The following is a 72,089-nucleotide window of genomic DNA, read 5'->3' as shown; positions in this document are numbered from 1 at the left end:
AAGCACATATTCTCAACAACACAAGCGCATAACTTCAGTTGAACAACAACATCTAACAATTACAATAGCACTGTTAAAGAAGGTTTTGGCAAGGCACACAATACTACAGAAGTACTGAATATTACTCTCAGTAGGACCTCAGGGGTATGCCTACCATCTACCCTAATAATCAGTACATGACTAATGTAACCTTACACTTTTGGACAAAACATGCAAATACCAACAAGCTGGCATCCCGTATAGGCCTTTGAGTAAATACCAGAATAAAGCTACCATTGTGCAAGGGTGGATATGTAAAAACTAGCTCTTACATTATTTACAAAGTTATCTTCTTGAGAATAATATTTTTTGAAAAACATCCTAAGCAGGATTCAGACTTCAAACTCATTTTACCTGTTTTCTTTAGTAGCACGATAAGGCTCTGTGCTTCTTGTCATGTTTATATTGTGTAGATTCATGGATGTGGGCATGATAGTTATGTTAATTAGGGTTCTATGATGATGTGAGGTAGTGCCAGCTATGCCAGAGAGAGTAGGGCAGTGCATGTATAACATATGTCAGCATAGATAGCTAGAGTTTTGTAAAGAATTTTATGTCATTTGTTTATCAAACTGATTTGTACAGATGCTTGTGTTAAGAATGTATTTGTAAAGCTGCTTGTGTTAAAAATGTACCAACACTGGGTCCTGCTGGACATAAACTAAATACACCGGTATGTCAGACTTTATTATAACTGTTGAAATGAGTATATTGCAACAGGGATACTAAAAGAGAAGAGGTTAATCTTAGTCCATCTAACTTTGAAAAACAGTTTGAAATTAAATTACTTGGCATAAGCCATAAAGATTGTATCTCACAGGTCTGAACGCAACCAGAGATGGAATGTCTGTGAAAACAAAGACTAGGAATCCTGCTGTGTTGTCCTTAGTGGTGAACTAATTGCTACCCTGGAAGGGTGGAAGTGTTGTAATGGTTTTATAGCTTCCAGACACTGTAATACATCTTAGTAAAGCTCTAGGTGTGTATTGTGGCACATCTGTGCTAGATTCTGGTTCAGCTTCTAGTCGAGGGGGCAGTGTGGGAACCACAGAATCAGGTGACCAGATGTGATGTCATTTTATAGCCATCACTGAAATTATTTTAGATATTAGTGAGAGATGTGATAGTGACACTCTGTTTGAGAAACCTGACAAGAAAGACCACTCACCCACATTACCTTGCCTTGCTCTTTTAAGTAGAAAACAGTCATTATGTACATCAGTCAGGAAAATATAGTGAGATTAGTTAAGTATAGCTTTTTATCTGTGTGAATCTTTCCATCTGTGTTATTTTTGATATTCCCTGTGATTGAAACTCTGGTGTTTATTGTAAATAAATAAATATATATATATATATATATATATATATATATATATATATATATATATATATATATATATTCAGTATCTTCATGTTATTTTATTATTTATTATTAAATATATTTACATTTTTCATTGTGGCTAGTCTTTTTAGGAAATATTTAGCCTTTGAGAGTACTTATATTTATTTAGTGAAATTGTGGTATCATGCTCCTGAAAGTCTTGCTGTTCGGTCAACATTACCATTGGTATTAGTATTAATTTCACTCAGTATAGTTGGCTGGTGGTAGTGAAACTACCTTATAGCCTGGACAGAGGTGGTAGATTGGGTAATCTGTGCCAGCCTTTCCTAGGTGTGTGTGTGTGTGTGTGTGTGTGTGTGTGTGTGTGTGTGTGTGTGTGTGTGTGTGTGTGTTTGTATGTGTGAAAACTAGATCTCAGAGTATGTGTCAGCTACTTGGAACAGGGATACAGAGCTCCTTAGTGGTCAGTGTGGATTCTTATTTGGGGCCTGGAAACAGAGAGAGAGAATTCAGCCCCAGGACTGGAGTGTGTTCCCTGTGTGCTCTTAATGGAAATTGTGCTTGATGCAGACAGCTGCATCTGAAAATACTATGGCGAGGATGGAGGCTCCTTGATTACTGGCCCAGAGGAGGGACATCAAAGGCTCATCTCATTATTGTTTGTGAATCACTCAATTTGCACAAGAAGCAAACCTGACAAACATTGTGGAGATCTCTACACGTTGCTGTATGTACACCTGAGCACCTGCTGGCAGCTCTGTGCATGTGCTAGCAGCTAATTAATTTATGTATGAGAGAATTGTTACCCCATATTTAACCATCATCAGATGGATTTGCTATAGTGCATGCATTCTCAACCCAGGGATGAAGAGGTGCCACTGAAAACAATAGTACAGTATCTGTATTTTCTGTGTTTGTCATCCATTGCTCAAATTACTTGCCCCTTGATGCCCATTGTTGGTAGGAGGTTGGATCACATGAAAACTGTTCTAAGCACCAATCATCTATCGTTTTTCCCTAAGATTCTTCAAGGTTAGACATCATGGCTGGAGAAGGAGAGATTAGTGCTTCTTTTAGGGCAAAAAAACAGTGTAAGGAGGAGTCCCAGATTTGTCTCTATATTCTCCAAAAGGATTATAGGCGAAGGCTCCAGCACGAGAGCTATACTGGGTCATACTTTAAGGCTATTTTCTGCAATAGTTTGGGCAAGGTTGTCACCTGTGCTACTGGCATACCACACATGAGAGTACAGTGCTATAACAGTTACAGTGATGTGAGGCATCATAATCCTGAAATTTTTCACCAATAGGAGGAAGAAGTTAAGCTGCAGTCACTCCTCTCTACTATGACTTCTTTTAGCTACCTAAATAACCTTTCACTGTGTGCTACCATCCAATTTTCCATTATGCTCTTTCTATGTCCCTAGCTTTTGAAGAGTTCAAAAGGATTAGACACAGGAGCAAATTGGAGAGTCTAAGAGAGCACCATGGTGAATATAGATAATATCATAAAAATGTCTGGCTTTTAATAGCAACATTAATAGGCATTATAACTTTCATATATCAGTACCACATTTGTCAATAGTGACATAGATAAAAGGTGTTAGTATGACTAAACAATTTTAGAAGTGTTTCTTCATATCTCCTCTTCTAATTTCTCCATATCTTTTGGGTTTCTAATACCATGACAAGAATGGACCTCAACCCTAAGTCAAAGTATGATTAAAGTTCATGAAATTGTATTGCTTCAATCTTTGATGTCAGCCAAAAGTGTTCTTCGAAGCACCCGCAATGTGCCCAGTAGTGACTCCTTCTGCAATTCATACAGGGTTACATGGATTGGTAACATATCTAAATATGATTGTAGATCCTTTTTTATAAGATCCTTTACTCCTACTACTATTGGAACTGTTGGGTATCTTTCTTCCACATTGCTCTTGTTTCTGCCTGCAGATCCTGGTATTTTATGACTTTGTGACTCTCTGTATGCAAGACACTATAGTCACTGTGTGTGGTGATTTCAATGATCAATGCTGCTTTTGTCTTCTTTTTTTATAGGTTCATAGGTTCATAGGTTCATACTAGGCTATCTGCCCTAGGGCATTTATAAGCCTAGCCAGAATGTGTTTGGCTTTCGCCACCCATTTTAAATTTATTTTGCTATGCCCTTTTTCGAGGTTAGTATACTATGCCTCTATCTAACAGTGACACAGAAGTGATACCCGGGGTAAACCTACGATCTCCCATCCACTCATCAAGATTCCTCTTGAAGAGAGTCAATGAGGGACTCTGCCTAACCTGGACTGGGATTTTATTCCAGAGTGAAGGGAGCCTCTGGGTTATGAATCTGTCCCTCCAGCATGTCCTATTTATTTCAGTGCTGAGGTTCAAGTCTCGAGCGTAGCTCGATGGGATTTGGATTTTCTGAGGTGCAGCATGTCCATTAATTCCGGGTTGGACATGGCTTTATACGTCAGGCACAGATCTCCTCTGAACAGGCGGTATGCCACTGAGTAGAGCTGGAGTTTCTTTAACCGGGCAGCATATGGCATCTGTTTGAGCCCTTTGATCCTCTTGGTGAGGTACTTTTGGGGTCTTTCCAGTTGCTGCAGGTGTCTGGTAAAGTACATCCCAAAAGGGGCATTGTACTCAATTATGGGCCTGATGAGGGATGAGTAAAGAGGCACGATGACCTCCCCTGATCTAGATGTGAATCCCTTCATGATTAGGTGGGCTATATAAAATGTTTTTCTAACCACTTTGGCCACGTGGTTGTCAAATGAGAGATTGCTATCAACTTGGGTCCCCAGGTCCCTAATTACTTCTTCTGTACTTAATGGATTTCCACCTATGTGGTAATTTGTGGGCACTTTGTTTTTGCCAAAGGGGATGACTATACACTTTTTGGCATTTAGCTTGAGGCCATGGCTCTGGCACCAGTTGTCTGTTTCTATGAGGCCCTTTTGGAGGATGCTTGTGTCGGCTGGAGAGTCGATTATGGCACCCAGTTTGCAGTCATCTGCGAACTTGGTCAGCCAGAGTCCTTCCGTGTTGGCCTGTACCTCCGAGAAATATATACCAAACAAGAGAGGTCCCAGGACTGAGCCTTGTGGGACACCACTTGTAACTGGTTTGGAGTCTGACATGGCTCCAGCAATTCTAACCATGTGGGTTCTGTCCTTGAGCCAGTTTGCAATCCATCTAGTGACATAGGGGTTTATATTTAAGCTGGTGAGCTTATCTATAATGCCCGAGTGGGTCATTGTATCGAAGGCTTTTGCGAGGTCCAGGTAGGCTGTGTGGACCACCTTCCCCTCGTCAATGGCCTTGGTGACTGTTTCAAAGAAATCAACCAGGTTTAAGAGGCAGGATCTGCCCTTAACAAAGCCGAACTGGGTAGGATCCAGTGTTTGTAGGTCCCCAATATCTTTATTTATGAGGTCCATGATGATCCTTTCCATAGCTTTGCAGACCAAGCTAGTCAGGCTTATGGGGCTTATAGTTTCCAGGATCCGTTGAGGCACCACCTTTATGGAGAGGGACCACTGTTGCTGTACGCCACTCTTTGGGCACATATCCTGTAGTAAGGCTGAGATTGAACAGTAGTTTTATGTTTGGGTTTAGCTCTTCTTTGAGTTCATGTAGGACACAGCCCGGGACACCATCTGGTCCCATTGATGCTGTGCTTTTTGCTTTGGAGAGGGCGGCTTTTACCTGAGCATCTGAGATGTCAGGGGGGCAGCACTCTGCTGGGATAGATATTTGCCCTTTTGGGGGGGAGAAGTTTGCGCTGAACCTGTCAGCTAGGATGTTGGCAATGTCTGTGGGTTCGGTGTATTTTTTGTCATTTTGGACTAATTCTGAGCATATCTGGGAATTACCACCCAGGTTCCTAACATAACTAAAGAAAGCCTTGTGATTATCCTTAGTGTCCTGTGCAATTTTTCTCTCGAAGCTGGCCTTAGACAATTTTATGTGTGCCCGTAGTTTTGCTAATACTGATCAGTGATGCCTTCCCTTTTGGGATTTTGCTTTATCATTTAGTAGCTTCCTCCTTCTATTGTATAGTTTTTTATGGCTGGGGTCCACCAGACAGGACGCCTGCCTTTGGAGGATTGGGTCTTGGTTTTATTTGGGATCGATGATCCATGCATTCCTGAAGGTGTTCATAGAATGCTTATAAAGGATTCTGCGGTCTGGGCTGTATTTTCCACAGGCCCGGGGCTTTGAAGGATTCCACCTCAGTTTTGAGGAGTGTAAAATTTGCTTTAGAGAAGTTTTTCACTGTGGTTTTCTGGGCAGGGGTGGGGTCGGGATGTGAATATCCAGTGAGATTAGTTTATGGTCTGATCTTACCAGTGAGGGATACACTTCTGGTCTGGAGCATAGAGTCCCCATGTTGGTGATGATCAGGTCCAGTATGTTTTCCCTCTTGTGGGAGTGGTAACAAGTTGTTCCATAGCATTTGAGTTTATAAATTCTAGGAACCTTTGGGCTAGGGTGTTGGAGCTAGAGTAATGCTCCCAGTCTATGTTTGGGTAGTTGAAGTCGCCCAATATAATGGTGTTTGGAGAGACCTTCATATTTTCCAGTGTTCTCAGGAAGGCCGAGTGGGGTTCCTGGTTTTGGGAGGGTGGTCTGTAGCAGGCTATAAACTGGAAGGCAGTTTTACCCACAGTTAGTTGCACATGGATAGTCTCTGATGCTTCGTGCTTTGCCACCAACCTGGAGGTGTGGGTATCTTTGATGAATATCGATACTCCCTCCTTTTGTGGTTCGGTCCAAGTTTTGGGGCGAAAAGCATGGTATGAGGTATAACCTGGTAGTGCTGGGGTGCTCTCGAGCCCTGAACCAGGTTTCTGTTACTGCACAGATATCGATGTTCTCCATGCTAAGGAGAGTTTCGAAAAGTGCATCTTGAGGTTTAGACTTCTGGCGTTGAGTAGCATTACTCTTAGTTTCTTATCCCTTGTGATACCTATGGAGGTGGGTTTGTCTTTTGAGCCTTGCCTAAAAAGGCACTATGGGGTAGCAAGAGCCTTTGCCAATATCCAAAGCCCAGGGGTGACAGGTGCAAGCCGTCCCTAGCGAAGCATCGTGGCTTGTCGAGCATATCATCCCAAGCTGACAGGCATTGATCCCCTTTGAATGACACCAGTACTTAAGCCAATTGTTGAAATTGATCATCTTGTCTTCATATTGTGGCATCATTCTTGGTGAGGGTAAGATGCTACTCAAGGTCAGGGTCATACCGGCCTGGGCTACATGCTCAGAGAGCTCCTTTATGTCTCTTTTCATGTAGTCCAGGGAGGTACGCCTCAGGTCATTCACACCAGCATGGACAATGACTGAGTCATATTTGTACTTGCCTTGGAGTGACCTGAGTGCTTGTGTTATGTGGCGGATCCTAGCACCCGACAGGCTGCTCACCGTGACCCTCTCCTTGTTCAGCCTGGTGAGCGGGACGTCAGTGTGCCTGACGATAGAGTCACCTATTACAAGTGTATCAGGTGTGTTGTTTAGTCTTAAGGGCTGTGACTGTTTGGCACACTGGCTTTGTGAGATATGTGTTGCACGTGTTTTGTTTTGGGGTAGCGGCTGCTTGGGTGTCTGCTTTGGAGGTCTCTGCTGCTTCTGCAGATCTTTATTTAGAGCCTCCGAGTATGTTTTTGTGTGATTATGTGTTTGGTTTGCTGTCGTGGTAGGTCTATGTGAGACTGGAATTGTAGTGAGTATGGTTTCCTTCTCCTCCTGACTGGTTATGCCAGTACTGAGTTGAGAGAGCTTAGCCTCCAGTTTGGCTATATGGTTGCATCTCTCACATGTGTTGGAATTTGTTGGGAGGAGGAGAGGGTTGTCTGTGTACATGAGGCAGTTGTACACTATATCTGTTGGGCCACTATATCTGTTTTCTAGCATCTATCTTTTGAACTGTTGGTAATGGGTGATCCCATCTGATATAAACTTCGCCCGGGATTCATAAAGCTCGGCACAAGGCCGGCGTTAGGCTTGCACTGACCGTGCGGCGTGCAGATGGCACAGTAGCGCCAAATGCATATTAATGTAGGCGAGTTGCCGCCACAGCCACGTGCATAGGAAACGAGCGCGAGTGCATAGGGCGTGTCGAAGTGCCGCACGGAGACGTGGAAATATCGGCTGTCGACGTGCAACCTAAAATGCTTGAATATAACAATTTGCCTGCAATAGTAATCACACCTGTCAGTGTCCATGGATACTGAAACGTATGCAAAGTATGCAAGACAGTTCTTGCGAACACAAAATTAAGAAGCAAATACAAATGTACGGTAGGGAATATCGAGTCTCCATCCCTCGAACAAATGCCATTGAAAACCATGTGCTCGTATTCTAATGCAGTGTAGATAGTTATACCAAGTGGAAGTGAAACGCATCATGTTAGCACGCCACCAATAGCTACGTCTAGCCCAATGGTCAGGGTTACCAGCTGTACCACATTGTGAGGACAGCTGGGCAGTTGTGTCCATACCAAAATCATTATAAATGTAAATATCCAGTGACCATATGACAGAATTATATCCCACATTGCATGTAATAGTCACATACAATAGGCATGTCCGTATGTAACATACCACACGTGACAAGAAATAGAATAAGCAAGAAAACGAAACAGAAGGAGCATATAAACTGCTACAACAATAAGCTAACATGTAGGCAGAAAACAAAAGTATTATCCATAGTACTGACCGTGGGTATGTGTTGTCCTGTAAAATCTGATTTGTGTCTGGAATATATCCCATCCTGGACATATGAAAAGGTGGCAACCCTACCAATGGTCATAACAGTCGGCCAAAATCCGCCCATATGCGGTCCAAGCCGTTCTTGTCAGGATGTGTCACAGTTGAACGGGTATTACCCGGGTGTACCAACCATGTCATGAAAGTTAAGTATGGGTGTGTACCTATGTGTGTGATGTACAGCATGTGGAAGGTGAAACATGCCAGGGTAGTCCACACAACCATACAGGTACCTGACATATGTAGTGTATGCAATGTGTTCCCTTGACCGTGTCATGGGCCATCAACCAAAGAAGGGATGGATGGAGTGTCAGGAATATGTGTGTGGGGGGGATGGGTAATGGTATAATCCACAAAGGCAAGACTGTGTTGGATGCAGAATAGGTGAACTGGAGGTGTATGAGGGAGCAGCGGGTGAATCAGAAAAAAACACAAAGAACAAGTATACACATCTGCAATACAACCTGACAGGCCATACTGTAGAACACAATCACACAAACATATGAATATTAAAATGTGCGATACACATGTACAGAAACGTCACCGGCACATACCCACAGAATGGTCTGGATGGAACTGGTCCATCCAAATGCAACACACCTGGAGGCATAATTGAATACCCATCATCCCCTCTACAGTACACAACCCTCCCCCATACCTGAATGTCCACCAAATCCAGCCATACTCAGCCTACTAGCTTGGCACAGCCATATCTACACATAGTGACCACTACTCATATGTAGTAGGCAGTGTCACCCTAGGCAGTGTCAGGATTGCAAACTACGTATCCCTTGCATGTAAAACCCTAACACATTTTCATAAATCTAAAAGAATGGACGGTATTGGTCTTGTTCAATTTTTGAATATCCCTCATGGGATAAGTAACCTGTGTAAACATCAGACTTGGTATCACAACACGTTGTCCAGTCCTGTAGACATCTGGACACAAGTTGAATGTGCACTAGTGGTGCATGAGACTGTTCAGCCCTAGATGGTCATGCAGAACCTAGTACCTAGGATCAAACACCTGCCTGTGACGCACGTCTCCCCACATGAATAATTGAGAGAATATATTGTACACATTCGCATAGTGGCACTTAGAAATAGGGTGATTAATGCGCTGACGTAAACAGGGTACCTCCTGACCCACTGTATGAGGGACAGTCACTGTTTGGGTAGGTGTGTCCTGATCAAGAATGATACAATGGCAAATGTCCTGTGATTGTAGGAAATAACTATGTACCATACTTCATGTAACAGTTGCCTAAAGCAGTCATGTCTGGATATAAAATACGTAATTCATACAAGAAACAGAATAAGCAACTAAAGTGCTAAAGGAATAGGCTCTCAGCTAGGAAAATATTGAATGTTCTAAACCCTGCACTGACCGTGGGTATGTGTTGGCCTAAACAATCTGGTGTCTCCAGAATATATCCCATCCTGTACATATGAAAATGTGGCAACCCTACCAATGGTCAGAGCATTCACACAATAACTGGCCAGCCTCTTAATCGCTCACAAAGCCAGTGACCTTTGGAGGAAAGGTGTTGAATGAGAATGACTAATGACAAGAATTAAGAGTAATAGATGCATTTAACTGCAGAAAATAAGTAGTAATACATATGTCTCCGAATCTGTCAACACGTTCCAAGTTAATAGTACTAATATTGTAGAAGTGTCTGTGATTGTCCCTGATTTGTCATTGCCTTGTCCCTGTCACTGTTGAAATTAGTCCCCAAGTATCACAGAGGTCCGTACACATATGTACACCAACCAACTGTCACATTTGTTGACAGGACTATTGCATACCTGTAGTGAATTCATAAGTGATGTCTAGAATAATATTCATCGTATATATGAATGAATGAAATAGTCAAATGTGAAGGGAAACACCAGTGGAAACCCCCCCCCCGTATCATATAGTGGAACCACCCCCCACCCTATATTATGTAGTGCCGACCTAATAATGTGGTCAGAGGTGCCCAAACCCCTGCATCTGTAGACACAGGTAGAATGTTAAAATCGGGACCAACTCTGTCCATGTGCTACGTCTGACATTTGAACAGGTACAGGGCAGTTCCAGTCATATGTTAGGGGTATGTTAGGGGAGCTATGAACCATGGGTATACATATAAATGAGGCAGAACACCAATAGTGTAGTGGTTAGAGCATCCGCCTAATGTAAAGGCATTCCCGGTTCAAGTACGACTATAGCACATATCAATTTTTTGTGTAATGAATGCCTCTGTGCTGTAAAGACAACATTTAAACATGTAAAGGTGAACGCGTGTTTCGCATGGGGCCGTTAACCGGATTCCATCAATCAAAGTGGTACTGTCATAAGGAATAAGGCACATGTAAGCACAAAGAAGTGGCAGTAAACATATGTAACTTACAATAAGGAGATGCAAGTGCACCTGCGCGGGTGTAAGCAGCTTTCAGCATAGCAAATGTATGTTGTTTTGTACAGTATATATATATATATATATATATATATATATATATATATATATATATATATATCTAGATATAGATATATATATATAGATATAGATATATATATATATATATATATATTTATATATATAGATAGATAGATATGTGTGTATAGATAAATATCCACCGAAATAAAAGAAATATGCAATTATATATATATATATATATATATATATATATATATATATACATATACACACACACACACACATATATATATATATATATATATATATATATATATATATATATTTACACACACACACACACACACACACACACACACACACATATATATATATATATATATATATATATATATATATAGATATATATACACATACAACAGTTATTGATATATACACATATACAAAACAAATATATATGTCATTGTAGATATACACATGTACATAACTAGGTTACTTTACAGCAATTACGGGTAACATATGTTCAGACCCGGCATATGTTACTGGGAGGTCAAATAAACAAACGTTTACCTCCCACACTGCCCAGCTAGGCCGGTCAGATATACAGACAGGCAATAAAGATAAATACACTGCTGCTGTCCAAAACACTGGCAGGAAAGTACCAATAGGAGAGATCTGCAAGGTCTACACTTTAAACATGGATAACGGGGTCCCTTGCGGGACACCAAAAATTCACTCTACGCGTGAACCCCTGGTTATCAATGCGAGCAGGATGTAGGTGTACATGGAACAGTAGGTTGTGCAAATGTAATAACACATGGGTTGACAAAACGTACGACATGTGTCCTGAGACTTGGAGAGTGGGCAATGTGTAGGGGTGTGCTCATACCCCAGCTGCGATCACAGTAAGTATATGTCATGAGTGCTGTAGAGTGGTGCCAGGTAGGTGAATCATGGGTATGCAATAATGGGCTTAAGTGTGCAGGTGCTGGTTGGCAGAGATGTAGTAGGCCCGCCCAGTGGAAGTCATTAATATTCCTATGTGGGCATAGCAGACGCCTATACCTCCCAAACCTGAAGAGCACATCTACTGGATAGTCTGTAAACCATTGGGGGAACACATAGGGATTATATCAGTGCCGTGTACCCGATTACCATGGACGTCCATATTTATGAATCAGAATGTAACAAAGTCCAACTAAACACTTCCAGAACTAGTGATATTAGGTGGACAGGTGGCGGAATACAGGTAATGACTGATGACAACATGTATGAGTCAGAAACAGCATGTACCTCAACAAACGTGAATGGATACATATGCCCTGTGACTGTCAGTGTGTCTGGTTAATAGAACCAGTCATCTAAATGTGTCCCTCAGGGTGTTATGCAGTGTCCCTGATACAGTGTTCATTCTCCCCCATTGGTATGTGAGGTCTGCTAGTGACAGAAAGCACATATTTCGCTGACTACCTTAGGCAGATGATAGCATAATAGATTTGGATTACCACCTGTTCACCTTTGTGAGGGACACACCACTCTGGGCAGTTGTGTCCTGCAAAATTAATGTTGTGGCACATGGCCTGTAATTTCGGGAAAGGAGGTCATATATTGTGTGTAGTGGTGTCATAAAATGATTTAGTTGTATCAGAAACAGCTACATGTTATAGGAAACAGTATTAGCAACTATAATGCTACAAGAATAACCTTAACGTATGCAAACCGGTGAAGTAGTCAGTTTACTACTGGCTGTGGGTATGTGTTGCCTTGCCAGATGTGATAGCTCTACATATAGGTCCTATAGGGCTGCCACCATTCCGAATGGCCAAAGTGGGACCTGCTCTGTAGAAATGTCAGACGTACCAGGGCAGAACATACCTACAGCCATGCATAGTACAGAAATATACATATTAGCACAAATCAAAGCTTAGTCTAGCAGCAGTCAAGTTGCTTATGCTACTTCACATAACATATCGATGTGTCATGTATACAAGAACCATTACATGCAACTATTACAGACACGTAGAATATAAGAATGTCCTCTAATCAGGACAGCTGCAATGGCTAGAGTATTGTCACATGACACATATGCCTAATGAGGGACTATCCCATGCAAAGTGGGAAAGGTGTTACTCCTACAGTCTCCCATTGTCCAATCTAAAAGGTGAAAAACCTACATTAGGTATGCGGTAGCAGGACCCGGAAGAGAGCTGCGTTAACCAAATAACATTCACATGTCAGCATTGCAGAGTATCGGTTCCCATGTATCAGCCAGATGGGAGCAGATTGTATGAGGAACACGCATATAATATGATTATGTCACTGGACAGGCCGCCGAGTCCATACAGTCGAATGCCTGCCATCACCTAATGGTTAGACATACCCGATACTGTAATCATGTAGTCCGATGTAATATGCATCACAAGGGATCGCGCACACCCAGTGTGAGTGACAAATGTAAGCACAAATGTTGGTGAGCGAGTGTAAGCGTGTTTGTCTACCAGTATGCCAGTAGTGCACTGTTAAAGAAATGTGGAGTCTAAACGAGTATAAGGAGCTGTAACCAGAGGTCAGCAGTGCTTAACACCATGCAAACCCATGCACATCCACTCCCACCTGCTGGAATGTGCCTTACCCACTCCGTATCCAAAGGCGTCGTTCTGTCCACAAACAAAGAACCGTCCTTTGCACGTATTGGTAGCAATACCCTGCGCACACAGCTCATGTGAATTATCAATACACCATGGCATATGTACAGACAATAGACAGTACCACACACATACAATACAGCACAGTCATCCAACAGTATAGCAATGTACTGGCAGATATGTCCGGACCACTGGTGTTTGCAGACCTGGCCGTCCTGTATTTCAGTGTGTGAGCATGCCCAGTATGACTGTTACGCATGTTGTCGAATGACATTACCATCATACCTTCATGTGTTTGAGCATGCCAGGTATGGTCAACTGGATCGCATGTGTCACATGTCCAGATAGTTAGTACTGTGGTGCCAACCCCTGCGCTGTACACCGACAGGTGGCATGCTGTGTCTGCAGGTTAGCTAACGGTCATGTGGCATTGACAGTTGCTACATTTCTGCACAGCATGGGGGGACATCCAACTGCATCCACAGTCCTACACAGCACTGGGGGTGGCGCACATGACTCTCACATGTGTACGTTGGAAGAGGGGCACAGCTGACGGTTGGACACATTTGCCACTACTGTACTGGTATGCCAGGTACTCCATTTCAGTGTGTGGACTTACCTAAATTGCTGGTTGGAGGCATACCAGTGTACGTCAGATCCTAACTTTAATTACCAGCATAGTGGTGTCGGATGTCCTAGCCTTCACAACCTACATCCAACTGCCTGGCCTGCTGTAGTCTGTGTGTGTCTGTGGGGGTTGGGGTCATTCATTGGGCATATCCAGAGGCCATTGTATAGCATTTGTCTGTATTGGTCTACACCTGTCCAGCTGTATGAGACTTGTGTGGGCTGTATGGACACACATGATGTTCAGCCCATAACCTGTAGTGGGTTAGGACACCCTGTGTACTACTGGCTACTATTGTGACCCTGTTATGTGCTACAAATGTCATGGTGCCACTATGGACGTGTACTGTCTGCTGCCCTAACAGTCGGCCACCAAATTCCCTTGTATGCTCACATCCATACCATAGCAACAGGTAAATACACATTGTAATACAACTGCCAATTGTTAGGTCGATTGACTTACCTTGGGGGTGTTCCGGACCTGTGGACGGTGCTGGAGGGCTGCCTATGTCGGATGCACACAGTGCACTTCCTATACATGGCTGAGCACAGGTAGTGTCATGTTTGGCATTCATTGTACTGTCTGTGCGAGTCAGAGAGGGTGACATCCCTGGGTACCTCCTATGTCAGTGCATATGCCTTGTGTTGCCTCTTTGCCAAGGGCAGGTCATACTGTGCATGGCTCTTTCACCTACTGGGCCCAGCTCAGGTAGTTCCTCCTCCAAGTCACACTGTGCCTGTACAGTCCTTGGCATTGGTGGTGGGCCGTGTGGCCCTGCCCCATGCTGTTCCTGCTGCAACTGTTACTGCAGGATCAGATTGTGTAGCATAGCAAATACCATAACAATTTGTGTGCATGTAGCTAGTGAATACTGCAGGGCTCCACTGGATGTGTCCAGACACCAGAACCGTGATCTGAGCATCCCAAACACATGCTCAATTATATGTCTTGCCTGTGCATCTGCCTCATTATGATGTGATTATTCAGGTGTGTGTGCATTGCTGATGGGTGTCATCAGCCACGACACCAGTGGTTACCCAGCATCCCCCACTAGGAGACTGTAGGGGATGTCCATATTGGCAAAGGTGTGGTACAGCTGCGTCAGATGCCATATATCAGAATCTTCATAGCTTCCAGGGCAGACAGCACACACATTCAGTTAAATGCCCTGGCCATCGTAAATGGCCTAGCTGTTGGAGGGTATGCCCCTGTGGTTAATGTAGGCCCTACCCCGCTCACCGGGTGATGCTTTGATGCATACGTGCATGCAGGCTATAGCACCCAGTACCCCAGGGTAGTCAGCCATGTGGTGGAAGAGATGCATATTGCTGGTCTACAAATCACGTGTGTTGAGGACATGTACGTGCTCACTAGCATGTGTTGACATGGTGTCTCTGATCTGGTGCAATACTCTGGATGCAGATGCCTGTGAGATTCCAACGATATCCCCAGTTGTGCTTTGGGAGGTACCTGTGGCTAGTATACCTAGGCCAACACATACCGTGGTATCCACTGTGATGGGTTTACCTCGGCCTGTTCGATGTGTCAGGTGTGACTTGCACAGGTCAACAAGCCGCTGTAGGAGGTTTCATTTCATTGTGTCACACGGGTCAGACTGTATTAAGGGTAAGAGTAGGGCTGCTGACATTTACTCACCAGACCTATTGGCGAATGTATGTGTGGACAACCCAGTGTCTTGGCCGATTATGCGATCTGTGGACACTATATAGGAAAGCAACAAAACACACTCAACACATCCTGAAGCTAGCCACTCACAGATACCATCACATTGGGTATGACTGCCAAACACACACACCTGTCATGCCTTGGAATCGAGCACCTACCTGTCTATTCTATCACACTACAGCATTACGCAGTAACAGAACGCGCTACCGAGATTACTGGATCACAGCACTCCCAGAGGCATACTTCTAGGTGGGTGACATCATCAGCAAAGGCAAAGATGCCGATAGGGAGTGTACGGAGAGTGAGCTGTCTAAAAACATTACTCTGTCCCCAGGCAGCTGGAAACACACACACACATGGCAGGGCTGGGATTAGAACATAGACCTGACTACCTTATCACACTACAGCATTACGCAGTTACAGAACGCACTACCAAGATTACTGGATCACAGCACTCCCAGAGGCATACTTCTAGGTGGGTGACATCATCAGCAAATGCAAAGATGCCGATAGGGAGTGTATGGAGAGTGAGCTGTCTAAAAATATTACTCTGTCCCCAGGCAGCTGGAAACACACACACAGCAGGGCTGGGATTAGAACATAAACCTGATTACCTGACTACCTTATCACACTAAAGAATTATGTAGTTACAGAACGCGCTACCGAGATTACTGGATCACAGCACTCCCAGAGGCATACTTCTAGGTGGGTGACATCATCAGCAAAGGCAAAGATGCAGATAGGGAGTGTACGGAGAGTGAGCTATCTAAAAACATTACTCTGTCCCCAGGCAGCTGGATACACACACACACACACACACACACACACACACACACACACACACACGCACACACACACCAGGGCTGGGATTAGAACATAGACCTGACTACCTAACTACCTTATCACACTACAGCATTACGTAGTTACAGAACGCGCTACCAAGATTACTGGATCACAGCACTCCCAGAGGCATACTTCTAGGTGGGTGACATCATCAGCAAAGGCAAAGACGCCGATAGGGAGTGTACGGAGAGTGAGCTGTCTAAAAACATTACTCTGTCCCCAGGCAGCTGGAAACACACACACACATGGCAGGGCTGGGATTAGAACATAGACCTGACTACCTTATCACACTACAGCATTACGCAGTTACAGAACGCACTACCAAGATTACTGGATCACAGCACTCCCAGAGGCATACTTCTAGGTGGGTGACATCATCAGCAAATGCAAAGATGCCGATAGGGAGTGTATGGAGAGTGAGCTGTCTAAAAATATTACTCTGTCCCCAGGCAGCTGGAAACACACACACAGCAGGGCTGGGATTAGAACATAAACCTGATTACCTGACTACCTTATCACACTAAAGAATTATGTAGTTACAGAACGCGCTACCAAGATTACTGGATCACAGCACTCCCAGAGGCATACTTCTAGGTGGGTGACATCATCAGCAAAGGCAAAGATGCAGATAGGGAGTGTATGGAGAGTGAGCTATCTAAAAACATTACTCTGTCCCCAGGCAGCTGGATACACACACACACACACACACACACACACACACACACACACACACACACACACACACACACACACACGCACACACACACCAGGGCTGGGATTAGAACATAGACCTGACTACCTAACTACCTTATCACACTACAGCATTACGTAGTTACAGAACGCGCTACCAAGATTACTGGATCACAGCACTCCCAGAGGCATACTTCTAGGTGGGTGACATCATCAGCAAAGGCAAAGACGCCGATAGGGAGTTTACGGAGAGTGAGCTGTCTAAAAACATTACTCTGTCCCCAGGCAGCTGGATACAAACACACACACACACACACCAGAGCTGGGATTAGAACATAGACCTGACTACCTTATCACACTACAGCATTACACAGTTACAGAACACACTACTGAGTTTACTGGATCGCAGCACTCCCAGAGGCATTCTTCTAGGTGGGTGACATTATCAGCAAAGGCAAAGACGCCGATAGGGATTGTATGGAGTGTGATCAGTCTAAAAGCATATTAGTGTCCCAAGGCAGACAGAGACGAACACACGGCAGTGGTGTGAGCAGCACAACTGGCTATCTACGGAGCACTATTACAACACTACATAGATACGAGACGCGCCACAGACAGTACACTTTTCAAGACAGTCAATATGACCTTCTAGGAATGCAGACATCGACATGGATGCTGGCAGTTACGGTGTACATACCTGTGAACCATTGTGTTAAATGTAGGAATCCATCCTGAAGTGGGGTATGGCCATCTGATGCTTGGATGACCACTATCGCTATACAGGGTAACAATGGTCATGCCCATACACAGAGGCACACAACCGACACAAGGTGTCACTGGGCATGCTCACACACTTAATAGCACCCGTCAGTCTGAAATGCACTATGTGTCCATCTACACAACGGCGTACTGGGCATGCTCACACACTTAGTAGCAAAGGGCTGTCTTGTATGCACACAGATTCTAAACAGGGAAGGGCACAGTGTGTCGATAGTCATCATTGTTAGCATAAACGATGTACGACATATGTCTGACACCGGTCTTCTACACAACGTCTGCTGCTGTCCATCACCTTAGCTGTACCAATCACCTTAGCTGTACCAGTCTAAACCTGGCACACTAATACCACCCGTGGTGTTGTCCTGGCAGGAGTGGGTACTTCACACATGTAGTTCCATACATAGACGAAGAACCTGAGACCAGGTAAACACCCTGACACCTACAGGACAACTGCATTGTATGTGTATGCTAAATAACGCTAGATGTGTAGCGTTCGTAATCATAGCTGCCAATCTAGATCCAACAATGGGGAATACTGACATCTGTGCAGTGAGGAACACCTGGCATAAGGCTCAGTTGTGCACAATAGCACTACCACTATATACCTCAGATACAGGCATGTGGGCCATAAGACCATTACGGACCGCTCCAGGTGTTAGTGTCCCCACGTATATGAAGGCCACTCACATGTACTGACCAGTACACTCTCAAAAGCTATCACAGATGTGTCAGGTGCAGATCACAGTGGTAAATGCCGCACTGTAGTATGTAGCCCTCACATATCACCGTGTCCTTGGACCAGCAACACACATCAATACATTAATACAACACCATGTTACTTATGACCAGTGGACTGTACCTAGCTCTTCAGCAATTGTGCAGACTACCCATGTACTGACAGGGTTCCATCATGTGTTATGCAGTGCACTGATACCACTATTCATAACCAGGTCGGCTGTACACATAACGGGGCCTTGGGTCTTATACAGCTGTAACAGATAACTGTTGTTGTACACCAGGCAACACACTCATGTTTGGATGTGACATACATGTACCTGCCATGGATATGTACATGCCCCACACACACAACACATATGTACATATCATAGCTAATGCTGTCCTTCGTGATTACACGCATGCACATGGAAGGTAGGTCCATGGCTGTTGAATGCTAACAGTACATAAGGTAGCAGTGTTGACTTAGTTAACATTCCCTCTGTACTGGCTACCCATGACAACTATCATATCATACAACAGTCCATGTGTCATGTATGTCACACATGTTCACCAATTGCAATGCATGCAAACATGGTTACATTACAGGAATGTAGGAACTATACACATGTACATGTAGTGTTGTGCATTCAGCTACCATGCATGAGCAGTAGCTGATGTTTGCAGTTCATCTGTGTCATACTACAACGTGCAGTTGCAATGCAGTCCCATCATTGACACCTGTATATGGTGAAATACTGACAATACGGTAAGATGTACATCAGGTATGAATGGATGTGTGTGTACATAAAGTGGTGGGCCACCTTTGCAGATGGATGTTTGCTGAAGACAGCTCACAGGTGTGTCACAAGCCGTCTTACCATAACATGTGCAAACAGTAAGCTATATTTCCGGTAAATGAAGGTGAAGATATACAACCTACACAGCGGTCAGGGTGTCACTGACTGTAAAGCAGTTGACACCTGTAACACTTAAGTCCTCCCGTGTGCATATAGCAGCACACTTGCCGAAGGTAGTGTCGGTACACATTGTAATACGGGCAATACTGCTGCATGTCTGTCAGACGTATCAGAAGATAGCAGGTGTTTGATTCACAGTACTGCCATGTGTGTTTGCTTGTGTGACCATATATGCCACTTATGGTGGGGAATACATCCCAATTGTTACACATCCCTGTACACTGTTGTAGAGATCTGTACATACTGCAGTGTAGACAGCAAGACATAGGCAGGGGTGGTGTGTGTATCACACTCGTTAGCTATCTGTATGTGCATGACATGTGTGAACTGCAGTGTGTGTATGTATGTATGGCTGTCTGGTGCATGGAGTGAGGATGTATGCTACCATTGAGAACAGATAGGGCCCCTAACCCCTCAAGGTGATGCAATCTACTACCCTGTTGATGCCGTCAGTCTTACGCATTACTGACTACCTGTACATGTTCATTCTCTGTGTCGCATCATGTGGGTGCACAGTACTGTAATGGTGATTACCACATAGGCAGGGGTCCTCACCTCAACACTAACAAGTGTGTGTTACAGTGTCGTTGACCCCGTGAGTGTGGGCGTGTTACCGTGTGTGTCTGTGTATGTCTGTGTGTGTTCACATTCTGTAATGTGACAGTGTTTTACTGCTACACAGTGAGGCCTCATGCTATCAACTGGCCCCTACCCTTGACATCGGCTAGACCGCTGTGTAAACCCCCCGCACCATGTAGCTGTACCTGTGATGTCACCTGGTATGGATGTCATGTCTCTAGCCACTGTAGCCTAGTACACAGCTCACATGCCCATGGATCAGTAGGTGTGTAGAGATCTATGGAATGTCAGCCTTTCTAACAGTGAGGTTGAGGCTACATATAGCATGCTGGTATTGCCATCCATGCCTGTGAGTACTCCACATTTACACATGTGAAACTGCAAACACTGGTACTTAATGGCACATGAAATTAGACCTTAAGGAGGGAAGCAGGGCAGCATTACCAACATGCTGTTACTGTTGTTACCAAGACACATACTGTGAACATAAAACAATGCATTCTAACCGCAAACACTGTTACGTAATGGCACATGCAATTAGACCTTAAGGAGGGATGCAGGGCATCATTACCAACATGCTGTGACTGTTGTTACCAAAACACATACTGTGAACATAAAACAATGCAGTCTACTCCTGTACTACATGGTATGTCTGCTGTGTGCCAACAATACACAACAATTGTAATATACACCTATCTCACTATTCTGTTCACCCTGTGCATCAGACCATATGAGCATGTCCCAGCACCGATGGTGTGGATGACAGGGATGCAGCACAGGCATCATCATATGCACAGGGTGATAATGTTTGCCGGGGGATTAGGCTGCACCAGTGGATTACATCATGTGTGTGGGTTAGGGCCTGTGATCTACTTGGACATGTGTGGTTATTATGCATGTGGGTGTTGGTGCCCTACAGATGTTACTGGTGTGTGCGTGTATGTGAGCACACAGTTCTGCCATGTATCCAGCCTACACAGGGGTATCATTGACAGCTCCAGATTGTACAGACCAGGATGTACAGCTACCTGTGTCCGGCCACGGCCATGTGACCTGTGCCTGCCAGGGGTTGCACGGGCACTACCAGACAGAGGTACAGAATGGGTACTGTCCGATGACACATATCCACTGGAACCGTGTCCCCACTGGGACCATCCAGGGCCACATCCACGTGGCCTGCTGTGTCCTGGTGTGGACAGCGCAGCACCAGCTGCACTGCTGCTGCTACCGGCATTATGGGAGCAGGCATGTGAGGTAGATCATTCGTGTAGACCTGCACCAGGTGGTGTAGCTGGCCTATGTCCACGTGGCCTATGCCTCACTCCTACCAGATGTTCCAGCACAGACAGCTCACATTCACAGATTGCCATGCCACGGTCAAGGATTCCAACCATGCATCCAATCGCCTGTCCAAAACATCAGCAATCTGCTGTTGAGCATTTGCCAATGCCTGGATATTTTCATTTAAAGAATGGATAGCAGCCCTCTGAAGCCTCTGCCCTTCTCTGTTCTGCCATTCAGCACGTGCCTGTGCCATCATTACCGTCTGAAACATGTGTCTGGTGACACCAGCTGCTGTGCTCTGTCGTGCAGGTGCATGTCGACCAGGGGTCATCCTACGAGCAGCACTGGCCATATGCCTGTGTGACACATCTGCGGTCATTTCACTGACACCATGGTGTGACGACACACCTTCCATAGCCGCCACACATTCCTGTTCCAAGCTAACACACGGTAACTGTCCTTCCTCTATGGCCACTGGTGATGGGGTATGTGTTGGCATGAGAACTGTGTGCAGGGAAGAGGGGGATATAGGTGGGATGGCAACCAAAGGCACAGATTCAGCCCCTGACAACCCTGGCTGTACCTCAAGCATATGTTCATCACTGCTAGAGTCTGTGGAGACACTAACATCAGATGGACCGCAGGAGGGCAACGCACCTACATCACCTGTGAAGGCAAACAAAGACTCTACATTACAATAGACACACACACACAGACACACAGACAACCATGCACACACACAGACAACCATGCACACACACAGACACACACAGATAACCATGCATGTGATATGACAGAAGGCATGCAGCATGCATGTGATACAGCAGACGGCATGCAGCTCAGACATTAACAGTGTTAGTTAGATTACATCCCTGGGTTGCACACAACAGCAAGAATGTGTCATATCAGAAGCCATGCATTTCACACAATCATGGTAGTAAGCATCCATCCCTGTGATACACCATGTGGACCAGCACAGGTTAACAGTACACATGGCTGATGTGAGGCATATGTCCTTGACATTAACATGTAGTATGACATGTAATCTGCTGATGTGTGCAGTGACATGCATACATGTTTGACACAATGGTGTCCTGACACATGTACAGCGGTGTAATGGTGTCACATTGCAGAGTTGTCTGTATGCCCTACAGATAGAATGCACTTGTAGCAGATGTGTATGACCATTGAGGGTGGTATGAAGCATCTATATTGCTATACAGTGTGAAGTACAGACACAGTGCCAATGCATGGAATCATGATGCGTCTCTATTGCTATACAGTGTGAAATACACATACAGTGCATAGACATGACTGCGTGCATACACAATATATACATACTGCGGATTGTGACCCACATCGCTGAGGTGTATACACACTAAACCGTGCTGTGCCATGTGTGACAGGTCACCGGAACACATACCGATGACACCCCTGCACAACTGCTAACATTTCTTAGCTGCCTGTCAACCATGTCCACACATGGCAGACTGGTCAATACACCATGTTCCACATGACATTTATGTACCACACACCCGAGGTGCACAGCTGACAGTGATGCCCAACAGAAGCAAGGGAAATGTACGGTATCTCTGGCCTGATGTGGTATCTATGTATGTGGAAGCTGTACAGGTGACTACTTACATGCTGTGACACAGTCATGATGTGCAACACATCATATGTGGTCGAATTAAGTGGCACCTCCACAAGCTGTGCACTGGCTGTTAGGATGTCCAGTGTTCCACATCTACTATATAACCATTCAACAAAGGCTATAGTTGGACCATGTGTAGACAATGTGCAACAGGGTGTACACACATACACATCACATCTACTGTGTGTTACTACATGTCTCTGGCCATCCTCCATGGCCATGTGTGAACATGTGTTGGCCAGATGTGTGTGATGGCCGTCTATGTCACATGTCTGTGTTGTCCCATATGACATACACCCATAGATGTCAGATACTCTACTGTCCACAGAGTTATACAGACAGGGTTGTTTGTTTGGTATGTGGGGTATGTTTTATGGGATAGTGTGACAATGTTGCAGCCGGACCACTACATGTCTGGGACATGTCAGATGGCACATCACAATGTCTGCACTCATTGCAGGGGCATATTCCACAATGGTGAATCATGTGGGCTGCCCATATCCCAGCACACTGTGTAGTACTGTTTGAGTACCCCACATGTGTTGTTCTGATGTATAGCACATATTCCTACATTGAACAACGCCTCCACCATTGTATGGACAGCTGTCCACACATCTAGCAATGACAGTTACTGTGGTTTCATGTTGGTGTTTCATTTGGTTTGTATAGATTGCACATGGGTAGCCAGTGTGATTGATGAAAGATGCGACCTGTATATCATGACTGGGCCATACATTATGTGTACATGTGTTAACTGGCCACATGGCGAATAGATCTGTGCATTCATATGCCTGATACTGATAACTGTCTCACCTGCAATGGACTGCTGTCTCTGCGGCACACCAGAGGTACATGTATAGGGGTGACACAGCAGTTTGATCATTATCCATGACTCTATGACAGCTACAGGTTGCACTTTGCATGTTAACACATTCACCAGTACAATAGCATATACTATGGAGTATGCACATGTGTGCATACACAGGGTAGTATACTATAGTATGTGGCATGTGTGTAAACATACCTTGCATATGATGTTACATTACATAGTGTACAGTGACACATGCGACTAAATGGGATATAATATTTATATGTGCAGTACTGACTTACCAGGAAACTCCAGGCTCTGTGGTTGGGATACACCCACCTCCACGATGGCAGCTAGAGTTTGTGGATGCTGTTCTGATGGGGTCCCCAGGCTGGCCAGTAGCTCCGTGGTAGGTGTGAGTGGGGGCTGGGTTGGTGGCCCACCACCTGTTCTACCTTGTTCCCTGGCGATTGCATTGGCACGCTGTTTCGCATGTCGGATCAGGTCCGTGCAGTGTCTGTGCACAAGCTGGTAGGTGCGGTTATGGCCACCCACATCATTAATCCTCCTGCGAAGTTACTGCCACAGGTCATCACGCTGCTGGGCTTGCTGTGGCACATGGCAGAACAGTACCTCATAATTATCATGGAGGTATGGAATGAGGGCATCATCCTCCAAGCAGCTATATGCCAGCAGTCGTGATCGATGCATTATCTGTAAGACATAATGATGGAGACAGGTCACAGCATCTCAGAGATGCACAGAGATACAGATGCACAGTCATGTGTACTACATTTAGTACTTATGAACAGTTGTCTTTGCAAATCGTCATGACACTCACATGACTGACATGTTTGTTTCACACACATGTAACACCCGATGGGGATTGGATATTATCACCATATACGTGTGTCACCTCATTACATTGCTCATACTCCATGTGAATGCTGTCTTGATGTGGGCATGTCTGTCTGCATGTACTGGTGTTCTTACCTATCAGCACATGCCTGGATGTGTGCACATTAATGCTGTTGACCTTCATGCTGTGTATATGTCACATATCATCACATACACTGCCTTCATGGACATGGGCAGTGACAATGCAGACATGCACACGGAACCCTTCACATGCATGTGTTTTGCTATATACATCTACACGGCACTGTACAGCAATTCAACATCCTGCCAAGTATCGCCTGTGTTGCACATGTGATACACATGGGACAATGGCCAGCCGGATGGTATTCTCAGGGATGGTTATCAACAATAGCATGTATGGCCAAGATCATGTAGTAGTGTGTATGCCCTGGGCCATGTATGGCCATAGGATGTCAGGTTTTCTAGCTGTATCTGACAGCCATGTTCCCGCCGACAGGTGAATCAGTGCCACATTACTGATCCAGACAGTCACTGATACATCTACCATGCGGTCATCACACCATGTATGACAGAGATGACATGTGCAGCTTTGCTGGACAGGGTTGCATGGTATGGCAGGAGTATGTCACATGTATGGCACAGGGATCTGTCTAGCATGTGGCGACCCTTGTACTAGGAAGGTGGCTGTCCATGACGTATGTCTTTCAGATCAGGATATGTACGTGTAGCATGTCCAATATCACAGTGTTGCACATGTCTTTATGCAGGGTAGGCAGCATGCTGCATAGTGGAGATGAGGATTGTGAAGGCTGGTGTTGCCCATCCAAGTATGGCCAATACCCCTTAAAGGTGATATGTGATCTGCTATTGTTTCTTAGTAGTTTCATAGTATAGTGGTAATATATTGGTCACGTGAGTGCTGAGTATGGCTGTCCAATGATCTCCATGCTCATGGATGGCACCCTGTCATGACTTGGGTTGCCTCTTATGACTACCTAATAGGCTTGGTGATGTCACTAGCTCAGGGAGGTAAACTGCACAGCACTATCCCTTACACACAGTGTCCATAATGTTGACCGCTGCCTAGATGGTAGTTAATGGGTACAGGGTTATTAACATAGTGGTGACAATGCAATAAGCAGCTGTCAGATTGTGCACATATGTCACGCACCTCACCCACAAAGCCCATGCTGTATATTGTCCACAACACTGAGTCAGCTGTTGCTCCTAGGTCATGGCCATTCACATTCTCACATATGCAGATGCCTCCCATTTGTCTGTGTGGTATGGGCTACAATGACAGAGGAGTACAAAACATTAACCCTGTTTTACTGTAGCTGCCACTGGTGTGATATGCACATGTCACTCAGACACCTTTTGTAGTGTTGCTTCTGTGAACAGGCCACTGGTAGAACACTCCTGTGACATACAAAGATACTTGTAGTATACTGAGTGTAGGTGGAACACAGTATGGGTGATGATGTCCTCTGACCTGTCACAGGTATGCTATGCAGTGTGAATTCATCAGTACTGTCATCTACATCTGTACTGCTAACAACATCTACGTTGATTAAGGTTCATAGGCTTTCAGACCATACTCAGCAGGGTAATAGTGCTGTGCCTCCCATTATGAGTGGCATCTCCACTTTGTGGGTTGTGATAACTGTTAGTGTGATCCATTCCGTATTTTCACAGACTGCAATGAACCTATGTTTTACATGGCAGTGTATGTGTACAGCAAACTGTTTTGCCATATGTGTATTATACGACCAGGGATTTGAACAGGTCACATGCAGCCGGAGTGTACCTTGTACCATCATAGTTATGGTTACAGGGGCTCTGTAGTGTTCATGGATATGTGATTGTGTACCTATTGGGGGGGCAGCAAGTTTATATTATCCAACACCCTATCTGTATTGCTTATTCATGCTCAGCACTTGTTCAGAACATGTACACACTTCATGAGCTACTAATTACTATATCACTCAATCCTACTCATTTCCTAGAGGTAAACCCTGTTTGTCCTTACATTTCCAGCATGCTTACAGTACAACAGCTGTTGTACACACTTACCTCACATATCTTGTGAGAAATGGTTGACTAGACAGGCATGTCCAAATGTCAATTACCAGTGTTATTGCCTGTCTATATGATGAATGTGGGCAACATGAGGCAATATAGCAATCGTCTCATGTACACAGTCAATGCTCACCTTCTAACATACGACACTACAGCCTGTGGGAGATGCACATATGTAGCCATGCTGGAGATAATGCTCTCTCCAACCCAGACTTACCCTGACAATCATGTGGGGATGTTAAACATTTGCAGCACACCCCACTCATCATATAGTCTCAGTAGATCTCCACCACCACAGGCCACACATAGTAAGAGTACAACATTTGTGGAGCCTCTCCATACTACTCTATGTAGGCAACAGAGGCAGCCCCCATCACCAAACACAACACCAATTACTTATAGCCCACAGACTCATGTGTGCCCGTCAACTACAGCCAATAGGGTGTTATAACATACCCAACACACTAGTCATAGGTGACTCTGTAGGCGGTCACACTGATGTCCCACTCAGCAGGCCACACAAGGCGATAGTCACTGTCATCTGGCTGTCGGGTAACAGGATCCACAACATAACCTATGACCTCAGGTCACTCCTCAACAGGTACAATATGACTGTCATTCTCCACGTTAGTGTGAATGCCCTGAGATGTAACTTCCTGGGCTACATGTACAGGGACATGCAATAGCTCTCCGATCTTGTAGCCCAGGCAGGTATCACCCAAGCCCTGAGAAGCATTCTGCATTAGTCCAGACTGATGACACAGTACAACAACAGAATTATTCACTTCAACAGTTGCCTATGCTTCTGGTGTCATTCCAAGAGTATCCAGTATCTGTCTGCTTTGAATGACATGGTCAACAAACCACAATGCTTTGGCACAGATGGCCTGCACCTGTCAGCCCTGGGATTATGGGTAACATCTAAGGCTCTTGCCGCTCCTATACTGCCTGTTTTAGACACATTTCAAATAACATATTCACCACCAGAACAGGTACAGGCAAGCAAAACCTGAGGGTATTGTTACTCAATGCTTGACATCTTCATCTCAAACACACTCATCCGAGGCACTCCTTATAATGGACCACTTTGATGTTTCTGCAGTGACTGTGACCTGCTTCTAGGCTCTGGAGAGCACACCTGCACTGACAGGCTATTATGCAGACCACACTTTTCAGTCATGTAACCAGGACCGGAACACCCACGGCGGAGGTGTGTCCATATTTCACAGGGATGTACATACCTCCATGCTGGTTGCTTAGCATGATGCATCAGAGGCAATGCAAGTGCAACTAACTGTGGCCAGAACTGCTATACAAATTATAGCTTGCTACGGATTCCACACCATACCCCATGGTTAACGGCCCTCATTTCTTGGTGTACTGGAAAGTAGGGTTCAAACAGGAACTACTGATCTGACACTGACACTACCCCACACCTAACTGTGATACCTACTCATGTACCGACACATTAGGCCAACACGTTCGTGGATTAATAAACTCCATTCGGCTGGATCAACCTATACACACCACCACCAAGGCCAACAATATGTTAGACCTGGACATTACCAACATGTGTGACTGGTGTTACACACCTGGGGTTATCCCCTCGTTGGTCAGTTCTGAACGTATGCTAATCACCCTTGTTATCCACATCCCGGCACCACACCCTTCACGGAAAACACAGTACAATATTTCTACAAAGCCAAGTTCATGCTTTGTATGACAGAAGTAGTAAACGCCATGGCACCCGTGCAGATGGACAATATAGTTACAAATGCAGAAACATTCCCAACTGCACTTCATTAGCAGTTACACGACTGCATGGATCATGCTATCCCAAACAGAGCCATGACAGTACCCACCACATAATGGACGCCACTCTGGGAGTCCACTGCCATGGACATAATGCACGACAGAAGGAGACTGTTGCAAATTAGGGTACACTCCCATGGGTGGGGTAGACTCAGTAGAATTTTGGGATCCCTTCTTACATCCTCCAATGCTAGCTACGTAAACATTACTGCAACACATTCAAAGGACTACCACTAAGCATTATGGAGGTATGTCACTACTCTCGATGGCAATACCCACATCTGCTCTGACATACAACGGTTAGGCAAAAACATTACAGAACCAACTGATATTGGCAACAACCTGGCAGCTAACTTTACACCCCTCTCACACCCTAAAGGGCCCACATCTATACAAGATCAATGCAGAGTCCCTGCGGTCACAACTATGCAGTTCAGACCTGCTCTCTCTAAAGCCTGGAACACACACTCCATGTGACCATCCAACATCCCAGGCTGTAATTTACACAAACCTCAGAATGACATGGCTCCCCACTTGGGCACCAGATTAATTAATAGCCTTGTATCAGGCATTGTGGACCCTGAATGGTGCACAGCAACAGTTATCACACTCCACAAAGGTGGCGCCACAATGGACCAGAGGAACTATTGCCCTATACTCCTGACTAGACTGTTCTGCAAAGGCTATGGAGAACATCATCATGGAAGTCATTCACAGAGACATTGTTGGCCTCCAAACCTTTGATACCACCCAGGTTGGATTTGTTAGGGCCACACCATGGCTCCTACACCTGGTGGAGTCCTTTGAGACAGTTACCAAGGTAGTAGATGATGGTAAGGAGGTCCACACAGCCTACCTTGTCCTCTCATTGGCTTTCAACACCGTTCGCCATTCTGGTATTGTCAATATACACATCCACCTGCACAGTGACCCATATGTTTTGAGATGTTATGCAAAGTGGCTCATGGACAGGACACACGCGGTGAGGGTAGCATACTGCAGTTCCTACTGTACATCAGTTACAATTGGCATACCCCAGTCCCCGGTCATAGGGACCCTCATGTTCATTATATGCTTCCCTGAGATACAGTCTAGCACAGAAAGACTTTCCCTGAATAGGTTTCCATATGACTGAAAACTAGGGACCATGATTGATTCACCAGCTAATACACACACCCTCCATATGGGTATCACTGTGATGGATACCTGGTGTCGGTAACATGGCCTCAAGCAGCATGCCACAAGGTGCATAGACATCCCCTTTGGATTACAACAATCACCCAGTGACTATCACATAGGTGGTAGTCCCCTACATACATAAGACATTATAAGGGATCTTAGTACACACGTAGCTAGCACCCACTCCTTTGATAACCTTATTGCCAAGGGGGCGTGGATATCCTTCTACATGGCCACCCTAATCTGTAATGGGTTTGTAGCCAGAACAAAGGCTACCATTGTACCTCTATACTCCTGACTTATGAAACACATTCAAGGGTACAACACCCCATTTGGGGTGTACCTTACTGGACAGCAATGGCTTTAAATACCACAACATTAACGCACCAACAGTATTACTCACCTCCAAAGGATAACATATGCAGCACTACTGAAACCCCAACTGTAGTCATTTGCATACTGCATACTCAGAAGTGACCTCTGCTGAACATACAAGGCCCATGTCCACAACAATATTGATGGATATGCTTCACATAAGCAACATAAGCAAAAGCCACTGAGAGCAACATGCTCTGGGATATGTACCCAAAAGCAACAATGATTAGCACGTGCTGGAGGGATACATTCCTGAAATGGACACTCACCATGCTTTGGAACATGATTCCTATGTACATCAGGCAGGGACCCTCACTAGCACTCTTCATGAGATACCTCGATGGGTGGATGGGGAACAGACATGTACATGAGGGATCACTGCAGTGGCTGTACTGTACATAGGTGCAGGAAACAAATGGCTATGCTGTTCACAGGCACAGGACACTAACCTAGGGAGGTGCCGCCAGTGAAAACACTGTATTAGGGCTTACAAATGGACTTGGCCAGACAGCATAGTACCTAACTATGAACCTATGAAGATATTACATGTCCTTTGTGCATGGATAATTGAGTAGCTCTTCCATTTCAATTAGCTATCATGATGTTACACTGTCTGGTGACTACAAGACATATGTATCCTGTTATTGTGTATTGTACATTCCAATACACATACCTTATGTTTGCATAATATAACAGTTATGCTATGTAAAATATTTGATATATCTACCTACAATACTGTACGTTTCACATTTTTGAAACCATATCCCATAATGCAAAGCATAATTGCAAAGCAGGACCACCTTAGGCATGTTATTTTCGTTATATGCCCATACATATGCCTGCTGTTACAGTATATCAACATAAACTGTCCCCTGTTATGGCACGTACTTGTTGGACAAACCCTACCACTGACAGCAGCTGGAGTGGAATTGTTATGTTTAAAGCCCTTAGGTAGCATCCCTTGTGGTGTATGAGGTGTTTACCTTGTGGCCCACAGCAGTACACACAATGCTCAACAAGACATCACTACATAATACCTTTTCCCACTGTATGCATTGCGTACACTTTCATTAATACAGAACAGGCACTACATACACTAACATACTGAGTGTTCTACATACCTTCTTAGTGGTCCGAGTATACGATAATATCTGTGTTACTCCTTTCCTCTTTAAACGGTTCAGTGGTATGAGCATACGGTTTGAATGTATGGCAAGCCATCGTTTTATATGTGGATACCTGTAACATGTGTTATCCTGCCACCAATTGGTGTTCTGGAGTAAATTATTACATGCACATCAGCTGTGCACCTACTCCATTGGCCAATTACATGGCAACAGTGGGGTATAATTGAATACTCCACTTGGGAGTTGTCCTTTTGCCCTACCTTCGAGGGAGACGATCTGGATGTATTTTATTGTGATGAATTGCAACAGCTATATGGAGAGACACAGATACTTTGAATTCATGTCCCCCGTGGATTGTGTGTGACGGCTAAAGTAAATAGTTCTACATGTGAGTGTAGCTGTTATCTCAACCATCTGATATGAAACTATTGCAAACAAAACCTGTAACATCGGTGTCTGTTCCATTGTACAACAGCAACGATTTCACATGGTGCCATTACAAGTGTGTCTCTCACAAGGTATGTTAACACTTCTGCAGATGTCATTGAGTTAGTGGATGTTTGTGATGTTATTACAGTCTGTATTGCAATTGTTTCAGGTGTGGGGGAGATGTAGGTGGGTGTACATAGCAGATAAAGGTTTGTGGGGACTGCATTTATACATATTCCATATGTGTGTGGGGGCCCCTTCCCTAATTGAAGTCCTGTCATTTAGTAGACTAATACTATGGTTATTGCAGGCTTTTTCATTAAACCATTGTTAATTGGTTCCTGTATAGCATGCAGGTGATGTTGATCCTTCAATCCCTCCGAAATACATCGATATGTACTGAACTGTTGCTACATGAAAGCTGTCTCTTGTATTTCTGTCACAGATATTTGCACTCATTGCAGTTGTGTTGGTGACTCAAACTCTTTGGCTTGGGTTGCCACCTTTTCAAATGGCCATAGTGGGACATTTGCAGGGCACACATCAGGGTTTAGAGGCCGACACATACCCACTGTCAGTACAAAGGATAGAACTTACTTTTGCAATAAATAAAACCTTATTCGTGTAGCACTTTAGTTGCTTATTATGTTTCTTGTATTATTTACGTATTTGAGAGACAGAAATAAGTATTTAATGCAACTATTACTTGATATATGGGACATCATTATGTCCTACAATCTCAGTACATTTGCCCTTTTTAATATTTGTTGTCAGGACACAACTGGCCAAAGAGGGACTGTCCCTCTCAAAGTGGGACAGGTGGTAACCGTATGCCTAAGGCTGGCTATGACCACAACTACTGTAATAATCTACCTCCGAGTTAGCACGAACAGACACACAATGCAAACACACACACACATTACAGTCCCACAGAAACACACACTGCACTCTCAACATGCACTTACACACACTACATCAATCGGAACCACACTTAAACACAGTACCTACCTGGACCACAGCACCGGCAGCAATAACTAAATGTCCCTTAACATCGTGATAATATTACTCATGGTTATAGTGTTCCGGTGCTGTGGTCTTTCGGTCTTTAAGCCTTGTGATTACGCATGACGGTATGTAAAGCATTCGGTTGTTGGCAGTATCCTATTTATTTGTACTTCCATGGTTGTGTACAAGTCATTAACCTGTTTATATATTCGCAGATATATGTATTTCCGTATATATCAACATGCATCTCTCTATCACCCTTTCTATCCCTATTATATATATATATATATATATATATATATATATATATATATATATATATATATATATAGACAGGGAGAGGGAGAGAGAGTGTACACACCTTTCGTTGGGTACATGGTGGTGTATTCTGTTTGCTGAACTACGCCCTTTTGTGTTTTAACCTGTCACAATACACAACGTTAACCTGTCACAATACACACCTGCCGTTGGTACATCTCGGGTAGCTTAGTGGTAGGTGATTGTGTACATGATTGCGTGTTCTACTCCTGCCAGTGGTCGTTTTACCTCTCAGAGCAGGCACTGTTAGTACAAGGGTGAATAATGCTGGTTTCACCTGTTCTGGACATCTTTGACCGTGATCTGTGCGGAATTCAGCAAAGCTTAGACCTGTTTTGCGCATATCCGTGTAGTCATGTTTAAACGATGCTTACCATCACTTGCCACCGCATAAACCCACTAACATGTGCTTAAACGTGCTCTAATGACCTGCATCCAACATCCATTATTCGTGCCATCGGGATTACGTAACGGACCTTGCAGGATGTGGAACCGGGTACATACACGACACAGTCAGTGGCTTTACCACGTCATCTGGTGTTTGTACAGGTGTTAATGGTGTTTTGTATGTGGACTGTACTACAGCTGTTCCTCCATACTGCATTCAAATGTGTAACTTAATTAGTTTACATATGGATGATACCAATTCATGGTATGTCCAAGTGATGTTTAATGGATGTGCTCCAGCACTGGGAATCTATGTCAGAGTGAGCCACACACTGTAATGTGCTACACCTTGGCACAACCATAACTGGAGAATGCTGGGGTGGCAGATACCTGTCATGGGTACTCCCCATGCTTTGGCACTACATCCCTAATTACATTATATGGAAGCCCTCATTAACACACCGGGGAATCCATGTGGAGTAGTTGAGGAACAGTGGTCACACACGTGGATCCCGCAATTGGCTCTGCTTCACAGAGGGACAGCTGGTTAATCGATGGGGTGGCGAAAGCAGACACATTTTGCCTAGGCTACTGAATGGCCTCTGACAATAGGGCATGTACCTACCGATGTACCTAGGAACCTATACATACAGTATCAACATATGCTGTTAGCTTCGTTTACTATTCAGGTGTTGACTTTCCTTGTTCCAATAGCTGTTGTGTGTGCAATAGTTGAGGGCTGCCTATGTAGGATTCACACAGTAGGCCACCTATACATTACAATTTGCAGGTGGTCGTGTGTGTGTGTGCCATCCGTTTTACTGTGTGTGCAGGTGGAGAAGTGTGTCAGTCTGTAGGGGCCTACACTGTCAGTGTATGTGCTATACGTTCCCTCTTTGCCAAGGCGTGGGCATATTGGGCATGCCTCCGTCTGCCTACTAGGGCTGGCACGGGTTGTTCGTGGTCTGAATCCCTCTGTGCCTGTGATGGCCTTGGCAATTGCGGTGGGCTGTGAGGGCCTTCACCATTATGTCCCTGCTGCAGCTGTTTCCGCAGGATCATATTATGTAGCATGGCACATACTATGAAGATGTGGGCACACGTGCCTGGAGAGTACTGCAAGGCTCCACCAGATATGTCCAAGCAACGGAACTGTGATTTCAGCATCCCAAACACACTCTCTGTGATGATTCTGGTTTGTGCATGTGCCTCATTATGGCGTTCTTGCATGGGTGTGTGTGCATTTCTGATGGGAGTCATCATCCACGGCTCCAGTGCATAGCCAGCATCCCCCACAAGGTGGCCATATGGGATGTCCCCCCTGACAGATACCTGATACAGCTGTGAGGCATGCCAGATGTGGGAGTCATGGTAGCTTCTAGGGCTGCCAGCACACCCATCCGTGATAATGCCCTGGGCATTACACATGACTTGGCAGTTGATGGAGTGGTATCCCTTGCAGTTTATGTAGCGCCTACCATGGTCTCTGGGTGGTGACTTGATATGTATGTTTGTGCAGTCTATTGCAGCCAGTACCTCCAGGTAGTGTGCCACATGGTGGAAGAGATGCATATTGCTGGCCAACTCCTCCTGAGTTCGGGGGAAGTATATATGCTCACGGGCATGTGGTAACATGGCATCCAGGAACTGGTGGAGTACCCTGGATGCAGATGCCTGTGAGATCCCCACGATATCTCCAGTTGGCCTTTGAAAGGTACCTGTGGCTAGTATTCTCAAGTTTACACATACCTTCGTGTCCACTGGGATGGGTTCCCCTCTGTTGTTTCTGGATCTCAGGCGTGGCCGGCACAGCTCAACTATTTGCTGTATGATGTCCCTGTCCACCCTGTAATGCTCTACTATCTCCAGATCATGTAGCCCCAGGTAGGTTACCCTTGGTCTCTACACTCTTCTCCTCCTCCTGAGGTGGTTGTCAGCATCATCCTCCACAATACCTTCAGTCTCCAACACATGCTGATGAATCACAGCTATGGCAGCTCCCAACAAGTACATTGTAAAATTCCCCGTCTGTTTACACCGATGGTGCAGTGTTTGGGAATACACAAGTGTTTGTGAGGTGTCTTCATACTTTATACTATTGTGCTTTGAACACTGATGATGTCATAGGGTGTGTGTGTACATTCGGAGCTGCAGGGTATCTTATGTGTTTTACTACAGGTACTGCTATTGTGCTGCCTTTGGTGTTGAATTACATTTAGCTGCCGTGGATTACCTCTTGCCCTTGCCTCAACTTTTCTTAACGATTCCCCTCCCATTGTCTGGCACGCATCCAGCAGCCTGCTTTCTTGTTTTGTACTTTCCCGAACCAGAATTGTCTTGCAAAATGTGTTCTGTAGCCAATCTACTGCAGGTTTGCTTTGCTCGGCGGTTACAGTTCTCTTTTCTTTGCAATCCGACACATCTCCTATCCTGTTCTGCAGGTTGCTGCTAGCAGCCTTGTTAGCTGCCGTCAATTGCCCACTGTGAGTTAATAGGTGTTAATTGCTCAATTGTACTCCAATTACCCTACTGCGGCATTTCCTTATTGTCTTCCCCTAAACTTCCTTTTTGGGCTGTGGTGCGCGGCGCGTGAGTCCGCTTACCGGGTTTCGGGCACGTTTTCATCCATGTACACATACGCTTTCGGGCACCATGTGTGCTCTCAGCTGAGCAAAGCTATACCTACATCCACGCCCCTGTCCTGCGGCTTTGCTTAGCAACGAGCAGCCCGGATTTGCATTGCTCCAATGTGCTTACAGCTGCAGTGGCACACCCCACTGCTAATGTCATGTATTCCTCCAGACCACTCCTCGGTGTTGTAGCGCTGCGCTGTATTGTACATCCTTAGGCCGGTGGGATGTTTGCGATTCACTATTACTTGCCTCATTTGCATGGCATTGACTACTAATTCATAGTTACCGCGCCGAATACTGTCACAGGCCCTTAGCAACCTTTACAGCTTGGTTGTGGTGTAGCATGCATACCATTGACTATTATGGTGAAATCATGATTTGTGTTACATTGCTATTTTATGACATTTGTATATATTTTCCTTGTGTTCCCGTTTGCACACACATGCCCTATGGTTGCACTTTGCGTTACTGTGGCCATGACATTAAATGTTATTTTTTATGTGTTGTGCATCTTTTCTTATGCCATTGGCTGTATATTTAGCCATTGGCATATGTTAACTTTGTAATATATGAGTCTGGTCCACTTCCAAGGCTCTGATGTTCTGTTTGTCAACATATAAACCATTTTTTTTTTTGGTTTACATTTCTGTAGGCTTACACTACGCCTACGCCACTTCATGAATTGCTATGTACCTTCATTTGCATGCTGCAGTACTGCACAAGGGGTGATTTGCATACCTACACCGGGAGCTGCACAGATCTGGCGTAAGGTGGTAGTGCACGTGGAATTGGATCGTACCTGAATTGCTCGGCGGCCATATTTGGCATTATACCACCTACGCTACGCCTACGCCTGGCGCAAGCTACATGAATCCCCGGGTTCATCATTTTCTATGATGCTTTATGAACTCATGTTTCCAGTGTTTTTCAGCCACTTCGATACCATAATGTGTGCACAATCCCCAGTGCAACAGTCTTATTATGCCTTTCAGTATACAGTCCCTCTGCCCTTAGTGTGTCGCAGCCAGCAACAAGGTGTGTGACTGCTTCCAATTCGGTTTTAAAAAAACCTACATTTGTCTGTTTCTCCCACATGTTCAATGGACTTTGTAAACCAGCTTGTACGTAGCCCACTATCTTGGGCTGCCAATATTAACCTTTCATTTCTTGGTTTGAATTCGCCTCTCCTTAACCATTCCTGCATTCGTTCTTGATCAACATGAGGCTCTTCCAGATGTTTTCTATACTTGTAACTATATTTATGTTTTTTTTCACATTTCTTGCCTTCTCATCTGATCCTTCACCAAATATTCTTTATTTTGTTTTTTGGCACAGTTGGTTGCTGCCTGGTTTTTACCTACTTCTGGTTTGATTTCCATTCCTGCTTGTTGTCGATATGCTTCTGCTAAATTAAGCAGAGAAGTCATCTTAGATTTATTCTCCTCTTGTTTCAAAACTTTCATTACATTTGAATCTTGTAAGGTCAGTAGATATGTGTGAAGTTCCACGATTGCAGCTCTATATATGTAATCAATTTCAAGGAGGCCCATCCCTCCTTCGGAATGGGAAATATACAATCGTGATATACACTGATTTTTATAAATCATTTGGTGAGCATGAGGCATCCTTCTTGTTTTAATATCTAATCTATCCAACAGTTTTTGGGGCCAGTCAGTCACTCTATAACTTGGATCATTCCTAGATGTCAGTGCTGTTCTCAGGATTAATTTAAGTCTTCTAAAGTATTCTTTACTGAGTTTTATTCACATTTGTTCATGTTTTATTGCTGATCCTTCATCAATTCCCAAGTATTTATACACTCCCTCTTGCTCAAGTTCTTTTATATAATATTCTTGTCCCAAACTGATGTTTTCCTGGTGCTGCAGTTTTCCTGCTTTAAAGGTTGCTTTTGCACATTTATCAAGACCAAGTGACATTCTAATATCATCTGAAAAAGTTTTGACAACCTTCAGCTGTGTTTCAGTTCCTCATCTGATGAGCTATACAGTTTTAAATCATCGACAAAGAGAAGATAAGTTATTAGACTTTGTTGTTTTTTAGGAGCCAAATTGTAGCCATGGCCTAAGCTGTTAAGTAAACAGCTTAATGGATTAATGGCAAGGCAGACTAGCAACTCTGACAGTCACCCTGAAATATCCCCCCTTTGAATTTTTATCCCTAGGATAATAATCTGTCCTTTATCATGGCTTAATTGCAAAGTGGTCTGCCATTGTTTCATGGTTACTGTAATGTAGTCAATCAGTGTAGAGTGTATTTTATACATTATTAAGCACTCTTTAATCCATGAATATGGGATACTATCAAATGTTTTTTTGTAGTCAATCCATGCCATACTTAGATTCTTTCCTTTTTTACAGTTCTCCACTATAACTTTATTTAACAACAAATGATCCTTTGTACCATATGACTTTCTTATATTGGCCTTTTGTTCTACTTCCATAATTGAGTTTTCTTCTAAATGACTAAACTCTGTCTGCGTCAATTCCCGTGTATAGTTTATATGTCATCGGAAGGCAAGTTACTGGTCTATAATTTTTAGGGTAGCTTGCAGGTTCACTCTTAAGTAAGAGCATTGTTTTGCCTGTTAGCCAGTGTGGTGTCTGTTCGTGGTGCTCATATAAATATTCTTGCTCATGGCTAAATCCTCATGCAAAGATGTAAATGCTTTTAACCAAAAGTTAGGTACTTCATCTGGGCCTGGGGTTTTCCAGTTAGAGGCTTTTCTCAACTTTGTTTCAATCTCTCTGGCTGTTCCTTCATCCCATTTCATATCATGTACCTTTAAACTTCTTATTCTTTCTTTTACTTCTTCTGTCCATTTAGCATCTTTGTTATGTTCCACAGGATCTTCATAGATACTTCTCCAAAATGTAGCTGCTTCCTCTTTTTTGGCAGTCTTTCAATTCCTTTTACCTTATTTCCCCATTCTATATAAAACTTTTTTGGGTCATCAATAGATTGCTTATTTTGTACTTTCCCCTTATATTTATCTGTGCATCTTCTAAGTTTTTCCGCCTGTGCTGAAATGTTTAGTTTATTTGTGATAGATCCTGGTCTGTTCTAATACTGTGCATTGCTTTAATCACATCTATCTTTCTTAGTATTTTTGTTGATGTATTCCCTCTTCTATATTCTTCTAACAGTGACACTTCTTGTCTTAATTGCTTTATAGTTTTCTCTATTCGATACTTCCATGATGGTATTCAGTTTCTCCCCTTCCTTTCCCTCACTACCCTGTGATCTTAGGTTCATAGGTAGGTACTAGGCTATCAGCCCAAGGGCCTAAGTAAGCCTAGCCAACAAGGTTCCCTGGCTTACGCCACCCAAGAAAGTTATTTTCCTGTGCCCCTGTCGAGCAGAGCCACAGAAGTAATCCCTGGGGTGTATTTCCTATTTCCCATCCACTTATCAAGATTTTTCTTGAAGAGTGCTAATGAGGAACTTTGCTTGACATAGATGAGTAGCTTGTTCCAGAGTATGGGAAGTCTTTGGGACAGGAATCTATCCCTCCAGCATGTCCTGTTTATTGTGGTGACAAGGTTTAGGTCCCTAGAGCATGTAGCTCGGAGGGATTGGGATTTCTTTAGGTGTTGCATGTCCAACAGCTCTGGGTTTGACATAGCTTTATATGTTAGGCAGAGATCACCTCGGAGAATGCGATATGCTATGGAGTAAAGCTGGAGTTTTTTGAGATGGTCAGTGTAGGGCATCTGTTTGAGGCCAGTAATCTTCTTTGTGAGGTACTTCTGTGGCCTTTCCAGCTGCTGCAGATGTCTTGTGAGGTACATTCCAAAAGGGGCATTGTACTCTATAATGGGTCTAATGAGTGTAGAGTAGAGGGGAACAATTACCTCTTTTTTCCTAGATGAGAACCCTTTTGTGATGAGGTTTGCCACATAGAAGGATTTCCTGACTACTGTGGCGATGTGATTATCAAAGGAGAGTCTACTGTCCACCTGGGTCCCCAGGTCTCTTATCAGACACTCGGCGTTAAGTAGACTGCTGCCTATGTGGTAGTTCATGGGTACAGAGTTTTTACCAAAGGGGATGACAATGCACTTTTTGGCATTGAGCTTGAGGCCATGGCTCTGACACCAGGCATCTGTCTCAGTGAGGCCCTTCTGTAGGATGTCCACATCATTTGGGGACTCAACTATGGCTCCTAGTTTGCAATCATCTGCGAACTTCGTTAGCCAAAGGTCTACTGTGTTAGCCTGTATGTCAGAAAAGTAGATAAAAGACAGGAGAGGTCCCGGGACTGAACCCTGTGGTACTCCACTTGTTACTGGTTTGAAGTCAGATTTGGAGTCTGCAACCTTTACAGTGTGGGTTCTGTCAGTGAGGCAATTGGCAACACATCTTGTGATGTAGGGATTTATACCTAGTTTAGTGAGTTTAACTATAATTCCAGAATGGGGGATGGTGTCAAAAGCCTTGGCGAGGTCAACATAGTGAACCACCTTACCCTTGTCTACAGCTTTGGTGACTGCCTCAAATAAGTTGAACAGGTTCAGGAGGTATGATCTGCTTTTCAAAAATCCGAACTGGGTGGGGTCCAGAGTTTGGAGGTTACCAATGTCTTTGTTTATGAGTTCCATGATGATGCGTTCCATGGCCTTACAGACCAGGCTCATCAGGCTAATAGGGCGATAGTTCCCGAGATCAGTGGTGGCTCCCCCTTTGTGGAGTGGGATAATGGTTGCTGTGCGCCATTCAGTGGGCACAAAGCCTGATGTGAGACTAGGATTGAACATGGTGTTTATGTGGTGAGCCAGTTTGTTCTGAAGTTCATGTAAAATGCAGCCTGGAATGATGATCTTCATGTTTCACTGTTGCAGTCATCACATTTGGGTTATCTGCCTGCAGGTAGCCCTCAGCCGACCTGAATACCAGAGTCTTGGGATTTCTGTGTCGGATGCTGTCGCTTCTTCCATGACGTTAGGTCATCAGGGGTATAAAACATGCAGCCGATGCCATTACATCAGTCTTTCTTGCCGTGCCCAAACCAAAAGCAGTTTGCAAGTGCTGGTCGGCTGACTCCTGAAATTTTCATTTTTCGAGTTTCAGACCTGAAGTCTTCTAAAAGAGAAGTTCCCTGTTGGGGATCCTTTTTTCTTGCTCTAACCGATATCAGAAAAAATTAATAATTGCCTTGCCTGTGGAAAGCAAATACCTCACAGAGATTTTCATTCTTACTGCATCATCTGTTTAGGCCCAGACCACGACATCCCTTGCTGTCAGTTTTGTGCCTTGTTCAATGCCTTAACTATTTGTCGTCGGGCTATTTTTGTAGCTAAATTCTTTCGCTCTTGATCTTCGTACTCCGAAATGTCTTTGGTAAGCCATCCGACTACCAATCTTCTGAAAAGATGAAAGGATAAAGACAGAGACAGACTGCATAGATCCAAGACTGCCGATGATGCTACCGTTAAGCTAGTCACCAGTCCGCAGGTACTCAGTGAGGCGCTTTTGCAGGGCCTGATACCCATTTCTATAGATTTGCAGGCCTCTACTGAGACACATTCAGAGTCTGGTATGCCACGGGATGCTTCTTCGACTATGGAACATGCGGATGTCTCTACCTTGGATGGGTCCGGAGCTGCTGTGCAGGCACTGGCTTCTGAGGGTGTTTTCAGGCCTTCCGATCTTCATATTAAACTGACAACTTCCTTTCAAACCAAAAATACCATATTTCTCAGGCCTAAAGTTCACACTACGCTTAGGAAACCGACGACCAAAGTGCATTCTAAGGCCCACATGCCACAAAAACAAATGATTAGAAGGCTGAGGACCTCATTACTTTAATTAGGGGAAGTCAGCCTTCCCCCTCAAAAAGACCCAGAAGTGATTTTCCTTCTGATTCTTCTGATAAGGAATCTGATTACTCTGATCATTCTAATTTCCAAGATATACCCTTATCTACCTATGAGGATTCTGATGCAGAGGATTCCATTCTCTCTGCTTCCCCTCCAGAGGCTTTTTCCTTTGGTGAAACCCTGCACACCCTTAGAGAACATTTCCACTGGGAGAGCCAGGACTACTCCCAGTCCAAAAAGAGACTCAGGGAATTTTTAAGCTTGCCTCAGCACAGGTCTCTGGCTATCCCTCCTGTTCTGGAAATTGTAGATGATGTCTTCCTGGAATCCAGCCTTACCCCTGATACCTTGCCTCCAGCTCTCAGGAAACCTGACAGGTACTATAGAGTGCCTGACTCCCACAGATTCCTTTTTAGGACTCCTACTGTGGATCCAGAGACCATTTCCCAGGGATCTAAAGGCATTAAGGCTGCAACTGCCAAAAATCCGACCCCTTCAGACAGGGATTCCAGGGCATTAGATAGATGGGGAAAAAAGGTATACACCTCTGCTATGTTTACCATTAGGGCTTTAAATTTCCAGTTTCATATGTTAAAGTATAAACAGCATATTATGGAGCTAATTAAACAAAAAATGTTGATTCCTGATTGTGCATAACACAAAGATTTACAAGAGTTAATGCATTCTGCTAACCAAGACGGTAAACATACTTTGCAGTGTGGGTTTGATGCTTTATAAGTGTCTTTCAGGGCTGCTGTGACTGGGTCTGTTCTTAGAAGACATGCTTGGCTTAAGGAACAAAACTTGCCAGATCATGTCAAAGCAAAATTACTTGATGCACCATTAAATTAAGAACATCTATTTGGTAATAAGGCAGAGGAAGTCCTCAAAAGAATGGAGGAGAAAGCTAAATCTATGCAAACTGTTAAGGATTTCTTACAAGTACAGCCACCTCGATTCAGTAGGCATTGGCCTTCAAAAAACTGGTCTTTTCCAGTCCCTTTCAGGCCTTTTCAGTCCAAACCCAGGGGCAGCAGTCCACCAAGACATCAGTCTTAGGCTATGCACAGATCTAAGCAAATGAGTGCTCCCATGTCCAAAACAGGGAGTAGTAAGCCTCCATCCTTTGGTAAAATTGCACAATGACTTATCCTTAACTCTTCCAAGCCTTGCCCAAGTACTTGCACCTTTAGGAGGAAAACTTGCACTGCATGCCAAAAATTGGCAATACATTACCCAAGACAAATGGGTCTTAACCATTGTTTCCCAGGGATACAGATTCCAGTTCCACTCACTCCCATCCATAAGCAGATGGCCAGACCTCCCACCAAACCAGTGGGCAGAGGCCCAAAAGCAAGTACTTTCTCTTCTCAGTATCAAGACTATTCAACCTGTCCCAGCAGAACAAAAGGGACAAGGTTTTTACTCCAGACTGTTTCTGGTCCCCAGAAAAGAAAACTCTTGGCATCCTATCCTGGGTCTCTCTATTCTCAACACCTTTTTGGTGGTTCCAAAATTCAAAATGTTAAACTCTCCATCAGCTGCTTCCTATGCTAGCCAAGGACTCCTGGCTAGCGACCCTAGATTTAAAAGAAGCTTATCTGCACATTCCCATAAGGGAATCTTGCAGGAAATAACTATGATTCAGAGCAGGCTCTATGCACTATCAGTTCTCTGCACTTCCCTTTGGCTTATCTACTGTGCCCAGGGTATTCACAAAGTGCCTAGCTCCAGACATTGCATATTGCAGACAGAGAGGAATTCAAATTTACCCATACTTGGATGATTTCCTGATTCAGGCAGACAGTCAGGAATGGCTACTTCAGCACGTGGCATTTGTAAAGAGACTTCTCACTTCACTGTGGTACACCATCAATGAAAAGAAATCACAACTGGTACCCAGCCAACAGATTGTATTCCTGAGAGCAAGCTTGAACACAACTTCCCAGATGACATTCCTCACTCCAGAGAAACAAGTCTGACAAACTATTTCAATATACTAGCCACCAAAACCCGGCTATCTGCAAGAAAAATACTGCAAGCACTAGGGTTCATGGCCTCTTGCATTCTACTAATTCCATATGCAAGACTGCATATGAGGAAACTTCAATGGTACCTAAAAAGTCTCTGGTGTCAACATTCTCAGGACCTGGAAACTATGATTCCTATCATTCCTTGACTAAGGACAGAGTTCCTTTGGTGGGCAGAGGCCTGCAACCACAACAAGGGACTCCATTTCATTCTACTCCCTGCTGCCTAAACCCTAACAACAGACACATCAGACTATGCATGGGGGGCTCACATGGCAGGGCAGTGCATTCAGGGCAAATGGAACCCAAAGCAAATGCACCTGCATATCAATCAAAAAGAAATGTTAGCTGTGCAGAATGCTCTGACAGCCTTCAAGGGCCTTATTCTTCCAGGACAACTATTGGTAAAGACAGACAACACCACAGTTATGTAGTACATAAACAAGCAGGGGGGAACCCATTCTGACCCACTCTGCAGACCAGCCATGGCTCTGTGGAACACAGCCTTGAGCAACCAAGTGCACTTACAAGCTCAATTCCTGCCAGGCAAACTAAATTCACTGGCAATGACTTAAGCAGAAATCTCATGGATCCAAATGAGTGGAAACTGGAACCCAAAATATTCAAGCTTTTGAGAAACAGGTGGGGGACACCAGAGGTGGACCATTTTGCTTCCCCTCAGAACTATCAGTTGAGCAAATATTGCACCAGAACTCCCCACAGCCAAGCTTGGAAAGTGGATGCTCTGTCCTTCACCTGGGAAAGCCTCTCAGTCTATGCCTTTCCCCCCTCTGCCACTCTTCTTGAAGGTTCTACTAAAAATCAAACAGGACAAGCCAAGGACAATCCTGGTTGGGCCAGACTGGCCACGCCAGCACTGGTACCCTCTTTTGCGTAGTATGACAGTGCTACAACCATGGCACCTGCCTCAGACTCCTTCCCTGCTGTCCCAGCAGGTGGGCCAGATTCTGCACCCTCAGCTACAGACCCTGAACCTTGCAGCCTGGCTAATCCCCTGAATTCAACACCAGCAAACCTCATTAAGCAGGTGCTGGATGTCATTCTTGAGGCAAGGAGGCCTAGTACTAGAAAATCCTATTTGGAAAAATGGAAAAGATACTGTTCATGGAGCCAGTCTCAGGGAATGGACACAGCTGTGCCCAGCTTACCTCATATACTAGATTACTTAACAGAAATGCTCCGGCCTGTCCTTCTCTTCAATTAAAATCCATGCCTCTGCCATCTCAGCTCATTATAATAATGAGCCACCCCAATTTTCTCATCCTCTGGTAAAACAGTTCCTGAGAGGAGCCAAAAATGTAAGATCCTCCAGGAGAGCTCCCACTCCAGCCTGGGACCTTACCTTTGTATTAGAAAAGCTCACACTTACAGCAGAGTTAAAATTCCTCTCATGGAAAACAGCTTTACTTCTAGCCATCACTTCAGCAAGAAGAGTGTCTGAATTGCATGAATTGCAGGCCCTTATGGCAGTGGAACCCTTCATTATCTTCCATGCAGACAGGGTTTCCCTCGGAACTAACCCATCCTTTATGCCCAAGGTGGTGTCTAGTGTGGCTTTAAACCAGTCCATTCATTTGCCAACCTTTTTTACTAATTCTCAGAATAAAGGGGAAAGGATCCTACACTCCCTGGATGTGCACAGGCAGCTTAGGTTCTATCTGGGCAGGACTAAACCTCTCAGAAAGTCTGACCAGCTGCTAGTCAGATTTGCTGCAGGGGCAGAAGGCAAGGCCATTTCAAAGAAAACCATTTCTAAATGGATAGCAGACTGCATCCATTTCTGCTACAAACACTATAGGAAACCTACCCCACAGGGGATCAGAACTAATTCCACTAGGGCTACATCTACCTCTACAGCATTTCTCAGGAGAGTCCCTACCAGGGACATCCTGGAAGCTGCAACCCGGAGCTCTGTACACACTTTCACCAAGCATTACCACTTGCCTATATATTCTAAATCCAGAGCTGGATTTGCCACAGCAGTCTTACAGGGCCTGATTGCCAGCCCGAATGCTTCATAACTACCTCCACCCTTCCTTAGCTTTGGTAATCAACCCAAATGTGATGACTGCAACAGTGAAACACGAAGAACATAGTACAGTTGTGTACACTTACCATAAATGTAGATGTTTGAGTGTATTCACTGTTGCAGTCCTGGTTACCCTCCCTCTAGCCCCCTGACTTCTCTTCATTTCTTTCCTATCTTTTTTGTCTGGCATATATTATATCATTGGTATTTGTTCTTTGCTGGGGGTATTACATACCAGGTAATTGCTTCCTATTTTGTGGGCACCTGACATCTGGGGCAAGAAAAACTGATGTAATGGCATTGGCTGCATGTTTTATACCCCTGATGACCTGACATCATGGAAGAAGCGACAGCATCCGAAGCAGAAATCCCAAGACTCTGGTATTCAGGCCGGCCGAGGGCTACCTGCAGGCAGATAACCCAAATGTGATGACTGCAACAGTGAATACACTCGAACATCAAAATTTATGGTAAGTGTACACAACTGTACTCTTTCTGGTCCCATGGATGCTGTGTTTTTGGCTTTAGAGAGTGCAGCTTTTACCTGTGTAGTTGTGATTACAGGGACTCTGCATTCTTCCTGTATAGTTATAGGCCCTTTAGGGGGTGAGAGGGGGGTAAAGTTAGTACTGAACCTATCTGGCAGGACGTTGGCAATATCAGTTGGTTCTGTAATTTTCATGCCGTTGTGCTGTAACTCAGAGCAGATCTGGGTGTTGCCATTGAATTTCTTGACATAGCTATAAAATGCTTTGTGGTTTCCCCTAGAATCAGTGGTGATTTTGTTTTCATAGCTAGCTTTGGAGGATCTTATAAGGTATCTCAGCTTCTTACTGAGGCTGACCAAGGAACTCCTCCACTCATGGGATTTTACTCTCTTTTGCAACAGTTTATTCCTTCTATTGTAGAGTTTGTTTATGGTAGGGGACCACCAGATTGGCTTCCTTTTTTGGAGGATAGCGTCTTGGTTTTGTTTGGGATAGCAGGATCCATGCACTTGTGTAAGTGCTTATAGAGTGCATCTGTGTAGGATTCAGCAGTCATAACTGTATTGTCCATCTGCATGGGTGTCATGAAGTTCGCCACTTCTGTCTTAAGATGCATGAAGTTGGCTTTGGAGAAATTTTTTACCATGATTTCCATAATGGGGGGGGGGGTGGGGGCGGGATGTGGATATCTAGGGTGATTAGATTATGGTCAGATCTGACCAATGAGGAGTTGACTTCAGGTGTGAAACACCAGTCACTCACGTTGGTAATGACTAGGTCTAGCATATTGTTGCCCCTGGTGGGGGTGTGGATAAGTTGATCCAGGGCATTGGAATTTATGAATTCCAGAAAGCGTTGAGCGAAGGAGTTGGTACATGAGTAGTTTTCCCAGTTAATGGTGGGGCAGTTGAAATTGCCCATTATTAGGTAATATATTCCAGCATATCAAGAAAAGAGGAGTGGGAATCCTGGGGAATGGTGGGGGATATGTAGCAAGCTACAATTTGGATTGCAGTTTTGCCCAGAGTTAGTTGCACTTGAATAACCTTGGATGCATTATGCTGAGCAACTAGCCTGGAGGTGTGGATATCCTTAATGAATATGGACACACCCCACCTTTGTTGTCCAGGTTAGGTGGCAGAAAAGTGTAGTATGAGTTATAGCCTGGTAATGCAGGGGTGCTCTCTGGAGCCTTAAACCAGGTTTCAGTCACTGCACAGATATAGATGTTCTCCATTTTAAGGAGTGCCTTGAGGGAGTGCATTTTGAGATTTAGACTTTTAGCATTGAGTAGCATTACCCTCAGTTTTTGCTTGCCTGTTCCTGTTATGATGGTGAATTTGTCATTTGAACTTTGCCTAAAAAAGGCACTATAGGGGCAGCAAGAGCCTTAGCCAGTATCCAGAATCCCAGGGGTGACAGGTGTAGGCCATCTCTGGCAAAGCATTGAGGCCTGTCGACCATGTCGTCCCAGCAGACAGATCTGGATCCTCTTAGAATGACACCAGAAGCTTAGTCAATTGTTTAAGTCAATCATTTTGTCCTTGTACTGTGGTATCATTCTGGGCAATGGCAGGATGCTACCCAGGGCTAGGGTCATACCTGCCTGGGCTACAAGATTGGAGAGCTCCTCCATGTCTCTTTTCATGTAGTCCAGGGAGGTGCATCTCAGGTCATTCACGCCAACATGGACAATGACAAAGTCATATTTGTACTTGTTGTGGAGTGACCTGAGTGCGTGGATTATGTGGCGGATCCTGGCACCCGACAAGCAGCTGACAGTAACCTTCTCCTTGTTTAGCCTGGTGAGTGGGACATCAGTGTGCCTGACTATAGAGTCACCTATGACTAGTGTGTTGGGTATGTTGTTTTGCCTTATGGGCTGTGGTTGAGTGGCACACTGAGTCTGTGGACTATGTCATTTGGGTTGTGTTGGGGGTGGAGGTTGCTTGCGTTTCTGCTTTGGAGGTCTCTGTTGCTTGAGCAGATTATTATTGAGAGTCTTTGCGAATGTTTTTGTGTTTCTATGTGTGGATTTTGGTGGTGTAGGTTTAGTGGGACTATGTGATGAGAGTGGTGTGGTGCAAGTGTTTACCTTCTCCTCTTGATTGTTAAGTTCAGTCTTGGTTGGGGAGAGCTTTACCTCCAGTTTGGCTAGATAAGTGCATCTCTCACAGGTTGTGGTGTTGGGTGGTAGGAGGAGAGGGTTGTCTATGTACATGAGGCAATTGCTACATTTCCCCAAGATGCCCAAATTCTTCAGATAGACAGGAGAGAACACTGGGAGCTGACCCTTGGGCATGCCTGAATAAAAAACTACTTTCCTCTTGACAAGTGAGGAAAGTGAGTATAAGAGCTGTTTTTCTCTAAGAAAGTGAGTAAAGTAAGTACAAGAACTGTTTTCCTCTAGGTAAAGAGGAAGGTTGAGTGCTGTAGTAATTTGTAGCTTATTTAGTGCTAACAACAAGTTCTGAACAAGTGCTGAGCACAAATAAGCAAATTCAAGTGCTAAAACTAAGAATCTGTACCTGAATCTTGTGGTAGATAGGTTACCTAGTGCTTATCACTCTCACTGATAAGCTAGAATGCTTCCCTCCAACACAGAAAGGCTTGCAGCGGCTCAGAAGTTTACAAACAGTCCTGGATGCAGCAAATCTGTATCTGGACTAGACTAGTTACAGGAAAGATGAGAAACAAGCGCAAACACAGGCTTTTTAAACCAGAAAGTTAAAAGAGATGGAAAAACCACCTAAACAGCCAGTAAACTACAATTTCTGGGCCAGAAACCACTCTTGTGGTAGATAGGCTACCTAATGCTTACCACTCCCACTGATAAGCTAGAAGGCGTCCCTCCAACACAGAAAGACTTTGGGGTCTCAGAAGCTTACACACAGTCCTGGTTACAGCAAATGTGTATCTGGTCTAGACTAGTTACAGGAAAGGGAGGAAACAAGCTTAGAATTTTTTTTTTTTTTTGGAAAGTAGAAAGGGAGAAAGGAGAAGCAGAAGATAATTCAAAATTTATCAGTTATTAATTTAGCAGCACAGTAGTACATCCTGTTTACTTATGTTATATCACATGGATCTCTATGGCCAGTCCTAATTACTGTGTTTATTTGTTTTATCAAACTTCAGATTTTTGGGTTTTATTGACCTTCTGCAGTCTATTTGTTTTTGATCTTAATATATCTATCCATGTCCTTAAATCAAGCAACTCTTCTCTTAGCTCATTTTCTTCCAAATTGAAGGCACATGCCTTGTTTTCTGTTTCTTGCGGGCATTCTATAGAAAGTTCTATAGCATCTTCCTGTGGCACATTCTGTTCAATTTCATCCTGTGTCATCTGTTGCTCTGTCATATGTGAACTCACTGGCCTATCACTCCTCAACATTGACTGCATCAGTCTCCTGTTCCTTTCCTTGCTGTCTAGCTTCAAGTGAACATTTATACTGGCTTCCTGTGGAAGGCTCCAAAATATCTTGATATGGCACCTAACCAATTGTTTCTGGTTCCACTGGGTTCCCCTTAATTTGGATATCCATTGCTCTATCCTGTTGTGGTGCTTTCTGCATTCGATTTTCTAAACTGAATCCTTCTCTTGGAAGCTGCTCCATAACCTCAATTTCTGTTTCTTTGACTTCTCCATTACTAATCTCTTTTTCTACTTTTCCTCTTAGTCTTTTTATTTTTGTATTATAAAGTTTTCCAAATCCGGATTCCTTTGCCTGCATTTCCCTTCAAATATCTTTGGTGCTGTTCTTTTTGTATTGGTAAATTTTGCTTTTTCCTTTCCATAAATATTACACCATATTACATCTCTTTTCCTTTCCCCTGTCCATATTTCTTCTTCACATGTCTCCTGATCTTCTTGCTTTTCCTTATTCTGGGGACTCACTCCATCATGCTGTGATGTAGTCTGTGTTAGACCTTTTACATTAAATCCTTCACTTTGCAGGCACTCCATAACTTCAACTTCTATTTCTTTAACTTCTGCTTTACTAATCTTCTTTTCCACATTATATCTTTGCGATATTAATTTTTTTCTGTGAAATTTTCCATATATGGATGCCTTTGCCTGTATTTCTGTTCAAATATTTTTGAGACTGCCCTCTCTATTATTTAACTTTACTTTCTCCTTTGCATAAATATTGCACCATATCAAATCTCTGTTTCTTTTCCATGTCCACATTTCTTTTTTATATTTTTCAAATATCTCTAGGTTTTGTTGTTTATATTTTTGTACTTCCTCAGCTGCTTCTTTTTCCAAACAGATTAACGTTTCTTGATCTATATACTGTTTTTCAAGAACTCAACATTTTATTTGAAACTTCTGGCAATTTTTGTTGCAGAAATATTTTTCTTTCCTCTAATTTCTATCTTAATTGTTTTGTATATCTTATGTCTGGAAATTCTGGGCTTTTTACATAATAGTAACAATACATAATTTTTTTCTTATCTTCAATAGTCCACACTTAAGTTGATCAGTCACAGCATGAAGTTATGGGAAAGAGTAGTGGAAGCTAGGTTAAGAAGGGACGTGATGATTAGTGATCAGCAGTGTGGTTTCATGCCGGGAAAGAGCACTACAGATGCAATGTTTGCTCTGAGAGTGTTGATGGAGAAGTACAGAGAAGGTCAGAAGGAGTTGCATTGTGTTTTTGTAGACTTAGAGAAAGCATATGACAGGGTGCCTAGAGAGGAGTTGTGGTATTGTATGAAGAAGTCAGGAGTGTCAGAGAAGTATGTAAGAGTGGTACAGGATATGCACGAGTGTAGCTTGACAGCAGTGTGGTCTGTGGTGGGAGTGACGGATGCTTTTAAGGTGGAGGTGGGATTACATCAAGGATCAGCTCTGAGCCCTTTCTTATTTGCAATGGTGATGGACAGGTTGACAGACGAGATCAGACAGGAGTCCCCATGGGCTATGATGGTTGCCAATGACATTGTGATCTGTAGTGAGTGTAGGGAACAGATGGAGGGGACCCTGGAGAGATGGAGATATGCTCTAGAGAGAAGAGGAATGAAGGTCAGCAGGACTAAGACAGAATATATGTGTGTGAATGAGAGGGAGGATAGAGAAATGGTGAGGATGCAAGGAGTAGAGGTGGTGAAGGTGGATGAGTTTAAATACTTGGGATCAATAGTTCAGAGTAATGGTGAGTGAGGAAGAGAGGTGAAGAAGAGAGCACAGGCAGGATGGAGTGGGTGGAGAAGAGTGTCAGGGGTGATTTGTGACAGATGAGTACCAGTAAGAGTGAAAGAGAAGGTCTACAAGAGGGTAGTGAGACCAGCTATGTTATATGGGTTGGAGACAGTGGCATTGACAAAAAGACAGGAGTTAGAGCTGGATGTGGCAGAGTTAAAGATGTTAAGATTTGCACTAGGTGTGAAGAGGGTGGACAGGATTAGGAATAAGTATATTAGAGGGTCAGCCCAGGTTGGAAGGTTTGGAGAAAAAAACAGAGAGGAAAGCTTACGTTGGTTTGGACGTGCTGAGGAGGGATGCTGAGTATATTGGGAAAAAGATGCTAAGGATGAAGATACCAGGTAACAGGAAAAGAGGAAGGCCTAAGATAAGGTTTATGGATGTGGTGAGAGAGGACATGCAGGTGGTTGGTGTGACAGAGCAAGATGCAGAGGACAGGAAGAAATGGAAACAGATGATCCGCTGTGGCGACCCCTAACGGGAACAGCCTAAAGAAGATGATGATCTTCAATAGTCCACTCTATCGTCTTTATGACTCTTCTTTGGCCAATCAATTTTTGTGATTTTTGTGGACTGCTACTTCCTGGACCTGGCTTAGCCCCATTGTAGGAATGTTTCCATATTTTGAGGATTCTACACTGTCATCTTTTCCAGTCCTGGCACCAGTGCACCTACCAGGATTGGGCACTTTTTTATCCTGGGTCTTGTGCACCCAGCTATCTTTTTTTTGGTTTTGACTTACTTCTGTCCATGATATATGCTATATAAATACAGTCTGTATATCAGTGTCACCTTAGTGAGATTTTGTGAAAAACAGGGTCCACCTCGCCAAGGTACTCACCAAGATTTGAGGATGAATTCAATTTCAGCACTACTACTCTCCTTTGCTTGCTGACTTTTCATCTCTCTATTAGGACCCCTATATACGTGGACAAATGGATCTTCATGTTAAGCATTTGTTTTCTCAGACTGATAAGCACATCAGTGGGTTCACACTCCCCCAGTACTGTTGTGATCATGAAAACATTTCATGTATATTTTTCTTAACAGTAATATCACTGCAGCTGTACACAGTCCATATATGTAACAGCATCATTATTGGCTTACTGGACTTTTCACAACTTACAATAGAATTGACTCTCCTTTGCCTGTCCGCTGTATTAAAATGTATCCATCTGAGCGGCATGCTTATTTTCCATATGTACAGTAATCTCAGGCATCAAAAGGCATCTCTGACTAGAGGCACATGTTGGTCTGGCTAGATAGTCTCAGCCATGAATCTTCTATCTGAAATACTGCATGTCAAACTAGCTATTGTTTTAGCCCTTCTGTGATTACATATAATATATAGGCTTCTAACATCCATGCTTATTTAATGCTTTGCAAGGTGTATTCTTTTTAACTGTATCATTAGCTACACTAGTTATAATGCAGTTTCAGTGTTCTTATTTCTCTTCTCTCACCGTGTTTGTTGCGATTTGTTTCTCTTACATACCCCCCCACCCACCATAGGTAGCAGTAGCAGTACCATCACTACCACCAGCTGAAGCAGCCAGCTCATCTGGATCCCAACCTACCACAGTTGCCTCCATACATCCTGCACTACTTGCACCACCTGAATCACATACCTTACACTGGAGGCTGGTACAGTGGTATCTGCCAGTAGCAATATGAGTAACCTTTGTCATCCATTGGGAACTAGTATACATTGTGGGGGATATCATCAACAGGAGGTTGGATACCCACATCAGCCACTTGGAGACCATGCTCTGGTGACTCGTTGAGTTAAGTCCCTGCCCAGCACTGGCTCCACCTTCAGAGCCAGGACCCAGTGATGACAATACTCAGAATAACAAGCAATCTTCCACTGTGCCTCAGCTATTTGAGACTGCATTTGTGAATACCAACCCTATTCCCCCAACCTGGTGTTCCCTTGCTTTTGTGTTCATGTCCACCCTTGTTTTTTTAATAATCCTCTCCTACCCACTGTCTTCCGTCTGTTTGTTTCATATCACCTTTAACACAGTACCCCCCTCCCTTCTTGTATTACTCCACACCCTGTAAGTCTTGTTTGTCTTTCCCAACTACCTTCTTCTTACTTCCCTTCCTTCCTTCCTTCCCAAACTTTCCTTTCTGTTAACAAAAGAATGGGCACCTGTCCCACAAACATGCTTATTCCTCCTACCCCAACTTCATCCTGCTCATTCCTCATTTGTTCTCTCCACTGCTTGCTTCTCCTTTTCAGCTCTGTCTCATACTCCCATTTCCAACCTTTAATCTGGTCAAAAAAGTGATAAACAGACCATGTACATACCTAAATGGGCTTCTAAAAAATTATCTTTTTGTTGTCTAACAATGCACAATGGGTCATGGAGGGCATTCTCAGTGCACATATATAACCAATGAGAAATGGCACTTCTCATTGCATATCAAAAATGAGATCCAGTCTGTGTCATGCCATGCAGATGAGCTGAGGACTGTTGCAATACGGCTGAAAATTATAAAATGGAGTAAAGCCTATACCTTTATTCTGACCGTTGCCATGGTGCAGCTTGTTAATGACCTGCTTTGTAGATTGTCAATGCACAGAGTGGGGGTGTTCCAGTCCTCTCATGCTTGTATTTTTATTTAACTTTTCTGCCTCCATTCCATCCATGTGTAACGTTCTCCAGATGTATATTTCCCTGAACCCTTCATTATGACATTTGCAATCGCTCAGCTTGTTAATACTGCTTTTTAGAGACTATCATTGACAAGAGTCCTGTGTTTATTTCCCTTGGTCCTGTCTTCTGATTAATGCTTTCATTCTGTTGTGTAACATTCACCTGATATGTATTTCTCTGATCATTTCAGCAGGGCTCCTGCAATAGTTCATCGAGTTAAGCCTGTATGTATGAGAATATCACTAAACAGGATAATGGGCTCAATTCCCCTTAGGGCTGATATTTTGTTTTTCATTATATTTACCATGATAGTACATGTATACTGATAAAAATAAAAATATGATGATGTCAAGAGTTGTAAAGGCCAGTGCATTATGTTACTTTATTGAATCCTCCTAACTTGTCTGAGTTTCAGATTTTGTTTATGTTCAGGCATTTCAGATAGATAGTTGCACCATGCCCCCTTCTCCATTGTGTTCTGCATCTCTCCTATGTTCACCAGCTCACTTTGCAGTCATCTGTCAGTTTCTAGTGTTTTTGTTGCTCTACTACCACACCTACACTCATCCCTTACCAATCATAGCCTTACTTTGGTCTGGAAGACATTTATCTGCATATATTTTGCCATGTGTCACAACAATAACTTAACAAGTATTTACCCCTGCTTTCGGTTGCTCAATGGCTACACTAGACTCTTGGGCACAGTCTCACCACAGGCTGGTTTAACATGATCTTCCCTCAAGTCCCTGTGGCTGTAATGAGGAGCTGCTCATCATGCAAACTGGCCTGGCTGCATGCATTCCTAACGAGCCTTAGGGCTTATTGAACATGCATGGTGAACAGTGTTTACTTGGCTCCGATCGTGGAAGTACCATTTCGGAATCACAAGTAACTTGTTCTGACAATTTATAAGGGCTCTGGAATATAGAAAAAGCATATATGTGAAACAAATATAGGAACATGTGAAACATGAATTCTTTATGTTGAGGAAATTGTAAATGCCATGGGTCAGTTGCTGCCATTCCACAAACTGTTTGTAAGTTACCATGGCAAACTTGATAAGATACTATTCTTACATGATATATAATTACTCAGAGGTAATAAACTGCATTCAAGTAATCTATTAGTGATGAAGTATTATTCCCTCATCTTTTGTAACCCCTGTTCAATATCTTCCAGAAAAGACCGATAATCCAAAAACAGACCATAGATTGAACCAATAATTAGCTTGATTCCATGCAATGCAATGCATAACAGAGCAACATTATTAAAAAAAATCACTTTAGAATCTTCTTTTACAGATGTACAAAACCCTAGCTCTACATTGATATAAATTGTTTGCAATTATACATACATATTATCCATGAATTATATTGCTTAATAATAGCAATGTGAGCATTGCCAAGATGTGTTGCTTATAAACAGAAATTACAATTATGTTGTTCAAATAAAAACTGCAATATTTTCCTCTGCTTAACATATGCAACCCCTTTACCATTAACAACAAACAAAACTCATAAAAGTTAGATAGACTTTCTACCACTGAAGCTTGACTAAAAAAATACTATAGATTGAGAAATCCTACCATGAAACAAAAGAGCTGGCGGTGTTGCAATACTGCATTCGGACAAAATAAAAGTAATTAAAAATAACATAAATGTGCCTCCTTTTTCAGTTCAGAAATGCTCCTAAAATATACGTTACTATTGTACATATCAATCAATACATGTAACTAGACTTAATTGTTATATACATTCTTCTAAATCCAACAACACAAAATATTAATTTACTTGAAGTCATACTGTTCTGACTACTGCCTTACAAAATGACATCCTCCTTCTAGGAGACTTTAACAGAGTCTGGAACAATCAGAAAAGTACAAAAAATGTAAATTGATTGGATTTACTCAACTAATCAAACTAACTGAACAGATAAAGCAAATGGAAAGTAAAATACACTACAGTCCATTACAAATCCTATCACAGAGACCAGAATCCTCTTCATTGGTAGAAACAACCACAGTCATACATTCTTAACATGGAAACACAAAATTAAGTAGTTTTAGTTCTTACAACTATGTAAATTCACAAACTATATACACCAATGCTTTCCATTCTCACTCAACGCAACTGGAATCCACTAAAACTTTCCTTTTAGATGAAGCACTCAGCTACTTCAAAAGCACTTTCTTTGACATATTTCATAGGTTCATAGGTTCATAGGTTTGTACTAGGCTATCTGCCCTAAGGCATTTATAAGCCTAGCCCAAATTTTTGTGGCTTACGCCACCCCTTATATGAAAAAATATTGTGCCCATTAGTTTGTTGTGCCTCTGTCCAGCAGTGACACAGAGATGATTCCCGGGGTAAACCTACGATCTCCCATCCACAGGTCTAGATTTCTCTTGAACAGAGTCAGCGAGGTGCTCTGCCTCACATGGACCGGGATTTTATTCCACAGCATAGGGAGTCTCTGAGTGATAAATCTATCCCTCCAGCATGTCCTATTTATGTCCGTGCTAAGGTTTAAGTCGCTTGCTCTAGTGGTTTTGGTGGATTTGGATTTCTTGAGGTGGAGCATGTCCATTAATTCCGGGTTGGACATGGCCTTGTATGTCAGGCACATGTCACCTCTGAGCAGACGGTATGCGACTGAATAGAGCTGGAGTTTCTTCAATCTGGCAGCATATGACAGATTTTGGAGTCCCTTTATCCTTTTGGTGAGAAACTTTTGGGGTCTCTCCAATTGCTGCAGATGTCGGGTGAGATACATCCCGAATGGGGCATTGTACTCTATCATTGGTCTGATAAGTGAAGAGTACAGGGGAACAATGACCTCACTAGATCTGGATGTGAATCCCTTCATGATCAGGTGGGCAATGTAGAAGGTCTTTCTAACCACTTTAGCAATGTGAGTGTCAAAAGAAAGGCCACTGTCAACCTGGGTCCCCAGGTCCCTGATAACCTCTTCTGTGCTTAGTGGATTGCCACCTATATGGTAGCTTGGGGTTACCTTGTTTTTCCCGAAGGGTATGGCTATACACTTTTTGGCGTTTAACTTCAGGCCATGGCTCTGGCACCAGCTATCTGTTTCCTTGAGTCCATTCTGAAGGATATCCGTGTCCGATGCACTTTCCACTATGGCCCAGTTTGCAGTCGTCTGCAAACTTTGTCAGTCAAAGTCCTCCCATGCTGGCCTGTACTTCTGAGAAGTAGATGCCAAACAATAGGGGGCCAAGGACCGAGCCCTGTGGGACACCACTTGTGACCGGCTTGGAGTCTGACACAGCGCCAGCAACTCTAACCCTGTGGGTTCTGTCCTTAAGCCAGTTTGCAACCCATCTTGTGACATATGGGTTTACATTTAAGCTGGTAAGTTTTTCTACAATACCTGAGTGGGGTATTGTGTTGAAAGCCTTTGCAAGGTCAAGGTAGGCTGTATGGACTGCCTTTCCCTCATCAATGGCCTTGGTGACTGTTTTGAAGAAGTCGACCAAGTTCAAAAGGCATGATCTTCCCTTGACAAAGCCAAACTGGGTCGGGTCCAATGTCTGCAAGTCCCCTATATCTTTGTTTATTTAATTACATTATACCAATTCACAAAAAAGAGTAAGACATAGGGCCTGATTTACGAAAGCTTGCACGGAGTTGTAGAGTAGTGTAAGATGTCAAACAGGCAATATGTCTGCCGTGCGATCCAGGAACAGCTGGCAGGGGCATGCATGAGAGGTGCTAAAGCTACTCCTGCACGGACAGTGTCATGGTATGCATATTACCTCATTTGCTGCTGAAAGCTATGCAAATGAGGTAAATTTGCAATCCAGGAAACACTAACCTGTCCGTGGAAGATTAGTGTTATCTGCAGAAATATACTCCGTCGGTAACGGAGTACCGTTCTGCAAATAGCTAAATGGAGCTATGCCAGCTCCAAATAAAGAATGCATACAGTTGAGGAAGCATGCCAATCACCAAATATAAGGCCATTGGCATTTATAAATGTTTAAAATTACTAAAATCTAACTTTTGTTCCCCGATCTCTGACGTTTGAGCATAGCGCAGCACCGCACAAACATGCAGCGCTTTAAAAAACAAGAAAATAATTTAAAAATAGCCAAAAATAGGCATTTTCACTAAAAAGCTTATCCTGCCATGCAGGTGAATGGCAGGCTGAAGACAACATGGCCATTGAGTAGTGGTTGCTAAGGGGGGGGAGCTCAGTGTGAGAGATGTAACCATGCATTAGTAGGCAATCCTATGCAAATGAGGATAAGGATATTGAATCCCAATTTTCCCCAGCATGTGAGCCATGTCCCAAGAGTGTAAGAGTAGGAGTAGGTGAGAAGTAGAGTAGAATACAGGTGACATCATGAGGGGGTATGTCAGAAAGGCTGTAAGCTAATTGGAGCACAGTGGCTTGTGTTTGCCCTGAGTTGCTCAGGATTGCAAGAGGCGCGCCTACAGTTGTCCTATTTGAAAACCTGAAACCAAAGGTGTACACTGTTAAAAGATCGAAAATTTATTGCAAACATGCACACAGCGTGTGCGCTCATGTGCGCATGTTTGCATGGTGCTGCCCCAGGTGGAAACAGAAAGGGAAAAGGAAGGAAAAGAAGTAGTAGGAAGTTAACCAAGGAGAACTAGCAGAGCTGCCAGGTGAAATATATCAGAATCAGCCAATTACACAGGCAGCAGACTATCCCAGCCCAGCCCAGCACTTTAAACTCTGCAAACAGCATTCCCCCCTGTTTTTTTCCCAAGAACTCTGCAACACTGCAGTATACAAAGAGGGAAAGCTTAAAAAGCTAAAGTCAGACAAAATGTTAGGGGCTGCTCTTGCTATCATAAACCAACATGTGCAAGGTGCTGAGGGTGGTGATGTTGTGAATGCTGCTGAGCAACCCACAGTGAGGAGACAGAAAAGAGTGTACAGACCAAGGGTAACCACCAGGGGCTACATGAGCTGGAGATAGTGGAGCGCTATAGGGTGGACAGAGACCTCCTGCAGCAAATTGTTGAGCTGTGCTGGCCACGCCTCACACACAGAACCAACAGAGGGGAACCCATCCCAGTGGATACCAAGGTATGTGTTGGCATAAGAATACTAGCTACAGGTACCTTCCAGAGACCAACTGGTGATATGATGGGGATTTCACAGGCATCAGCATCCAGAGTACTCCACCAGTTCCTGGATGCCATGTCAGCACATGTCGGTGACCATGTATATTTCCCCAATTCCCATGAGGCATTGGCCAGCAATATGCGTCTTTTCCACCAAATAGCAGAATACCCTGAGGTAGTGGGTGCAATAGACTGCATGCACATATGCATCAAAGCACCACCCGGTGAGCAGGGTAGGGTCTACATCAACCGCAAGGGCTTTCCCCTCCATCAACTGCCAGGTCATGTGCGATGCCCAGGGCATAATAATGAATGTGTGTGCTGGCTGCCCTGGAAGCTATCACGATTCCCACATCTGGCATCTGACGCAGCTGTACCAGAGATTTGCCAATGGGGACATCCCTGATGGTCACCTAGTGGGGGATGCTGGATATGCACTGGAGCTGTGGCTGATGACACCCATCAGAAATGCACATACACCTGAACAAGAACTCCATAATGAGGCACATGCACAAACAAGAAACATAATTGAGCATGTGTTTGGGATGCTCAAGTCATGGTTCTGGTGCCTGGACACATCTGGTGGAGCCTTGCAGTACTAACCAACTACATGTACCCAAATTGTTATGGTATGTGCCATGCTACACAATATGAGCCTGCGGAAACAGCTGCAGCAGGAACAGCATGGGGCAGGGCCAAATAGCCCCCCACCATTGCCGAGGCCTGCACAGGCACAGCGTGACTCAGAGGAGGAACAACCTGAGCCTGCCCCAGTAGGCAGAAGGAGGCATGCCCAGTATGCCCTGGCCTTGGCAAAGAGGCAACACATAGCACATACACTGACTCACTAGGAACCCTGGAAATGACACCTCTCTCTGACTTGCACATACAGTAAAAGGGATGCCTAACTTGACACTACCTGTTTTCAAACATGTATAGGGAATGTACTATGTGCATCCAACATAGGCAGCCCTGCAGCACCACCTGAGGCATGAGTGCCCTATTTTAAGCAATATAAAGCACTGCTAAGCACATTTTACCAGTACTGAGCATATTTAAATACAATTGCGCATAGCTGCACACCTCGCTAACCAGTGCAATGTCGGGCAACGTTGGGCAATGTTGGGCAAAGTTGAGCAATGTCGGGTAAATACGCTCACACCTGCTTTACTGTTCCTTAACCAGTCAGGTCTGCCCAGCAGGAAAACAAAAAGCAGTGACAGGGCTCGAACTCAGGATACTGTGCACTATATTCACAGTACTGAACCACTAAGCCATGACAGCATTTCACTGGGACAGACACAACTTAAGTCACTCACACATACCAGTTGGAGGGGGTCACATACCTAACAGTTACAGCCAGCAGGACAATTGTAGACAAATGCAAACACAAACAAATGTTGTATCATGCCCTCTGAAGAGGGATATGAGTAACCTCCCCCCAGGCCTATGCAGACAGATAACAGCAGGCCAGGCAGTGTGATGTGGGTTGGGTAGGCTATGAAGTCACAAACTAATATGCGTGTAATTGGAAGCTAAGGTCTGTAGTACAGTGGTATGCCTCAAGCCAGTACAATAGGCAACAGTACAGACTGAAATGGAGTACCTGACATAGTAGTGCAGGCCTAGCAAATGTGTATAAGTGTCAGGTGTACCCATCATCCTATGCACACCCACAGTAACAATCAGGTGTGCCCCCCGGGTAGAAATGTACAAATAATAGCTGTCCCCCCTGTATGTAGAAATGTTGATAAGTCTATGCAAATTGACTCATGGAAGCCCTGCAGGCATACCATGCTTCCTGTCGATGTACAACACAAAGATGAGCCCTGAAGTAAAAACGAACTTGATTTTTCACACACATATAGTATATATGCCCATAGTGGGCATGCTCACACACACAAACAAATTTAGCAAATTTCAGTCAGCAACATACTGAAAGGTCATATTTAGCAAATTTCAGTCAACAACATACTGAAAGGTCATACTGGGCATGCTCACACACTTAGGCCATGTCTGAGTACAGCACTGGGCCAGACATATCTGGCAGTTGCAGTTCTTACTCCAGACACTTGCCACTATTCACCAATCCTGCCTTGTGATATGAAAACAAACAGACCCATATAATATATTGGACCCCTCTCATAATCAAACTATGTACTACAAGCACTTAAGTTGTTCAAAGAAAGTGAAAATCCAAAGAAGATCAATAAATCTCCAATCAGTATCATCAAGAAACAATGAGCACTCCTAACATTATCCAAGCCATGTTCTGGCAAAAATATTGCCAAAGAGTCCATAGAGAACCATGAAGCTTTCTTTCGCTATGTCATAAATATCAATGTAAACTCATATATGTTCTGAGTCAGTGCAAAGTGTAAATGAATACATGTACATGACTGATATTGCCAACATCTTGTCAGACAGGTTCATACATATTTACCCCCCTCTCACTGACAAAAGGGCCCATTACCATAACTGGAGATTATGAAAACCCAGAAATCACATATACAATGGTTAAACAGCTCTATCCAAACCTAAAAACACGGCGTCTATGGGACGACATGGTTTCCCTGGCTGTGTCATATATGATCTCCAAAACAAACAGACCCTACACCTGAACAGTCTGTTATGACTCACCCTCTGTACAGGATATGAAACTGTTGAATGGGTTACAGCAATGTTTGGCACACTCCACAAGTGTTGGTGCACAACAGACCATGGGAGCTATTGTCTTATATGCCTAATAAGCCTGATCTGCAAGGCCATGGAGTCCATCATTATAGAACTCATAAACAGAGCTATTGGGAGCCTACAAACACCCAACCGTACCCATTTTGGTTTGGTCAGGGGTAGATCATGGTTCCTAAATCTGCTAGACAGTTTTCAAGGCAGTTACCCAGGACATACATCAATGAAATCAGCTATACACGGCCTACATAGACCTTGAAAAGCCCTTTTCCAACATCCCACATACATGTCATATCCACAAAATCCACAACCTGTGCATAAACGCATATGTCATCTGATGGATTGCCAACTGGGGCACTGATAGATCCCACAAAGTAAGAATTGTGGTCTCCCTGTTGGACTGTAAGCTAGTAACAACTGCTGTCCCCCATGGCTCAGTCCTGGGACCCCTCCTGTCTGGTGTATACTTTTCAGAAATACAGTCAAACACATGAGGGCTATGGTTAGCAAAGTTTGTGGATGACTGCAAAAAGGTTGTCATAATTGATGTTTGGGACAGCAGAGACATCCTTAAAAAGGGTCTCAGTCAGACAGATGTGGTGTCAAAATTATGGCCTTGAGCTACAGTCATACAAATACCACATAGGTGCCAACACCCTAAATATGGAGGTAATAATAAGGGATCTATGGACACATTTGGATAGTCATCTCTACTTCCAGAAACACATTCACAAAGTGGTTAGAAAATCATGCTATGTGTTCCCACAAATTGCCAAGGTCTTTGCATGTAGGTCAAAGGAGGTTCCCTCTACTCATCAGTCATCAGACCCATCAGAGAGTATCACGGCACACATGTGATGAATCTGACTAGGCACCTTCAGCAGCTGGAAAGACCACTGAAGTACCTCAACAAGAGGATTCCTGGCCTCAAACAGTTGCCCCACGCAACAAGACTGAATTTAACTCAATCTGTACTCTGTTGCATACTGTCTACTCAGGCGATCGCTGCCCATCAGACAGGTCCATGTCCAATGCAGAACTGATATACATGCGCTATCTGAAGTAAACCCAAGCTCACTGTGCCACATGCTCTAGGGATATCATTATCACAACAATAAATAGAACATGTTGGAGGGATACATTACTAACCCACAGACTTCCCTTGCTTTGGAACAGGCTCCCAATCTACATTAAGCTGAGCCCCTCACTGACACTCTTCCAGAGGAGCCTTGATGAGTGTATGTGAAACTGAACTGTCACACCATGGATCACTTCATTAGCTCTACTACACAGAGGCCTAGGGAACTAACCCCATGTGTGGTGATAGCTTCACACTCTGGCCATACTAATATATGCCTTCAGGCAGATAGCCTATTACCTACCTATGTACCTATATATATGTAGGGGAACACAGTATAATAAGCCAAAGATGGATGGGCAGAGATGTGTGTAAGAGGGTGACCATGACAGGGAGCCATCCAGGACTGTCCCACCCAGCACACATCCCAATTGCACAAAAGACATGAGGTGCACATCTCACCCACTGTACATAACAGCCACCAGTATCTGTAAGCATTACAGTGTATGCGGTCCATGTGCCTGCTGTACAACATGACTGTACAATGAAGTACACATCTACTATCTGTAGACATGTACCTGTCACATAGGTTCATAGGTATGTAGTAGACTATTTTCAAGAAGGCATATATTAGCCTAGGCAAGTTGTGCAGCTTTCACCACCCCATTAGGTAGTCTCCTAAGCCCTAGTTGTAATAGTTAGTACCCTAAGCCCCTTTCTAGTGGGGCTGCTGATGTGATGCCTGGTGTGAATTGTCTGTTTCCCATCCACTCATCAAGGTTCCTACTGAAGAGTGTCAGCGAGGGGCTCTGTCTGATGTACATTGGGACTCTGTTCCACAGTAAGGCAAGTGTCTGGGATGGTACTCTATCCCACCAGCATGTTGTATTCATTGTTGTGATGAGGTTCATATCCCTGGAGTGTGTAGTGTGACTCAGTTTTGTTATCCGTAGATAGAGTATGTTCAACAGTTATGTGTTGGACATGGCTCTGTATGTTAGGCAGAGTGTGCCTCTGAGTAGGTGGTATGCAACAGAGAACAGATTTAGTTTTACCAGTTGTGTTGCATAACACAACTGTTTGAGGCCAGTAATCCTCTTGGTGAGGTACCTCTGTGGTCTCTACAGCTGCTGGATATGCTTAGTCGAGTACATCCAAAATGGTGCATTGTACTCAATGGTGGGTCTGATGACTTAAGAGTAGAGGGCCAACACTACCTCTTTTGATCCTGATGCAAACCCTTTGTTGATTAGATGGGCCACATAGGATTTCCTAATCTCTGTCAACATGGTTGTCAAAGGAAAGATGACTATCTACTTGTGTCCCCAGATCCCTTATTACCTTGTCAGTTTTTAGGGGCTAACACCTATGTGGTAGTTTGTGGGTACTTTGTTTTCACCAAAGGGGATTACTATGCATTCTTCCACATTGAGCTTGAGGCCATGATTCTGACACCACACATCTGTCTCATAGAGTTCCTTCTGGAGAATATTTGTGTCATCCGGGGAATCTATTATGGCAAACACTTTACAGTTCCCAGCAAACTTAGTCAACCACAACCCTCCTGTGTTGGCATGTACTTCTGAGAAGTATATACCAAACAGGGGGGCCCCAGGACTCAACCCTGTAGTATACTTAACACTGAAAGTGTGATAAGAGACCTTGGGACACAGGTGGACAGTAGTCTCTCCTTTCATAATCACATCGCCACAGTAGTCAGGAAATCCTTCTACATGGCACACCTCATCACAAAAGGTTTCTCATGCAGGAAAAAAGAGGTCATTGTTCCCCTCTACTCATCACTCATTAGATCCATTATAGAGTACAATGCCCCTTTTGGTATGTACCTCACAAGACATCTACAACAACTGGAAAGCCCACAGAAATACCTCACAAAGAGGATTACCAGCCTCAAATACATGCCCTACACAGACAGTCTCAAAACACTCCAGCTTTACTCTGTCGCATATCGCCTACTCAGAGGTGATCTCTGCCTAACGTACAAAGCTATGTCAAACACAGAGCTGTTGGACATGCTCCACTTAAAGAAATCCCAATCCCTCCGAACTTCGTCCCCAAAACCCAGACCAAAATACAAAAGTGGGGGTGTATCCATTTTCATAAAGGATACCCACACCTCCAGGTTAGTGGCACAGCACAAGGCCTCAGAGACCATCCAAGTGCAACTAACAGCGGGCAAAGCTGCTTATCAGATCATAGCCTGCTACAGATCACCTTCCTTGTCTCAGGACCCTCACTCAGCCTCAGGACCCTCACTCAGCATTCCTGAAAACACTGGAAAATATAAAGGTCCTACCAAACACCATGATATTAGGAGATTTCAACTACCCAAACATTGACTTGGAGAATTACTCAAGTACAAACTCCTTTGCCCAACACTTCCTAGAGTTTATAAACTCAAATGCCCTGGAACAGCTGGTCAACACGCCCACTAGAGGTGACAATATACTGGACCTGATCATCACCAACATGGGGGATCAGTGTTCCACACCAGAGGTAAACCCCTTGCTAGTAAGATCAGATCATAAAGTAATCACACTGGACATCCGCATCCTGACCCCACCCCCAGTCAAGGAAACCACTGTGAAAAACTTTTCAAATGCAAACGTCACACTTCTCAAGACCAAAGTAGAAAGTTTCAAAGCCCCCTTGCTACAGGATAATGCTATCCAATCTGCAGAATCCCTTGCAAGTGCATTCTATGAGCATCTACAGGGATGCATGGATTGAGCCATCCCAAGTAAAACCAAGACTCACTCCTCCAAAAAGAGGAAACCAGTCTGGTGGTCCCCGGCCATAAATAAGCTATACAACAGAAGGAGGAAACTACTACATGATAGAGCAACATTCCAAAAAGGAAAGGCATCACTGATCATTATTAGCAAGAAACTACGATCACTCATAAAATCATCCAAGGCCAGTTTCTAAAGAAAAATTGCCAAGGAATCTAAAGATAACCACAAAGCCTTCTTTAGCTATATCAAAACTTTAGGTGGTAACTCTCAGATATGCTCTGAGCTACTGCAAAATGGCAAAAAATACACTGAACCAACTGACATTGCCAACATCCCGGCAGACAAGTTCAGTGCAAACTTCACCCCCCCTCACCCCCAAAAGGGCCCTTGTCCATCCCAGAAGAATGCAAAGCCCCAGACATCACAGACAAGCAGGTAAAAACAGCCCTCTCCAAAGCTAAGAACACAGCATCAATGGGACCGGATGGTGTCCCAGGCTGCGTCTTACATGAGCTCCAAAATACGAGCTCCTAAACCCTCACCTAAATTCACTGTTCAGACTCAGCCTTACCACAGACTATGTATCCAAAGAATGGCATACAGCAACAATCATCCCGCTCCCCAAAGGTGGTGCCACAACAGAACCTGGGAACTATCGCCCTATAAGTCTGACCAGCCTGGTCTGCAAAGCTATGGAGCAAATTATCATGGAACTCATAAACAGAGACATTGGGAACCTCCAGACACTGGACCATACCCAATTCGGCTTTGTTAAAGGCAGATCCTGCCTCCTAAACCTAGTTGATTTCTTTGAAACAGTTACCAAGGCCATAGATGAAAGGAAGGTAGTCCACACAGCCTACCTGGACCTCGCTAAGGCCTTCGACACCATTCCCCACTATGGCATCATAGACAAGCTTACCAGCTTGAACATTAACCCCTATGTCATGAGATGGGTGGCCAACTGGCTCACGGATAGAACACACATGGTCAGAGTTGCAGGTGCCATGTCTGACTCCAAACCAGTCACAAGTGGTGTCCCACAGGGCTCGGTCCTGGGACCCCTCCTGTTCATTATATACTTCTCTGAGGTACAGGCAAGCACGGGAGGACTATGGCTGACCAGGTTCGCAGATGACTGCAAACTGGGAGCCATAATCGACTCTCTGGCTGACACAGACATCCTCCAGAAGGGTCTTACAGAGACAGATACCTAGTGTCAAAACCATGGCCTCAAGCTGAATGCCAAAAAATGCATAGTCATCCCCTTTGGAAAAAACAAAGTGCCCACAAATTACCACATAAGTGGTAATCCACTAGGTACGGAAAATTTAATTAGGGACCTGGGGACCCAGGTAGATAGTAACCTCTCCTTTGATAATCACATTGCCAAAGTGGTTAGAAATTCCTTCTATGTAGCCCACCTAATCATGAAAGGGTTCACCTCTAGATCAAGAGAGGTCATTGTGCCCCTCTACTCATCACTTATTAGGCCCATAATAGAGTACAATGCCCCATTTGGTATGTACCTTAATCGGCACATGCAACAGCTGGAAAGACCACAGAAGTACCTCACCAAGAGGATCATGGGCCTCAAAGAAATGCCCTATGCAGCTCGACTAAAGAAACTCCAGCTCTACTTGGTTGCTTACCGCATGCTCAGAGGTGAGCTATGCCTGATGTATAAGGCCATGTCCAACCCGGAATTAATGGACATGCTCCACCTCAAGAAAACCAAATCTCTTAGAGCCACAATCTCCAGTGAATTAAACCTCAGCACAGCAATAAACAGGATGTGCTGGAGGGATAGATTCCTGTCCCAGAGACTTCCCTCACTCTGGAATAGAATCCCAGTTTATGTTAGGCAGAGCCCCTCGCTGACTCTCTTCAAGAGGAATCTTGACGAGTGGATGGGAAATCGTAATTTTACCCCTGGGATCACTTCAGTGGCCCTGCTAGACAGAGGCCCAGGAAACTAATTTAAAAGGGAGGCGAAAGCCAACACATTCTGGCTAGGCTTATAAATGCCCTTGGGCAGATAGCCCAGTACCTACCTATGAACCTATGAACCTACACGCTTTAGGGACCTAAACCTTGTCACCACAATAAACAGAACATGCTGGAGGGATAGATTCCTGTCCCACAGACTTCCCATACTCCAGAATAAACTACCTATCTATATCAAACAAAGCTTCTCATTAGCACTTTTCAAGAAAAATCTTGATTGGATGGGAAGTAGGAAATTCACCCCGGGGATCACTTCTGTGTCTCTGCTCGACAGTGGCACAGAAAAATAAATTTCTTGGGTGGCAAAAGCCAGGGTACCTTTTTGGCTGGGCTTGTATAGGCTCCAGGGCCGATAGCTTAGTACCTACCTATGAACCTATGAACCTTTGAGCCTTGCCTAAAAAAGGTAATATGGGGACAGCAAGAGCCTTGGCCAGTATTCAGAAGCATAGGGGTGACAGGTGCAAACCATCTGTAGTGAAGAAACGAGGCTTGTCTATCATGTCATCACAGGCAGACAGAGACTGGATCCCCTTTGAATGATACCAGAAGCTCAGCTAATTGTTGAAGTTTATCGTCTTTCTGTTATATTGCAGTATCATGTAGGTGAAGGTAAGATGCTACTTAAGGTCAGGGTTATACCAGCCTGGGCTACATGATCATAGAGCTAATATATATCTCTTGTCATGTTGTCCTGGGAGGTGTGTCTCAGATCATTCACACTGACATGTACAAAGAGCACGTCATATATGTACCTGTTCTGGAGTGATGTAAGTGCTTGTGTTATGTGGCGGATCATAGCACCTGACAGACAACTGACACTAACCTTCCCCTTGTCCAGCTGAGTGAGTGGAACATCTGTGTGCCTGACTATGAAGTCACCTATTACTAGTGTGTTGGGTATGTTGTTTTGCCTTAGGGCCTGTTGTGAGGCACACTGCTTTGGTGTATTATGTGTTTTCTGGCGTGTGCTTGGAGGTGCATTTTGCTTGTTTGTCTACTTAGGAGGACACTCTCTTTTTTTTCAGATTAATATTTGTATTCTCCGAGTATGGTAATGTGTATTTATGTGTGTGTTTTGCTGGTGCTTATATTGTAGGTCTATGTGAGACAGTTGGTGTTGTGGTTGTATGACCCTACTCCTCCTGGCTGTATTGTCCAGTATTGGATTGACAGAGCTTAGCCACCGGTTTGACCTTGTGTGTGCCAGCATGTGGTGCATTAACCCATACACGATATGGTCATGGCCTATGCATACAATACACTCACAGTCCACCTAGTATGATAAGCCTGCTGAGGTTAGCAAATGTGAAAAAACCTTTGGGCAAACTGTCAGCAAGTAATGTCTGTATTGCACCCTGTAACTCCATATTGCTTGCTGAAGTGTAAAGACGTACTTAGTTTGAATTAAGAACCCCGCACTTGCCAACTGTGTGTGTGTGTGTGTGTGTGTGTGTCTGTCTCTCCCTGGGGAGAGAGCAACCATTTTGGAGACTACTCACACCCCTTAAAAGTGGTATACTCATCTTTGTCAAGTCTGATGATGTCACCATCCTACAAATATACCTGTGGAAAAGAGAAATCCTGGTAAGGTGTATAGTGTGTCTTGTAAATGTGTACTGTTGTAATATCATAATGTAGTTAGGTAGGGGTTTGAATCTTGCACTTGCCAACTGTGTGTGTGTCTCCCTGGGGAAGAGCAACCTTTTTGGAGACTACTCACACCCCTTAAAAGTGGTATACTCATCTTTGTCAAGTCTGATGATGTCACCATCCTACAAATATACCTGTGGAAAAGAGAAATTCCAGTACTGTGTATAGTGCATTGTGTAAATGTGTACTGCTATGATATCATAATGTAGTTAGGAAGGGGTTCGAATCCTGCACTTGCCAACTGTGTGTGTAAGAGTGTGTGTGTCTCCTGGGGAGGAGCAACCTTTTTGGAGACTACTCACACCTCTTAAAAGTGGTATACTCATCTTTGTCAAGTCTGATGATGTCACCATCCTACAAATATACCTGTGGAAAAAAGAAATCCCAGTAATGTGTATAGCTCATCATGTAAATGCATACTGCTGTAGTATCATAATGTGGTTAGGTAGGGGTTTAAATCCTGCACTTGCCAGCTGTGTGTGTGTCCCTGTGGGGAGGGACAACCTTTTTGGAGACTACTCACACCCCTTAAAAATGGTATACTCATCTTTGTTCATAGGTTAGTACTAGGCTAACTGCTCTTGCAAGCCTAGCCAATTATCCCTTGTGAGACTCAAACCCTGCACCTTGTGTTTGTAAGGCAAACATCTTAACCATTATGCCACCTGACCAAACTGGTTGATGTCTGATGATGTCACCATCCTACAAATATACCTGTGGAAAGGTGAAATCCCAGTAATGTGTATAGCGTGTAGTGTAAATGCGTACTGCTGTAGTGTCATAATGTAGTTAGGGAGGGGTTTGAATTCTGCACTTGCCAAGTGTGTGTGTGTCTCCCTGGGGAGGAATAACCTTTTTGGAGACTACTCACACCCCTTAAAAGTGGTATACTCATCTTTGTCAAGTCTGATGATGTCACCATCCTACAAATATACCTGTGGAAAAGAGAAATCCTGGTAAGGTGTATAGTGTGTCTTGTAAATGTGTACTGTTGTAATATCATAATGTAGTTAGGTAGGGGTTTGAATCTTGCACTTGCCAACTGTGTGTGTGTCTCCCTGGGGAAGAGCAACCTTTTTGGAGACTACTCACACCCCTTAAAAGTGGTATACTCATCTTTGTCAAGTCTGATGATGTCACCATCCTACAAATATACCTGTGGAAAAGAGAAATTCCAGTACTGTGTATAGTGCATTGTGTAAATGTGTACTGCTATGATATCATAATGTAGTTAGGAAGGGGTTCGAATCCTGCACTTGCCAACTGTGTGTGTAAGAGTGTGTGTGTCTCCCTGGGGAGGAGCAACCTTTTTGGAGACTACTCACACCTCTTAAAAGTGGTATACTCATCTTTGTCAAGTCTGATGATATCACCATCCTACAAATATACCTGTGGAAAAAAGAAATCCCAGTAATGTGTATAGCTCATCATGTAAATGCATACTGCTGTAGTATCATAATGTGGTTAGGTAGGGGTTTAAATCCTGCACTTGCCAGCTGTGTGTGTGTCCCTGTGGGGAGGGACAACCTTTTTGGAGACTACTCACACCCCTTAAAAATGGTATACTCATCTTTGTTCATAGGTTAGTACTAGGCTAACTGCTCTTGCAAGCCTAGCCAATTATCCCTTGTGAGACTCAAACCCTGCACCTTGTGTTTGTAAGGCAAACATCTTAACCATTATGCCACCTGACCAAACTGGTTGATGTCTGATGATGTCACCATCCTACAAATATACCTGTGGAAAGGTGAAATCCCAGTAATGTGTATAGCGTGTCGTGTAAATGCGTACTGCTGTAGTGTCATAATGTAGTTAGGGAGGGGTTTGAATTCTGCACTTGCCAAGTGTGTGTGTGTCTCCCTGGGGAGGAATAACCTTTTTGGAGACTACTCACACCCCTTAAAAGTGGTATACTCATCTTTGTCAAGTCTGATGATGTCACCATCCTACAAATACACCTGTGGAAAGCAGATACCCCAGTAATGTGTATAGTGCATCATGTAAATGCATACTGCTGCATTATCATAATGTAGTTAAGTAGGGGTTTGAGTCCTGCACTTGCCAACTGTGAGTGTGTGCGTCTCCCTGGGGGGAGTAACCTTTTTGGAGACTACTCACACCCCTTAAAAGTGGTATATTCATTTTTGTCAAGTCTGATGATGTCACCATCCTACAAATATACCTGTGGAAAGATGAAATCCCAATAATGTGTATAGTGTGTCATGTAAATGCATATTGCTCTAGTATCATAATACAGTTTGGTAGGGGTTTGAGTCCTGCACTTGCTAACTGTGTGAGTGTGTGTGTTTCCCTAGAGAAAAGTAACCTTTTTGGAGACTACTCACACCCCTTAAAAGTGGTATACTCATCTTTGTCAAGTCTGATGATGCCACCATCCTACAAATATACCTGTGGAAAAATGA

The sequence above is a fragment of the Protopterus annectens genome, chromosome 13.part0 (assembly GCF_019279795.1).
Source record: "Protopterus annectens isolate FY-2018-M chromosome 13.part0, PAN1.0, whole genome shotgun sequence".
NCBI classification, from domain to species: Eukaryota; Metazoa; Chordata; order Ceratodontiformes; family Protopteridae; genus Protopterus; species Protopterus annectens.
Note: the sequence above shows the minus strand (reverse complement) of the source record.